A 72,089-nucleotide genomic window follows, 5' to 3' on the forward strand; every position below is an offset into this window, starting at 1 on the left:
GAAAGAACTGGCACACTAAGGATCGTTGTTGGGAATTATATCTACATCTTAAGAAGGAAAAGGAACTGTCCAAGAAAGAGCATGTTGCTGTTGTCGTGACATCAATGTCCAACTCAGATATTAGTCATCAGTTGAGTTAAATTCTCCAACAACTCACTAAGTCCATGTCTTCTAGCAAAGGTCAGTTTGCCTCAACTCATGTATCAGGTAATTTACATGCCTATTTTACCATGCCAAAAAACAGTAACTCATGGATAATTGATTCAGGGGCTACTGATCATATGGCTAATTGCCCTGCCTCTGTCCATAATTTTGTGTCCAAAACTGAAAATCCACTACAAGAAAATAGGTTTTACGCCACGGTCCAAAACCGTATGAAAAGGGCTTTTCCCACGGTTTTGGACCGTGGGCTTTTTGTGCGTCGGAAATGGTCTGGTGACAGTCATGACCGTCGGTAAAGACCACCAATAGCGATGGTCTTTGCGACGGTAATTGCCATCGGTATTGCCACGGCATAAAACCGTAGGGAAGGCCGTTGGAAAAGGTCAATATTTCCCACGGTGTTAGTCTGTGGGGAAAAATTAGTTTTCCCGACGGTTATGGTCCGTGGGATAAGATATTTCCTACGGTCTTGGTTCGTGGGATTTGCTGTTTGCGTAGTGAATTTTGGTTTTGGCTGATGTTATTTGACCGTGGGTAAAGTGAATGTCGTGGGAAGAAGTGCTTTTGCGACGGCTATGGACCGTGGCAGAGTTATTTAATTTTTTTTAAAAAAATATTTATATTTTAATTCCTGGGTCATTTCACCTACAATCAACAAAGACCTACCAAAACTCCCCTAACCATCCTACACCTCAAAATCAATCAATTAACGTAACTTTTCCACATACATTTTTAGAAGATACCCGACTTCGATTATCGACATAAATCAACAGTGCAATCCATAAATCAACAGTGCAAAACAAGATAGACTAATTTAGCAGGCCATAAATCCATCAATTAATGTAACTTTTCCACAGACGCACACAAGCTATCGAACGATACTAGAACATCCGATAATAAAATAAGATGGAAGCAAAGCATGCTTCATCACCATGATTCAACAGAAACCAAGAGTCTGATGGAAAAATTAAAAAAATAACACAACTCCAAAACCTAATCTTCATGGGAGAAATAAAAAATTGACCATTTGGTTTAGCAGTTCGTGTGGCAAGGCGAGCCACGAGCATATTAGCAACAACCCCTGCACTAGGAGTGCCTCCTGTAGCTTCAAATATCTCCTGTCTGATTACAGAAGCTGTATGTTTAGCATCTTCATCCACTCGGTCCGTTACAATTATATTATTAATAAATTTATAAAAACAGTGTCAAGGGCTCAAGGCACCAGATAAAACATGAAAGATTGAATTATAAGCAGAAAACTCTACAAAAAAGCAATCGTAGTCTCGAGCAGGGTAATTTGTAGACGAAATTTCATCTGTTCATCTTGGGTTGTTTGAATGGCACACGACTCTGAGGCTTGCCTCCATAATTGGACGATTTAAGAAATTACTGACACAAAAAAGCAGTCCTGGAAAAGCACATGGTTATCACCCCTAAAAGATGTATTTACAAATTTTATAAATAACATGTGACAGAGAATTTCTCCTCGAGTGTCCCCTTCCACGTTTTTTCTTTAATTTGTATAGGGAATAACTATATATCGATAAGCGAACACCACCCCACACACACACACACACACACACACATAATTTGTATAGGGAATAACCGTATATCGGATAAAGCGTAACCCCCACCCCCACACACACACAAAAACCCTAAATACATAGACAACAATACCACAACAATACCAATTGTAATGCATCAGATCAAGTGAAGAGGTAGAAACTCAAGACTCTAATGGGTCATTCAGTATATTGCATGTAACATTGACACTCCATATTTTCAAATAAAATATGTGTCGGATACACCGGTATGTATCCATGTGTGTTACGAGAAACCGACATAATGAAGGACATATTGGGTTACAATATGCATTACTCTATATTGTAAATTTGTAATGCATCAAATCAGTAATATGATACACAAAATTACCCTGTCAATATGGATAACAGAAGTTCCTTGGCCAACATTAGAAGCATCAACAGTGGGATTTTCATGTTTAAACCCACAAATTGGGAAAAACGCTTTTTACGATAACGATTCCTCCAAGTTCCAATGAAATGCAGCCTTGAGTTCTACAAAATTCAAAATTCTGGATGAATTGTAATGCAAAATTTTCTTCACCGGAAAATTTCATAAATAAAACACAAACAGTATTATGCCAAATAGAGAACCGTACTGCTTAAGATGTTTCTATTTTTTGTATCCTAGCTCACTAAAAAGCATTTTAACAATGCAACATTGTTAAAGAGTTCTAATGATTAAAGATTGCTAATAAGAAAACAATATAACAAGTCAACTAGCTCTTGTCATATATACGGTATACCCGTCAGATACGAATATACATACGATTATGCATTTCTACCCAAAGATGATCCAATGGTGATTAATTTTGAATTATAAAAATTTATACAAAGTGTCATTATGATGATAGTGCAAGCCGAAATGTCTTATGCCATCATCCAATAATCCTATATGAAAAGTTCGGCTACCTAAACCAATTGGTCATTTTTTAGTAGTATCCACTAACAATACATTAAGCAAAAATAGGGATACAAAATAATAATAATAAACATAAAACTAAGAGAGTGGTTCATAACAAACTTACAACAACTATAAGCTATTATGAATCTCTAGAGTGGTTCATAATTGATCATAGTTCTTTCTTTTGCTTGTATATTAGCATCCATATTGGCCATTCACTGCAGTGACTCAGGAACAAATTCCGCAATTTTCTCAAGAAGACTCTGGATTATATAGAAAAAGGAGGGGAGGGGAGGTTAACACACAATAATAATTTGCATAAAATAGTCCTAAAGAAAGTTCACCAGACAAAATCACATAAAATTGCATCAGCTGGAAATGCACATACCCTATCAAAATCGCTTGTGGTTCGCACATAACCATCTCCAGTAACCACCCCAGCACCTGACAAATTCCTGGGTTCCTTATAATATTTTCTCAATTCAGCCAAGGAAGAATCATCATCGCCAAGATACCATTTGGAAAAGGGACCATAGCCATAAAACGACCAGTCCAGCTCCCATTCTTCAGTAGCAAAATCATCACCAAACAAACCTTTTAGATACTTCGCTTCGCTCTTCCCGAACAAAGTAAGTCTACCATTTGGGTGAGTGAACATGACAAAGTCCTGCTCGCTGATACAAAAATAAAGAGGAGTACCTGAAACCCACTGTCCCCAACTTACCCAAATCTACAAATTTATACAGCAGCTTAAAACCCCAACAGTGACAAATCCAATTAGCTATTCAAACACCAAAATTCCAACCTTACTTCACCAATTATCTATTATACACATATGGAAACACAGTAATTAACACAATAAACCCCAAAAAAACTGGAAAGGCAAAGGTACAATCTTTAAATAGAAGAGTAAAATAAATGAATATGAAAACCCTTGAAGAAACTAAACTGACCTGGGTTTTGGTCAGCAACGATTCCAAGTTGAGACGTTGAAGGAAAAAAAACATGTCTTTGTGTAATGAAGAGAAACAAAGCTTGTAAACACTGAGAAAATTAAACTTGAAAAAATTTGTCAAATAAAACCCTAGAAAAAAAAATCGATGTTTGAAATAATTTTTTTGATTTCATTACCATTTTCAGATGTGAGAAGTAGAAAAAAGAAAAAAAAAATAGATAAAAAGGTAAGTGGTTAATTGTGCGGGGTGAAGCTAAGCGGTGGTGGGGATTGGGGAAGGAGAAAATAGCTTTAAATCCCTTTCCCATAGTAAATCCTAAGAAAATTAAAGTTGAAATACGATTTTTGCTTCAGTACCTTGTTGAGATGGAAAAAAAAATGGGGTTGAGTGGTGGTGGGGGACGAAGGCTATGTGGGTGGAGGAAGAAATACCCTGTCTTTTTTGTTTTTTTCTAAGTGTTTTTAGCCCTAACCCCACGGTCAAAACGCGAAGAACAACCGTCCTGGTTAAAAATATTGTACCCGACAGTTTCGACTGTCGCTCCACCCACGACCAATTAAACAGTTAAACCGTGGCTAAAGGTATTAAAGCTACGAAATGAGGAAAAACTTATTTGCTACGGTCAAAATTTGTAGGAAACTATGCAAGGGTTTATGACCCTGGCTAAAAATACCGGGAATCCGTGGGAAAAAGTCGATTTTCTTGTAGTGATCATAATATTTCCATAGCAAATGGTTCCACCGTTCCCATTCTAGGTAGTGGTCAAGTGAATTTTTTTGATCAAAAACTCAAGAGTGATGCACTAGTTGTTCCTTCATTCCCTGTTCAACTTCTATCTGTTGGAAAACTTACCAATTCTTTAAATTGTGATGTCATTTTTTCTCCTAACTCTGTCGTCTTTCAGGATCGAAAGTCAAAGAGGACGATTGGTGAAGGAATTTATTCCAATGGACTCTATTTGTTGAAGTCGCATAAGAAGGCGTGTCAAACTAGTGATTTACTTGAGAGTCGTATTTTGCATAAAAGACTTGGGCATCCATCTAGTCATGTCCTGTCAAATTTGTTTCCACATGTTTCTTTAAACTCTGATGATGTTTGTGATGTTTGTCAATTTTCTAAACAAACTCGTTTATCATTTCCAAACTCGAATTATGTGTCAAATAAGTTGTTTGAGTTAATTCATTCTAATTTATGGGGACCTGCTCCTATTAATTCTTATGATGGCTATAAGTATTTTGTGTTGTTCATTGATGATAAATCTCGTGCTACATGGTTATACTTATTGAAATTGAAAACTGAGGTTGTGACTGTATTCAAGGATTTTCATACTATGATTACTAACCAGTTTGGTGCTAATGTCAGGACATTTAGATCTACCAATGGCACTGAGTTTTGTAAAGGTATGTTACCTGAGTATCTTCGTAGCCAGGGGATAATTCATCAAACTAGCTGTGTTGGCACACCTCAGCAGAATGGCATGGCTGGAAGAAAGAACAAAAACCTTTTGGAGACCACTCGTGCTCTTATGTTGAGTATGAATGTTCCTAAGCACTACTGGTCTCATAGCGTCTTAACTGCTGCCTATTTGATTAATCGTCTTCCCAGTCGGGTTCTTGGTTTTAAATCCCCATTGGAAGTGCTCAAAGCTAGGCCGCTAGATCTCTCTCAAAGCTGGCTACTCGATGTGTGTTTGTTGGTTATTCTACCACACAGAAAGGCTACATATGTTACAATCCTACGACAAGGAAACTAGTTGTCTCTCGTGATGTCTGATTTGTGGAATCTAAAGTTTTCTTCCACGATTCAGCTGTGCCTGGGAATCGGTCCCAGGGGGAGTGTTTGGCAGATTTGGCACCTCTCCCAGCTGTTATTACTGCTGATTTGGCTCTTCTCCCAGCAGTTGGTGAAGGCATTATGCCTGTCCAAATGGTTGGTCAAGGTATAGTTCCTGCCACTAAAGAATTGGGCTCTACCGAAGCGAAGGCGCGGGCACGCTCATAAACTGAGTATATTGAGGGCAGGGCGCGCTCTGGTGATCCACGACATCTAGTAGATGGGGCGCGGGCACGCTCCCAAGATGAGCAAACTGAGGGCGGGGCGCGCTCTGGTGCTTCTAGCTCCTCCAGCTCCTCCAGTTTCTAGACAATCTGAACGAGAGAGACGACCTCCAGTAACTCTCAAGGATTACTACAAATCTGATAGCAAACGACATCCTCCAGTGACTCGCAGGAATTTTTATTCTTTGCATGATGTTACATATCCTCTACAGGAGTATATAACGTATGCAAATATCACTTCATCTCATCATGCTTTCTTAAGTACAGTCGATGACGTGCAAGAACCCAAGAACTTTAGAGAAGCTAACTCTCGTTCAGTTTAGAGAAAGGCGATGCAAGAAGAACTTCGTGCACTAGACAAAAATAACACTTGGGATATTGTTATGCTTCCGTATGGAAAGAAAACTATTGATTGTCAAGTTCAACAGTGATGGTTCCTTAGAAAGGTCTAAAGCTTGATTTGTTGTAAGGGGATTCACCCAAACTTATGGTCAGGACTACAAGGAGACTTTTGCACCAGTTGCAAAGATGAATATGTTTAGAATTCTTGTATCTCTAGCTGTGAATCAAGACTGGAAATTATTTCAGATGGATGTAAAAAATGCATTCTTACATGGAGATCTTAAAAAAGAAGTGTATATGAGCATCCCACCTAGACATCCGAAAGAGACTAAGGTCGGATTAGTATGCAAATTAAAAAAGCTTATCTATGGACTTAAACAATCTCCACGACCGTGGTATGCCAAGCTCAGTTCTGTTCTAGCTATGACCGGCCTTAAGCAAAGTGATGCTGATCCTTCCTTATTTGTTAAATATAGCAGGTCAGGCTTGGTTATTGTTCTTATTTATGTTGATGACATAGTTATCACAGGTGATGACCTTATCGAGATTTCTAAGCTCAAGGAGTTACTGCACAAGAAGTTTGTCATCAAGGATCTGGGTATTATGAAGTACTTTCTTGGGATCGAAATTGCTTATTCAAAAAAGGATATATTTCTAAATCAAAGAAAGTATGTGGTGGATATTTTGAGTGAAGCAGAAAAGTTGGGGGTAAAACCATCTGATTCTCCAACTGACAGTGGAGCCAAGTTGGACAACACTAGTGATCTTCTTACTGACATTGGTCAGTATCAGCGATTAGTTGGTAAACTAATATATTTAACTATTACCCAACCAAATATTTCTTATGCAGTGAACTTGGTTAGTCGTTTTATGCATGCTCCAAGGACTCCACATATGAATGCAATTCCTAGAATGCTGCAGTATCTGAAATAGTCACCAGGAAGAGGTATTTGGATGCGAAAAAATGGGCATACATCTATTATTGCTTACACAGATGCTGATTGGGTAGGATGTCCAGTTGATCGAAGGTCCACTTCCGGTTATTGTACCTTTGTGGGAGGTAATTTAGTCACTTGGAAGAGCAAGAAATAGAATGTAGTGGCTCGTTCTAGTGCAGAAGCTGAGTACAGGGCTATGGCTTCCACCACTAGTAAAATCATATGGCTTCGCGCTCTTATGAAGGATTTGTGTTTTGGGTTGCATCTGCCAACTACACTTTACTGTGATAATCAAGCTGCTATGCACATTGTTGCAAATCCGGTGTTTCATGAGAGAACTAAGCATATCGAAATTGACTGTCACTTTGTGCGTGAAAAAGTACAGTCTAACATTGTCACTACCTTCTTTATTCGAAGTGACCAACAACTTGCAGACATTTTTACCAAGGGACTTCCAGCTTCCAAGTTCCATGATATTCTTTCCAAGTTGGGTTCGCTGGATATCTTCGCACCAACTTGAGGGGGAGTGTGGGAGAAGAAAGAGAAGGCGTGGGTCGCGCTGAAGGTACTGGAGGTCGACCAAGGCAAGAGCGCGGGTCGCTCCTTCCGCAAGATTAATTGGAGCGTGGGGCGCGTCCTAGTCGGTTTTGACAGAGATTTGTCAGCTTCGTATGTTTTCTATAAAGGAAAGTCTCCAATCCTTTTGGAAACTATAGGCACCAATATGCACTCATGTTGTGGTATATAAACACCTCTGTAACACAAAAACCATATCAATCAAGCAATATAAAACATTTTTTCTCCCGTGGACATAGGTCGCCGCATTGACACTGAACCACTATAAATTATTGTGTTTTGTCTCTTTAATTAGATGTTTAATTCTACCGGATGCTTGACCAGGATGTGTTGTTTTCTGAAATAGTTACTTTTAGTCTTCCGAAAGATCAGATTTGTACTCTTCTGAAAGAATACTCTGTCCAACAGAACAACTTTTTGGATGATTACGATCGAGAAGTTGTTGCTCAATTTTATAGAAGAATGAAGACGTATTTAGCCCTCAAATCTCTGCATTACACTGTCGATACTGAATCCAGTTATTGCACAGTGACAAAACTAGCTAGGTCAGCAAGGCAGAAAGGGCAAGGTCTATTTAAAATAATGAATTTGCTTATAAACATATTTAAACCGATAACAGTCAGGTCACATGGGTGCCGATCAGACTAATTTATAGAATCTAACTTTGTGAAAAAGTGAGCTAAAAAAGAACAAGCATGGTAAACATTACCATTCTTTGGTATAGATGCTATTTTGATTTATTCTGCATACGAGAGACATAAGTTCATTTGACCTCAAACTAGGTCCGAATGACCATTTTAGAGGTTCGGGTAACCATATTACGGTTTGGAGTACCTTTGTACAAAAATGAATCCGAAGGACTAAAGTGCATATCATATGTTTAATATGTTGTCAAGCTCATAACATACATGCTTGATGGTCTGTACCCTTTCATGAGTTGTGCATGCATGAACAAAGTTGAGGTATTAGTTTTCCATGCATGATCACTAAAAAATCCTCTTAGTTGAGATGCGAGGATGTTAAGAAGTTACCTCCCCAAGTCGTTTTCAAGTACTTGGCGAAACAGGAATAAAATACTAGGGTGAAACTTCACTTGTTAAAGTTTTTGAGTTAAGATCAAGGCGTATATAGAGAATTGTACAGTGATCAGTATCATATCAAGTATGAACTATAAGCCAAAGTCAATATAATGATAATTTTTTTTTTTTGGTAAAACCAATATATATATATATATATGCACTAAAGTGCGGTATCTAAATATTACATGTCATATGATTCTCCTGCAAATGTCCTAGTAACCAAGTGGGTGCTTCCATCTCCCAAAAACAGTCTATGAGATGATGAGTACTGGTCGCTAGCAGATGTACAACCTTATTGCACCGATACAATGATAAATGGACAGTCAAATTGCTTTCTAACACTGTGCTAATGGTGGCATATTAATATGCCACAACAACATACTCTGCCAATATCTTACAGTAATATCTCCGCAAAGAAATTTAAGGTCCACCTTTTAGATTATGAATGTGATATATTAGCATGGTGCATATTAAAAGGCCCAACTAAAAATCCCTAGTGTCATAGAGTAAATAGCCAAATCACACAAGTCCGGATAAGTGTATTATATCTAGTGTCAGGACGACATAATCCATATATCCAGAGTACGGATAACTGTATTGGAACTATAGGTATAAACATTTGAGTTCGGGCAAAACAAAAGTATTTGTGAGTCTAGACTCTGGAATTTAAGGTTCCTACTAATAACCTTAATGTATTAAAGTAAAAAGCATTGTATATAAATACTTAGCTCTCATATGTTGATGAGATAATAATAACACTGAGTAGCTCTGGAATTTGTAGAAGATGGGCAAATGTTTGGGCCAGAGGAGTTGTTTGCAGTAACAGTAATTTGTAGCCTTCTGAACAATTTTTTGATGATTGCGATCAAGAATTTGTGATTCTGGTCATGAACAGTATTTGAGTCCTGAAGTTCGGAATTCATATAAGATGCGTACTAATGACCGAATTGTAGGATTCAAATTTCAGGCTGATGTGACGCTAGACTGATCTCGTTTCTTCTTCGCTTTCTTCACGGGAGATTTGGATATGATGTGGCTTCTAAATAGGATGTGGTATATTCAAAAAAAAATCCATACACGATGCCAAATGTTTGGACAAAAAATTCTCAAATACAAGTTAGGTTGTGAAGAATGGTTGGATTGGTTGAGAAGATGAGACTGAACGCTTAAGGGATGCCTACTTACCCAAGTCCGGAATTGGATCAAGTCTCAGCCTTGTTCTTGGCGTAGTTTTGAAAGTGAGAGCAGACTCTCTTATGGGAAAGATCCGGACCACTGAGTTCTTGAAGATTTGGTTCATGTATATCTCCTCATTGAGATATCCTTTCCTACTCATATTATATTCCTATTGACCAGAGCTGTATTCCCTTTTATTAAAGGACTAGCATTTCGCCCGGCCCATGGCCGGGATTGTTTCATTGTTATGTTTAAAACGTTTGGGCTTTACAAAATTCTTAGAGTCAACTACTAAACTGGCGTGGTCCATTTTAAAGTGGGCTGTTTTTAGTTTGATACGTGTCCTTCATTTTGTAACGTGTTCTCACGTATCAACATGTTGAGGGATCGGGTAAGTCGTCATTCAAAAAACAAAAAACATGTTGAGTAGGTGTGATCAGGTAAATGTTCGAATAGTTTATCAGTTTATCCGAAGTCATTTGTTCTTCATCCCCAAACCAAACGGCTCCATATGAGCTTACATACCATAGTCAATGACATCAATCTAGACATATTCCATCCCACTCAATAGATTTCAATATAACAACACTCAATTTTTTTCTTTAGTTTTGTTCAGTTGTTAAATTCTTTTTTCTAGATTCAATTTAATGTGGAAAACACTACTTTTGGGTGCAACAGCATTAGTGTAATATATAGGGTACCTTATAAAATAAGTCGTTTCATTAAGATTTATACAATATAATCATGTGATTTATTTGGTAAGAGGAGATGGAGTCTCCAGAATTTGATAAAAGTAACCGTCATAGCACAAACCACCTTTTGGGTATCCCGACTATTTGTTCACAGGCTTGTTATATCCGTCAAATGTTTCTGGCCGAAATTCTTTAAGAGAATAAGAGGTGAGGTTATGTCTTCAGATGAAAGAAAGAACCGAAGTACACGTTTAATTTAGTACTTTGGGCCATTCCTATCAATCGAAAGAAACCCAAATAGACATAATTTAGTACTTTCCTATGGCTTATAGAACCTATCTGATACATTGAAATGAAAAGAAATACAACTGATGTATACACCTGCTTCAAAACATATATGAGACGTAGAAATTACATAAAAGAACTATAAAGTCTAAAGTGGTGGTTATGCCATCATTCTTGATCCTAAAGTTTCCTAGAAAATCTTGAAATGCCAAAGCCACCAATTCATCGCTGGGTAACCACACAAATTGAGTCGTATATTTCTTCAAAATAGTCTGAGAAACTATCAAATAGAGGAAGAGACGTTGCATATATAGAAATGCAGATCTGCAAGAATGAGTGAGTTTGAGAATTCTCAGATACTTGATATGCGTAGAACTGTAGAGAGATGTTGCGAGATCACAAAGCCTTTCAACAACATGCACTCGCAGATGAGAATAGAAACACGTGTATTCACATGCGAAAATGGAAGCGACCCCTTCAAACGATTTAAGGATGGAATTTGCCGCTAGTTGTGTGGCATACTGTGGTGCAGATTTAAAAGCCCTATGCATTGAAGCTCATTCAAAATCAAGGCAATAAGTAGTCATATAGTTACTAATCGAAGTTTCTAAAACCTCTAAACAAATTAAAATGCATGAACATTCCTAATAAAACTTAGCATAATGATAACTCTTTAAATAACTAATAATTCCATGTAACACTATTCTATTCATCATCTCTAATGTTGATTATGTCAAAATCTTCACCAGTTGTCACGTGTTTCGACCAAATATGATCAAAACACCAAGTGTTGATGAAAAAAGATGAATAACGTAGAAAAGTAATTAGAAAAATGATGGTGATCGGGGGAATGATGAGACTGTACCTTGCGGTTGCCTACGTACCCAAATTATCAGTTGGATCAAGTCTCAAGAACGTAGTTCTCAATGAAAAATAGTTTGGCATTTATATAGGTAGAGTAGAGAATCCTTGTAGCTCAAGTATTCTTGTAGCTTGAGTCATTGTGATAGAATATAACTCTCAACTGATAATTATCTCTTTGATAAGAAATGAATCTGGACATAAATCAATGTACATTAGTGGCAAGCCATGTGGCTAAGGTTCACCCTTAGACGCGTAAGTTAATAGGCACTGTACATTGATCCATGGTACTTACAAATTGGGCTTTAGCCCCGTCAATTAAAACAAATAAAGTGGAGATTCCTACCAATGGGCGTTAAGCCCGTAGGTGGGGGTCGAAACACCGCCCTCTTTGGCATGCGAACAAAGTTCATATGGCAAAGAAGAAAGAAAAATGAGCGGAATGTAGAACGAAGTGTCGTGCGAAAAGAAATAATTGGAAAATTGACTGTCGAAAAAAATTCGTGAATTATCGGGAACGAAATAATGTCAAACTAACGTATACGGGACGCAATTTAGTTAAATAAAAGATGGCCGAAAATGCACAGAAAAAAATAAAATATGCACAGAAATAAAATTGCAAAAAAAAAAATTGATTGGCGAAATGTAGACCAACGTCACGTAATAATACGAAATTTGAATTCGACGATGCGTGCCAACGGAATAGCGATACTTGGATTATACCGTTGAAAATTAAACATAGGGGCAGTTTAGTAATAATAGTAATAAAAGGAAGTTAAATACGAATTGGATTCGAAGGTGAAGATTTTAGCGACTAAAACTGGATGCCAACTTCGGATTAGATAAGAATTCGGATTAGATAAGAGTTATAAGAGTTAGAGTTCGGATTAGATAAGAGTTCAACCAGCAATGGAAAACTAGATCGAAGAAATATTATATAAACAGTGGCTAAGCTCTATAAACTGCGAAGACGTTTATGCATAGACAACGAAATGGTTAGTACAAGTGGTGAAGCCGATGCATGTAGGGTAATCTCTTTTCTCTTGTTCGTATTTGCCTCTTCTCCCAGTAGCTTGGCAAGATACAAATGAACCAAGAATTAATGCCTGTCATCTATTCAGAATATCACAAGATCACTATTTTAGGCGTTAAAAATACTCAAAGGTTTAACATAATTCATACGGTCATACCATATTTGTTTTCGGCTAAAGAACTCATACTATACTAAATATATACAACAAATCTGAATAAGCATGGTGCACATGACTATGACTTCATTGGTCGGCATGAACATGGGGGTTACTTGGGTTTCATACCTCATCGATTAATTATCACATCAGAGATAGAGAAAAAATAGGGCTAATTTTGGCTATCTTTTTTCTCGCTGCACCTGTTCTCTTCAATAACTTCCAGTATTCAAGCTTTATCTTTCAAGAACGAATCTAAAGCAAGAAAGAGATTAGATCTTTAGAAGATGAATTGTATCCATCTAGTGGAGCTGTTTTATCTATTTTATATGTATTTTTCCTTATATGGTGCATATATTGTTTACTCTTAGCTAATGTCTATGTGTTGCGTGACTTTCCAATTCTTTCTATTAGAGATTGACACTTAATACGATGTAAAGTTCATCTAGCTCTTTAGGATATTTAGATTAGCACTCTTAGCTAATGTCACTTGTTCAAGTTTGGTTTTTCAGTTTGTTACTTCGCATGATCATCGCTTTCAGATAACTATAGTCATGTTCAAGGAAGCACTAGAATAACAACAGTCACTCACTTGCTCTGTCTTTGCACTGAACAGGAAGATGGTGGGCACTAGATAACTGATGAAAAGTTTTTTTTTTTTTTTTTCGCAGGTAGAAACGACTGTATTACACGGGCGAAAGATAATCAAGAATAGTAAGAATCGATGACGATTGTAGACTTGGTGAGGTGGAAAAAAAAAGTGACAGATATAGTGAATATACGAGGCCGCGGCGATGGTCACTTAAAGAACTACGGAAAATACTAGTACTCGAGGGATTTGAGATGGACGAAGTGTATGCATTTGAAACGATAGTCGAAGAAGATGAAGTAGTAACGGCTTACTCACAATTAAGTTGCGGGAGTGCAATTCCGTTAAACAAAGAAATTGCGCAATTATTGAGTTATTTTGGCCTGCCGAAGAAGACGGAGAAAAGTTCGGAGAATATGACAAAGCGGTGGCAAAAAAATTCGACAACATGAAACAGGTATGTCAATATTTTTTTCCATTTAGCTACAAATTTTGGTTAAGTCTGAAAGACTAACAAAAAGATTTGTATTTTCTTCGCAGGTTGAAACGGCGGAATTACGAGCAAAAGATATTGACGAAAAATTTCGAACGGAATGATCACAATGTCGTAGAGAAATAAATAAATAAGCTGAATAAAGTTTTCGCTTACAAAGTTAACGTAAAACGAATTTTTGCCGCACAGAGAAACGACGGTTGTACGAGCCTCGGAAAGTTTCGCTCAGAAAGTTCGGCTTAATGCCTTAGAAAAAATAATGAAGCTGTCAAAAATTTTCACTTGGTAAATTTGTCGTAGAAAGATCGGCAGAATGCCTTAGAAAAAATAATGACGCTGACAAAAATTTTCGCTCGGAAAATTTTTCGTAGAAAGATTGGCATAATTCCTTAGAAAAAAGAATGACTGCGGAAAATAGTTAACCGAAAGCGTTAAGCGAAGCGAATGCAGATTTCGAAGAAGAAAATGAAGATTTAATCGAACAACCGTAAGACAATTGACAGAGACAATTGATTAGGTAATTGTGTGAATGTAATACCATAGAGCTAAAACTTCTTTTGATGAAAAATAAAAATAAAGTATGTTTTGGCAATTGAATATAGTTGCGATGTCTGATAACATACCTGTAAAACTGACAATGTTGTTGATTTATATAGATGACACGAAATAGAATGAAACGCCCCCAATACTAACTTTAAGCTTGCAAAATTAGATTGAGCGAAAAACGCCCGATGCGTAACCCATTTAAATGAAACGGGTAATCTTCATCGATGTTGACATAAGCGCCAAACCGACCGACTAAGCGAGCGTAACATCATTCAACTTAGACTGCCGAAATTAAACGTGGTAATTTGGTCAGATTTTGTCGGAGCGATAGTAACGATTAAGCGAGCGTAAAAGCTTTCAAACTTAGACTAACGAAGCTAAACGCGGTAACTTCGTCAGATTTTGTCGTAGTGATAGTAACGACTAAGCGAGCGTAAAAGCGTTCAACTTAGACTTACGAAATTAAACGTGGTAATTTCGTCAGATTTTATCGTAGCGATAATAACGAACTAAGCAAGCGTAACAGCGTTCAACTTAGACTGACGAAGTTAAACGCGGTAACTTCATCAGATTATGTCGTAGCGATAGTAACGAACTAAGCGAGCGTAAAAGCGTTCAAACTTAGACTGACGAAGCTAAACGCGATAACTTCGTCAGATTTTGTCGTAGCGATAACAACTAAGCGAGCGTAAAAGCGTTCAAACTTAGACTGACGAAGCTAAATGCGGTAACTTCGTCGGATTATGTCGTAGCGATAGTAACGACTAAGCGGCGTTAAAACGTTCAGCTTAGACTGACGAAATTAAACGTGGTAATTTCGTCAGATTTTGTCGTAGCGATAATAACGAACTAAGCGAGCGTAACAACGTTCAATTTAGACTGACGAAGCTAAACGCGGTAACTTCGTCAGATTTTGTCGTAGCGATAATAACGACTAAGCGAGCATAAAAGCGTTCAACTTAGACTGATGAAATTAAACGTGGTAATTTCGCCAGATTTTGTTGTAGCGATAGTAACGACTAAGCGAGCGAAAAAGCGTTCAACTTAGACTGACGAAATTAAACGTAGTAATTTCGTCAGATTTTGTCGGAGCGATAGTAACGACTAAGCGAGCGAAAAAGCGTTCAACTTAGACTGACGAAATTAAACGTGGTAATTTCGTCAGATTTTGTCGGAGCGATACTAACGACTAAGCGAGCATAAAAGCGTTCAACTTAGACTGACGAAATTAAACGTGGTAATTTTGCCAGATTTTGTTGTAGTGATAGTAACGACTAAGCGAGCGTAAAAACGTTCAACTTAGACTGACAAAATTAAACGTGGTAATTTCGCCAGATTTTGTTGTAGTGATAGTAACGACTAAGGGCGTAAAAGCGTTCAACTTAGGCCCGAGAAAAATTAAACGTGGTAATTTAAGCCATATTTTGTTGTAGTGATAGTAACGCGACTAAGCGGCGTAAAAGCGTTCAACTTAGACCTAACGAAAATTAAACGTGGTAATTTCGTCGATTTTTGTCGAACAATTATAAGGTTCGCTAAAACCAAAATCATATCATTGGAACTGAAGTGAAAGAATTGCTTTTTTATTGATTACCGAGTCTTGAAAAATGCAAAGATAATAACGGAAAAGAAACTATTGAACTAGAAACAGACTAACAAATTTTTGTCCGGTTTTTCGTTCAACTTGTCTATTTTGTCCGCTCACTTAGTAAAATAATTTGTTGCGACGAGCAAGAAACAAACACTGCCAGGGGCTGGCGAAAATAAACCAACAATGTCAAGGCCCCATTTCGTAAATGACCAAGGTTTATGGATTGGATGACGCTTTATCGCGGAAAGTTTGACCCATATCATATATCATGTTTTTGACAAGGCACACACTTCTCGGACAAACACGTACATCCTTTGGCGTGTATGGCCACCAATATCATTGAGTCATTGCTATGTGAGCGAGACTTCGCCCCCGGAAATTCCTGAGCATCGTCAGCTGCATGATCGTCGTCGGTGAGATCTGAGACATTATCGATTGCCAAGCTCGTTGGAATCATCTGACAGCATAAGTGGTTAATCCAGTGTTGTCGTTACAGTGACGACTTGATTTTTCACGGATAAGTATGCGATAGAATCAGGATGCCTTACATCATAACGCGGATACTGTACAATACTGATAGATATAAAATTTCATGCAATTCGTTGAACGAAGTCCAAATAAACGCTCATTCTATCATTGGGAGCCGCATATTATCATTCAAAGTGGCTAACGACTAATTTAGAATAATTAATCGTAACTTAGTCGCCCCCAGCTGAAGAGTTGTGCGTATACCGCAAATGACAGTTTCGTACTCGGCCATATAATGTGAAGCGTTAAAAACTCAAACATAGAGACCTCGCAATTATATCTTCATTCACCTTCAAGATGACAAAAACAAGACCGGAGGAAGACTTATTATGCGAACTATCGGTGTAAATCTAGCAAGTAGCTGATATATCCGATAAATATGTCAAGTCATCGCCCCCGGGAGGTAATGACAATTAGAGATTGATGTTTTCCTCATCGAGTAATGCTTTTGACATAGGAATATCATAAATAAGAAAATCAGTCATTAGCAACACCAAAGTTTGTCTCTGTTTAATTGTATGAGTGTCAGAGACAATGTTGTAAACGCTAAGGTAACTTTTCCATTCTGCGACTCGATCCGTAGACGTTGCGAAAAAACTTACGCAGTGGATATTCGACAAGTATAAACTTTGACTATTCCTTCTTTGAAATAAGCTTAAGACGTCTGACAGCATGAAACAAGGCCAATGTAATATTTTTAATACAAGAATGCCTCGAGACATATGACGGACATTATCCACAACAGATGACGAAGAATCGTCAGAGGCAATAACTTCGTGCTGAATAATTTGGCGTATTGGTGGAACGGTAGCCGGGTCGTATGCAATCGGATGTTGAAAAGGAATAGGAGGGAGTAGTTCGATACCGCCAGGTTGACCTGGAACCGCACATTTGCGATGATCGTCAGTAAGTGCATCGAGAACTTAGGCTTGTTGAGTATTCGTCATAACTTTTGTAGAACGTGATCGTCGGTTTTGCATAAGAACCGCAGACGGCGCCAATTATGTTTCGACCAAATATGATCAAAACACCAAGTGTTGATGAAAAAAGATGAATAACGTAGAAAAGTAATTAGAAAAATGATGGTGATCGGGGGAATGATGAGACTGTACCTTGCGGTTGCCTACGTACCCAAATTATCAGTTGGATCAAGTCTCAAGAACGTAGTTCTCAATGAAAAATAGTTTGGTATTTATATAGGTAGAGTAGAGAATCCTTGTAGCTCAAGTATTCTTGTAGCTTGAGTCATTGTGATAGAATATAACTCTCAACTGATAATTATCTCTTTGATAAGAAATGAATCTGGACATAAATCAATGTACATTAGTGGCAAGCCATGTGGCTAAGGTTCAGCCTTAGACGCATAAGTTAATAGGCCTGTACATTGATCCATGGTACTGCAAATTGGGCTTTAGCCCTGTCAATTAAACAAATAAAGTGGAGATTCCTACCAATGGACGTTCGCCACGTAGGTGGGGGTCGAAACATCGCGTCTATTTGTTTGTCTTCATCATCACTTATGTTGATTGTTTCAACATTAGTAATTGATGTTCGCAATTCTCTGTTTTCTGTTTCAACATTAGTAAGTGTTGTTCGCAATTCTCTATTTTCTTGTCCAATGTGCATGATATCAACATGTAGGCCTCAATTTATTTCATGAAATTGTTCATTGGCTTGTTGAAGATGTTTGATTTCCTTTGTAGCTTCTTCATGAATCTGACGTAGATGATTGATTTCGCTCCTTGCTTCTTTAAGTTCTGTGAAGTTGAAATCTTTGATTTGGAATTTGTACCATTGACATAGTGATGTGAGAGCGGCTTGTGCAGCTTCATTCTCGGCTTTATTCTGTGTTTCTTCAAGAGTTCCATAGGATGTTTGCAGGGTTGAATCTTCCTCTTCATCATATTAGTCCACGTCTTCTTTAAATATTCCTTTCAGAATAGGAACATCTATTGTTACGGTTGATCCAAATTTGTCACCCTTCACTTTTGTTGTGTAAACCGGTGGTTTATAAATATTGATTTCCATCAGGATTTGAATCAATATTGCTTTCCTTGAAATAGAAAAGATTGTATTATGATCCATATTGCTGCATATAAATTTAAAAAAAATTAGTATGTTATCTTATGAATAAGTTACAAATTTGAATGTAGCTAATGTGTTAAGATGATAAATCATGCTCACATATGATGATTGATACCAATCTATGTGATAGTGGTGTAGTTCAATTCAGTTAAGTGATATATGTACTAAATATTACAATAAATTTATAACAGAACAATAATCAAGAATTCATAAAACAATAAATTTATATGTAACTTTGAAAGTTTAGTAGTTTACCTAGGTGTTGAAGATGGGAGATGAAAGTCTACAGGTTGTTTGAATGTGTTATTGATTGATTCTCTAGTATTTATAAGTTAAATTGTTTTGTTTATTTAGAATACTACTACTTTGAGTGTTTTATACGGTGTAAAGTTATTGTTTTAGTGTGCTTCTTTATTGGTTATGGTTTATCCAAATAATAAATTTAGGTGGCTTGAACTTTTGGGCGTGGGTTATTGATGGTGATTTTTTTTTTTTTGGTTTATCCATGTGGAGTCGCAATAGTCTCGGAGTAGAGCGCTTTCCTTGTCTGTGAACCTAGCATTTGTGCTCAATGACCAGAATGGCTTGACAACAACTTGGTCCTAAGTATGTTTCACCATTCAGAAAGAACATAACTACCTCACCAGTGCATGCTCGAAGCTCCATTAAAGATTTCCAACATTGGTTTTGTTCCTCGAGTTCTAGTCGAGCAGTTAGAGTTGAACCGGAGGCCAATGGTCGTGCTTGCACAGTCATGGACACTACAATAGTCCATGTTAGTAACACTGCTGCAAAGAAGAAATTCACTTGCTTGGAACAAAATATTCACTTCCTAAATCTTAGTTTCACTGTCAAAATATTCATGAACCCTCTATTGTAACATCACTATCATACATCCGCGAACCGCTTTTACAGGTAATTGGAGTGTGCTTGATAGTAGTATCACCTGTTACATGTAGTCTGATGAAGTTTTATAATTTCATTTTTCAAAATTTCAATTCTACATTACCTTCGAAGGAGTATTAAAGATGCAAAGGACCTTTGGAATGGTGTACATCATGTGTTGTGACATGTATGGACAATTTTCTGCATCTCTCAGTGTCAAGTATGTGTTAAAAAAAGAGGAAAGAGAAAAACATTGTTGTTCTTTGAAATTTGTTTTCAGTAGAGAAAATGGTCATGGAAGTTTGTGAAATTTGGTATGCCTATGGTTTCTATATTTAAGCTCATTCAGTACTTTATAGGTGGATCCAAAATGTTCCCCGATCCGGGTCGAAAAATTGGATCAGGAAATCACTTACCGATTGCATGCTTTGATTAATTACTTGAGCTATGTGGTAGAATTTTGTCAATATGACTGTTTAGGGAAGGTTTTTTTTGGCATTTTTAGGGAGTTTTTGTATGATTCACAGATGCTAAACTATCCCACACAATTTGGGAATTTTTATTTGTGCATTTTCCAGCGCTATCAAACAGAGCCTATAGTTAATTACATTATGGGTTTACTTGTCTTAAATCTACTTTTTTTTTTTGGTAAAAGTCTTAAATCTACTTGTTCAGAGAAAATTATATGCTCAGTAGTCAGTACATTAGGATTTCACACCCAAAGAATAAGTTAGAGTGGTGATACTTCACATTACGTGGGCTGACTGCAGCCTTCAATTCATTGTATGTTTACAACACTGCGAATCATTTGGAATGTCATAATTGAAAGATCCTTTATTTTTTCAATTGCAGCAATAACGTTATAAGAATGTCCACATAATCTTTTCAATAACATGTAAATCATCCATTTTCTCAGTGCTATCCTCTAATCCATTCATAGAGATATTCAAATTCACCTTGTAAATTCTGCAACCTTACACTGCTCAAGAAAGTGTTGGATATGCTATGCTCTCTGCTAAATTATATATTTATATTATATAAAATCATCATCATTCTAAAAGTCACGGGCTAAATTCTCTTTGAGCATTTATATCAAAGTATATTCAAAGGGAAATGCAGATGCTCCTCTCTCACCCAAAGAGGGTTTATAAAGTACCACACTTTAGTGTGGTGTTCTCACACATCACCATGTATATAAAGACGCCCGATTCACGGTTGAAAGCTGCCTCGATATCAATAAACCCAAAGATCAATCCTCCTCCTCAATGCTCTTGCTTTCGAAGTCTTCCCTTAGAGAAAATAGGAAAGTTATATTTTGCTTGTGAGGAAACCTATGAAAAGCTCTTGAGTATACTATTGAAGAATGTAAAGCATATGCAGGCCACATATCCAACTATAAAGCAAACAGAACATAGATCCATGAAAATACATCTTCAGCATATTAGAAAGATCGGACTCACAGAGGAGTTATGCTCAATGCAAACAGACCTGCTTGGTTCATTGAATGGTGATCGTAATTCGGGTGCAGGTATAATGCCAGCAAGCATCGCAGATTCTCCTAAAGTAAGAACTGTGGGGTGCTTCCCAAAGTAAAAATTGGATGCTGACTCAATCCCATAAACACCATGTCCCCAGTAAATTTGTATCATGGCTATCATCACATTTCCCGTTAAACATTCCAATGAAAGATTCATAATAGAGATGTGAAAAAAAAAATACATCGCTTGCCTTGCTCAAATAGGAAGTGTTTCTTGAGATATGGTATTAGTGTATTACTCATTCAGTAACTGCAACTGGTAATGAGTAAAACTCAATTTGTGAGACTTCAGAATGTAGTCATACCCAGACACTAAGCAGATCACAATAAACGCATGACTGGATGAAGAAATGTGGGTAGCACATTGTAGATTGTTTCAAAGCAACATAATGAACAACCTAGTTAGAGATTGTGACGGCCTACTTGGGTGATCAATTTCTTATTCTTCACTGCGACAGGATTCTAGTCCAAGTCACAAACACAGTGTATTGTGAGTAATACAGTATGTGCACCAATATTGAAAAATATTAGTTTCATAATGAAAAGTATTAGTTTCATAGGAAATAAAGTCAAAACAAACACCTGATTCCCTCAAATGAGGTGGCCTAATTATTACTTGGAAGTGAATATATATATTAGAAGAAAGAGTACTGTTCGATAAAGATGAAATAGTATTAGTTCACCAACAGAGTTGTAAAAGTACGTTAAAGAAATGGTCATCCACCATAGAGGCCTTTGCCTAGGCGCGCTTACACTTTCCTCTGCTTCAAGCAAAGTCCGCTTCTTTCAGTTTTGGTAAAGGCGATCTAATGCTTTATTGTCATCCCGCAGGTTTTTGCAATCTGTATGACATAGTAATTAATGACGAAGCTTTTTTATTAGTCAGTATCACAAGAGACATTTTTGTTGGATTACGGTATTAATCAGAAGACATGAGAGGCATACCTCCTGCCTAGCAAGCTTGAGCTTTGCCTCCAGTGGTGCAAGAATGGCTTCAATTGGTGGCATTTCATCATCCTTTTGAGCAGCATTCAAAGAGTGGCTTCTGCTGCAAATTGAGCAGCCATGGACGCTTTCTTCTCATCATTAATTTTCTTGATTTCAAGGTTCAGATTCATTGTTCTCTTGATGAAAAAACCTGCACTCACTGCCTCGCCTGCATCTCCCCACTGCAAAATCATTGCACAGGGGAGCTGAAATCCCTGATCCACCTCTGATTCTATTATCCCATTCCCTTCGCAGTTATATCGGTAACTCGGCTAGCTGGACATAATCAAACATATTCGAGTCGCAATCATAGGGTGTAGACTATCTTAAGTATCTGTGTTTTCTTCTACCTTCAATCTATGCAGTGGCACGAAGATCTGGTTCAAGATTTCTGCAACATCTGGAGCATTTATCTACAGCATAAAGGCAATTCATTATACTTTTCCTTACATTTGTCTTTTGGTAACATTGTTGTTCCCACTTCTGAGGTGAATATACATGTGTTTTGCAGAGCGAAGCGAACTGCTACTACTGCAAATGGTTCAAACAATACCGCCAACAAAAAAGGTCGAGCTGAGGGTGGTGGACAGAACCAGCTCGTAAATAGGGCATTTCAAGGTTTGTCTTGAGGTGGAAGAAGCACAGCAGGAGGCAGGGCATGGGGTGGACGGGGAAGAGGAAGGGGCTTTCATTAGTTCCACGTAACTTTTGAACCTCATGGACGGTACAAAAACCTTTTATGTACTGAAGCCCCCTCATCCAGATTTGGATTTCTGTAACCCTCTTGTATCGAATCATTTATTCACTTCGGAATGTAGTATTGTTTGGTTGAAAATTTGCCTATTTAGTTAGCATGTTGAATGTCTTTAAAGTGTGTTTTTCGCACTTCAGGTCTCCTGCAACCTCTTGGATCCGAGCGAAGATATTGTACGCCACATCCAAGGACAGGTTCAGGTCAGTACTTGACAAAAAATATTAGCAAGTCCAATGCACATCGACTAATAAATTGTAGCATAACTTATTATCCATTCAAAATGAATTCCTATTTTTGTTCATCATGCATGAACAACACAAGCACAATAATAAATTGTAGCTTATGATCCAATGATAACTAATTCATGATCCAATGATAACTAATTCTTAATGTCCACTAAACTATTGAATTATACTCCTTTGAGTAGAAACTATCTTCATTCCAAGTGATTGTCCTGTTGAAAAATAATACAGAAAAAGTAAGTAGATTTCCATTTGTTTTATTTTGAAAGATTAAATTTACTAAGACATTTAATATATATAAATGGTTACCTTGAGATCTAAAGTCTTGCAGACTTTTTTGGATAAGGGGGTTTCTTCTGGAGGTTCTGCCATAGATTTTTTCCGGTTTTCCATTGTTGGTTTTTCAATAGCAGCTATCTCTGAGTTTGTTTCCTGTATTAATAGAGAAATGTTCCAACTGTGTATATAGTTATATGTAATAATCATATGTATAAATTCTGAAACGACATTTAATGTATATACATACCTCTTCATCATTGCTCACAGGACATGCGTACAAAAGAACAAACGATTTCGTGTTATAATTGTTGCTGTTATTGGATTCTTTCATGCGAAAATCAAATTTTTTTTCCAACAATGCTTTTCAATATCTTCTCTACCATTTCTTTTCCATTTTTCTAAAATAATTCAAAAAAGAAATTATTAGTGGTTTGTTTAAAGAATTGCAATATATTGTTTTAATTAAAGATGTTTTTACCTGTTTTTCAATTTTGTAGAGTTCATCTTCCGAATGTTTGATCATGACTTTTCCTATATTTCCAAATGCAATTGTGGGTGTGTAACTTTCATCATCTGTGATCTCAAGTTTTAATTTGTACCTATTTTTCAAAAGTGAAAAATTAGAAAAAAATAATAAAAAAAAAAAATAGCAACTAATTGATTAGAATAGACATGTTTTATAGTTTTCGTACATAGTCATACCTTCTGGAATGTTTTGGATATTTTTCACATCTATTGCACCAAAGCCTGGAGTTGATTTCTTCAAGCTTACTGACGCAATTTTCGCAAGCTTTATAATACCATGGTAATATGTCGTCATTTAAAATCTTAGAAATCTTTGCTCTGCACAGGAACGACTTTTCCTGTTTATGAAAAATCAAAATAAATTGTATTAACAATATTATATGATATAAATTGTTTAGAGAAGGATGATAAGTAGTTGTTGTTACCTTTACAGGGTTATCTTGATTTATGACGTTAGTTAAGCTCTGTATCTCGTCCCCTGTTTTTATTTGTTCTAAATCGTTTTTTTCTTCTTCCTGTGCTCTGCATGTTTGGAAATTGTTATTACTTTTAGAAAAAGAAAATCAAATAAATTGAATACAATTAATATGAAATTTTGTTACCTTTCCATGATTGATTCAACTTCAGGTATTTGCAAGTTTGTATATATTTTTGTTCCAAATGTTGATTGGAGAAAATATCCTGTGATTTTGGTAAAGTTAACTATCATGAATGCAAAGAAATAGTATTTTGAAAACAACGAAGAAGATGATTACCTTTCCAGTTCTGTACTGAAGTTGATGTTACTATTAACACATAATTTTTGTCCGGTGAATGAATGAAGTCAGTTGGAATTTGATCCATTGCACTACCCCACAATGTGATTCTAAGTACAGTGTTTCTACATTGATAGTATGAAGAGTAAGAATTTGTGTAAATAAAAATAAAATTGAATATATATATATATATATATATATATATATATATATAATATTTGTTATACGTTGTGTCTGCTATGATTATATCTCGTCTTTTCCTTGTATTGCCTCCTCTTATGGTTGATGTTTCAACTGCCTTAACCTTCAGTAATAGTCCTACGACATCTGCATTGTATACAAAGTTATTGTCGTAGTTGTTTTGGTTAAAAAATCTATAGGATTAATGTAACGTGATTACTGTAAGGACTATGTTGTCCTTGTTTGAGTCAATATCATTTAAAGAAGTGAATGAAAATAGGTTTTGAGGAATCTGCACATCGTGATTGGTGACAACTTTGATTATAGTAGTGTCATTCAACTCGAGTTTGTAATCATGCGGTACAACACGGTATTTAGGTGAATTGTCACCAATGTCAAAATTTTCAATAAGTAATAGTGCATCCGGTTGCATATGCTTTTCAAACTTCTTTGTTAATTTCACCCCATATTTAGCTTGAATTTGGTTGCCCCAGTATAATACATAGAATATAAATTTTTTTATAAACAACAATTAAACAATAAATAGTAAATCTAGTACTAATTAAGCACATACATGTTCGTCAATAAGAAGGACTTCTCTGTGTTTGATAGCTAGGTTTTTAGAATAAAGATCATCCCACTTTCGCACGACCCTAACTTTTAATTTCCAAGCAGTTTTTGAACGGTTGATGGTGTTCAACATATGGTACTGAATTGTCATGTTTGTAACCTTGTCACAAATTGTATAGAAGATTAGAATATTGGAAACACGTCATCAGTTATAGTGAAGGTATAAATAAATTATTCTATACACATTTACATAACCATTGCATATGTAGTTGAATCAATAAATTTTTTTGTCTAAAAATTATATAATATAGATGAATTGAATATTACCTTGATGGAGGCCGAGATATTGTATTGAGTTGAGATTTTTGTTTTCTTTGCTTGATTATGAAGATTGATAGATATATTTATAACTACTACTTTGAGTGTTTTATACATTGTAAAGTTATTGTTTTAGTGTACTTCTTTATTGGTTATAGGATTGGATCTAATCATAAGTCTGTGTTTATTAATTTTTTGGCGTGGGTTATTGATGTTGATCCCTTTTTTAGTTTATCCAAATAATAAATGTAATCCAGCCTTAGTTTTGGGCGTGGGTTATTGATGGTGATTATTTTTTTTTGGTTTATCCAAATAATAAATTTAGGTGGCTGGGACTCTTTAGTGTTTTATATGGTGTATAGTCTTAGGTAAACTCTTTGTTTAGCCAGGCCCATAACATTGTTTGCTCAGCATTTATGAATTTGGGCTTTAGGCCTTCGTCCAAAGAAACCCATAGCATTGTTTGCATTGTTTGCTCAGCGGCTTGTCAAATTGACCAAGGAACAGAATCTCCTTTCCAAGACATAGTGCTTCCTCCAATCCCATCCTTCTCAGAGTTCATTAAGAAAGGAAGAGAGGGCGGATCAAACCCCTCGTCAACATCTTCCAAGCGTTTAACTACATTACAAAGGCATGCAGTGAAGAGAAAGAAGTTGTAATACAATTAAATGGATTCATTTGCTTTTTGAGTTCCAATTGGTAAGATATAGGATGAATTAAAACTTCATTTAGATGGTTGTAAGAAGAATTTGGATGTTGTTGTGGAATTCTTCAAACTGCTGATTGCTGACTGAAAATATAGAAAGAGCTAATCGAGTTTCTCTAGACTGTAGCTACCTTATTGAACTTACTTAGAGCTAAGTAAGCATCACTACTATGGTTCTAAGAAAATCAGCATGGGCATCGGAGGAGTTTCTTGATCAAGAGAATATACCTTGTGAATAGTGGGCACTACTTGTTGGTTGGGAATTGAGACAACTATGGTCACTTTGTGGAGCTTATATCATTTTCTCTATACTGAATATGATGCTTAGTTTTTGTTGGACATATTGGAGATTCAGAGTTTGCTGGTGCATCCATGACTATTCTTGAACTTCAAGGCCTTGCTTTCTTGATTATGGTAATTAAGCCTTGTAGCTAATGAATTTCATCATTGTATAGGTAACCTATCTCTCTGCTTGCTTATGTGCCTAAGAATATTAATTCTTGTGTACAGTCTGGTATGGCTGTTGCGGTTACAATTAGTTGTGAGCAAAGAAGTTTGCATCACTCATTGTCATTTGCTAACAGGGCATAATTTCGCACTTGGGAGCAGCAGGACTATTTTCTTTCCTATAGTAAATGTAAGTTTTATATACCTGTCAAATATACATTGCAAAAAGAATGAAAGAATATAGAAAAGAAAAATATAGGTGATATGCTTGTGTTTAATTTAAAAACAAATAAAATAAGAACTGTGCTTCATATATTCTTGACGACCGCATGCTATAGGTAACATCTTAGATCCGAAATCCATGAAGGCACCTGCATGTAGAAATTTTTGTCATTTATATCCATGTAATGAGTTGTAAATATACCGTAAAAAACTTTTATGTTTGTAATTGTTTACTGTTTCTCTTTGTTATGGGAGATTGTTGAATACTTCGGATAGACTATGTTTTTGTATGTTCGTACAAATCACCGTCTCTATTGTCCAATAATATCTTCAGTCCTTCACGTGAAGTTACACGCGAAACAGCCACATATAGTTGTCCGTGTGAGAATACCTGATTTCTTAGGTAAACTCCAATACTTGTCGGCGTCTGTCCCTAGCTTTTGTTAATTGTCATGTAATAACAAAGCTTTATTGGGTACTGTACACGTCGCAATACAAAAGGCCATTTTTTTTTATCAGACTTCATCACAATTCGAGGGATGGTGTGTCGATCTCCTATGTTAGTTCCAGTAATGATCATAGCTTCTAGCACAATATCTGACAATGTAGTGATAATAAGTCTTGTTCCGTTGCATAGTCCCTTGCTTTGGTGTATGTTTTTGAGAAGCATTATAGGAGCACCTTCTTTTAGTTGTAAAGAATGATTGGCCATACCGCCACCAAAAGTGTTTAGGAATTCAGTCGGATACAAAATGTGTTGATTTCCAATCCCAGCATTTGCTACACATAACGTGTCTGCACTTAAGAACTCATGTGTTTCGCCTGGAACAGAAGAGAGAACATATGAATTTATTTCGTTAGCTGATTCATTTGTAGGAGTTAGAATGCACCTATCTCTCAAGTACCAAGCTTCAGAATATTTTTTGGAAAAATCTGTGTAGATAGTTTCCACAATTTCATTTATACCGTCTCCTGTTGAATGAATTATAAGGTATTTTGGGATTTTCACCTAGCTAGGTTCTTCTCCTTCACACAATGATCGACTTGGAAGTTTCCTATCACCAATATCCAGTATCCATTTGTTGAATTCAGCATCTGATTTGCTAGAGTCTTTGTTACGCAAACGCATATTTATGGTAAGTCGAAAAATCCTAAAGTGGCGCCATAAATACGACCTGTTAATTGAAGTAGACACAATTGTTTCTCTTGATCCTTTCTCTACAATAGGCAATGTTTGTCTGAAGTCACCTCCAAAAACCATTGTTTTCCCCCCAAATGGTTTGTCCTTTAATCTTATATCAGTCTCTGACATTATGTCTCTGAAAGTGGCATCAACAGCTTCAAAGTCATTTTTTTTACTCATTGGTGCTTCATCCCATATGATTAGATAAGTTTTGTGAATCAAATATGCCAAGTGGGTGTTTCTACTAATATTGCAAGTGCTGAAGTGATCTTGTTCAATTGGAATTTTAAACCTTGAGTGAGCAGTCCGTCCACTTGGTAAAAGAAGTGCTGCTACACCTGATGAAGCCACAGCAAGTACTATCTTCCTTTGTGACCGCAGCCTTGCAATTAGTGTATTCCATAGATAAGTCTTTCCTGTACCACCACTTCCATATACAAAGTAAAGACCTCTAGTATTTTCCTGAACTGCATTCATGACAACATTAAAAACTTCTCTCTGTTCAACATTCAATCCAAGATGAAGCTGCTCAAATTGTGTGGAGAGAGTAGCACAATCATAATTTAACTCCTCTTGTATCAGTCTGTTATCAAGTGCATTTAGTTTTGGAATATCAAAACTAAATTCTTTTAGAGTTCGGCCGTTTTCATTCATTAGAATCTCAACTTCACGAAGTGTAAATTTTTTCAACTCTTCTTGAGATAAGGTTAGGTTATCATTACCTTGCTTTACTTGCTGTAATCCAAGTATATCGTCTGAAAGTAGCTCCCAATTTTTATTCCACAATTCAACCGAATTTGATACCTCACAGAATAATAGAAGCGTCACAAACAATTGTCGCAATGAGTTACTATTAGACCACTTTTCCGCATCTTGAATTGCTTTATGCCATTCACCGTCATCTTGTAGTAGGCCTAGTGCACTACATGCTGATTTGTAATCTGGATGAGTTATGCCATTCACTGTTCTAATGTCTTCAAAACTTTTGGCACCTTTGACTATATTTAGAAGCATACGCATGTAAAATCTTTCACCTTGTGTTGGATGTGCATAGTATATTCTACCAACTTTTAGTCCCTGTTCTCTTTCTGTCCAGACCTGTAGAAAGTAACAGATTGTAATAAATCAGGCTTAAAATATAGTTCAAATATAAAAAAACTATTTTAGAAGCTAAAAAATAGTTGTGTACAAACCTTATCATCTTTGTGCCACACAAATAATAATGTAAAGTCAACATACGTCAAATGTCTTCCTTTCTCATTAACTTGATTAGTGCGCATCCACTCTGTGAACATAGTCCTCTTTGATTTGTCTTTTTCAACAATTTCAAAGGTATCTTCATTATCATGAAATATAATATTTTGATCATTCTCAAGATGGAAACTCATCCTTTCAACATATGGATATCGGAATTGAATGTCAAATTCGAAGATTCTCCAGCTTCTTTCTGAACCAGACACATAACGACAGTCTAGATAGTGCTTGATTTCATCAACTTCATGAATAGTTTTTCTTTTATCCTCATCATATTTCAAATTTTCTTCAATGATGCCTGTAGCCCTATCTTGTCCTTTTGCTATATACTTAAACAGATATTTAACCATTCGTGTGCGGTTGCAATATTCAACGTTGATGTGGCACTGAAATTCTTTGCTAAGCGCTGGGTTGTATGGAACAACCCATCCATTGTCGATTTCAACAGGGTTTTTATCACCTACCATGGCAGTTCGCTTGTTGTTTCTCCTTTGATACACAGCAAAACCTTTTTCATCAAATGTTGTTTCACTGCAAAACCCCTTTGGATAATGTCTTGAACATTTTTTCTTATCATTCATGCACGAAGAACCCCTTTTCTTGTTTCCACACGGTCCATGAATCATTGTACGGACTATAGTTTCATACAGCAAGGGGTCTGCTTCTTTGTCTGGCAATTCTACTGATATTAGTTTGTCTATATCCATTCCGTTTTTTGGCTTGTCATCCGAATGTAGAAAAACCAAAATGTGGGCATGTGGCAATCCTCTCTTTTGAAATTCTATGACATACAATACTAACAAAAGAATAAAACATAGAATTTGTTAGTAAACAATGGTTATGTAGCAAAAACAAAAACATGGAATTTGTTATGCAATATTTATAAGTTCTATAGTAATAAACATAGATTTTTTTTTATAAACATATCATTCATGATTACTTTTTTGTTCAGGACTACGCCAACTTTCAAAATAAGTTATACAAAATCTATTTAAATAATATGAGCTGATCTAAATAGGCACACTTTCTTAGACATTACTATGGTTACATTGTTTGATTACATACCTGCAATTACTCTGCCAAAATGTTCTCCTTTGCGCAATTTTTTCATTATACACTCCAATTTTAACTTGAATGCTCTACAACCAACGTCTGGAACGTCATGCAGATTTAGGCTAGGGTTTAGTTCTAGAAAGCTTTTAATTTCATCCCAATTTGGATTGCAAGTGACTGTTATAAAAAGATTAGGTGGCCCAGCCCATCTACAAATGGCAATGGCATCCTGATATGTATGCACCATGTATCTGGGACCTACTGTAAACGATGATGGAAGGATCAAACGCTTCCCAATTGATGCTGCCGACGTATCACCTGCAATTCGAAGTGAAGTTAGGTAAAATTTTATAATGTTTTAAATTAAGGTAAATGCTATTTATTTGTTCTTACTATAATACCTGCATTCTTCTTGATCCATCAAATTATCTTGTACAATTCAGATCGATTGTTGCTTGGTTCATACAAGCACCCAATGTAGACGCCGATCTTCCATACTTGTATAACCGTCTACGATGAAGGAGAGACGAAGACGCCCACCAATCCACAATGTAGGACCTTCTTTAATTCTTTTTTGCAGTCTGAATGCATAATATTCCCTCATGGTAACCATATTCCTTGTTTTCGTATCCGTATTCCTTGTATTCCTTTCAGTTTCACTTTGACTTTTACTCCTATATAGGATCCCAAGTCTATAACCATCTTCACCACGTGGGAATAATATAGGATACTGCAAGGCCATAAATTTGGGATGTAACTCATTTATTCTTTCAAGTCCACCACCTTGTGTTTCAACAATTATATCTCTATAATCAGTAACATCAAATCCATCTCCCATAATCAAAGTCGCTACTTCAGTTGAAGTAGGCAAATTATATTGCCTGCCATCACTTTGTCGATTATTAATAAGTCTTAGACTTAACCGGTACCATATCATCCTCTTTAAATCATCTCTTGCCATTCTAAATGATCAGACAACTTTATTGTATTTATCAAACATTTGTATCAACCCGTCAACAATTGTTAGATCTGCACTTTCTTCGTCTGGAGGTATAGCTTTCATTCTATTGCATCTTTCATTCTCAATGTCATAGATATATAATTGAGCAAACTTAGGTGGGTGGTTTTCAATTGGTAGAAGTGAACCAATTTTATGATGATTCTGGCCGCTAATTCTGAAGGCATAAGGCCCCCCACCATTGTTTAATGTTTTGTCTATTTCTCCACCTGCAGAAGTAAATTGGAACATGCATTTGTATGTTCGTATACACCTTCAAAAATGTGAAGATCTTCTTCCTCCTTGTAAGTCCATAAGCTGTCTTAAAAATGTAGGCATCGTCTCCAAAAGTGGTAGCTGAACTTTTCCATTCTGACAACAAATGGAAAATGTTGGAAAAGCTGATTTTCCCTTATTGTTTCTTTCACCCTCCCACACAATTGCTCCACAGTAAGAACACTCTCTAGTAGGTGGTCCAAAGTTATGCACACCTAAAAACAAATAGCAAACTTTAAAATATTTAATATTAAAAGTTTAACAGATATATACCAATATAGAAAAGGTTTCACAATTAGCTTATAATATTGTTACCTCTACTATCGATATGTGCATTTAGCTCTTTATCAATGTTTCTATGCTTTCGCATATTTTCTTGTCTACGCGTAGCAGTTCTACTTTTAGATGTAGAGATCCTTTTATGACGCATTAAATCAACTAATAGAAAATGATTTAGATTAGTTTTTATTGGAAACACATAATAATTTAACAATAATGGTTGCGTAAAAAAAATCTACCGTTATTTCTTTTTCGTGCCAAAATTCTCCATTTGTTATAGCGAGCAATCCTAGCATTTTCTATCTTATTATTCTCTCCGGGGTGTATAGAAAAAATAAAATCGATATGTGAAAAAAATAAATTGTCGTCGATATGTGGAACAAAAATGTTGAAAGAAAAAACCATAGAAAGTTAAAATTTGATCTTACCTCCACAATAAATATTTTTTATTAGCTTTTGTAGAATGTCATCGCTATGTCTGTCGGTTGTATCAGTCCCTTGCTGACCATACATTGTGCTACCATCACAAAAAATAGTATATGTTGGTGAGAAATAGGTTTCAAGATAATAAAAAAGTATTTACATTGTTTGCATTTTATGGTAATAAGCAAAAGAAGCATGATTAGGAAGAGTGTCATGCTCATAGAAAGGACGCCCCTCTTGGATGGCATCACAATTAGCTTTCCCAGGCCTCTTCTTTCGCAGTGCAGAACACACCCTTTGATGAGTTCCCAGAAATTATATCTGAATAATTCAAATGAAAAGGGTACACTGCAGTTCCATTCGTATACAACATGTCCCAGTTCTTCTTAGATACGGGGCCTGGCCGACTGTCATCATTGAACAGCTCATAAATGTAAGTGCTGACAGGTACTGATGGCTGGCTAGGGGGCCTGAATTATTGAGCAGCCCTTTCTTACTCTGTATTGAGCAGCTCAATATTTCTCTCTCTTTCTCTCTTTATTATTATTATTATTGTCACTTGAAAAAACCCGGTTTGTCGTTATCTGCTGCATCGAGTAAGGTATGATTTTGTTATTGAATAATGAGTGAATGAATGATGGTAATTGGTTTCTTTCATATTACATGCGTGCATTATCTAGTTACCAGCGTCAATGTAAGATCTTTTGCATTATAGATTTTGGCTTTCGTTTCCATGTGAGTTCCTAAAATGAGTGCTTTTATTCAGGAACTGCTTGCATTAATGGATGTCCGAATTCCTATTTCCTTTGATACCCCTTATGACCTGAAGCATTCTTGTGAAAGTCGGAAGCTAGGCTGTAATTGATTGGATGCTAATGCTACCGTTGATGACAGTGTGATGTTCAAACTTGGTAATGCGCTTAGTGGAATCCTACATGTTCAAGATGTCCACTTACTGGCTACATCATCTGAAGGTTTCAATATACAACATTCTAAACGTTTGTAAAATCCAACTCAGGAAAAATCCAACTATTATGGGCCATCATCCTGCTCTGAGGAGAAGGCCTCTAATCTTGTCTCTTTGGATGAAAAAGATGAGGTTCCTGACATTTCATTGCACATGAAAAGCCATACGGAATCTGAAAACCTAAGTGCGGAATGTCCAATATCTCTTCCTGTAAGTTATCTGTTCTTTAGTATTTCCCATAACGCTCTAGTATATACTATTTAAGTGTGCATGAGTTATCATAACAATTTGTACCTGCTTCTACAGTTATTCCCTTCTTTTTACACATGACACCCTCCCTGTCAACATCTCTTATGTTTATTCCGGATATACGTTTAAGTGAAACAAACAACATAAAGATGTTTTTTTTGGTTTTTTTTTTGTTATAATAATGTCTGACGTTTGATGGATTCTTATTGACGATACCATTGAAGTTTTAGCAATAATCAGCATGTCACATGACTTCTTTTGGGGCACTTCTTTGAAACTCCTATATTCGTGTTGGAACAACTCATGTCTTCAAGTTTCATGTAATCATGTTATGCAAAAGACTGGTGGAAAAAGTAATATCAAACATTGTTATAGAGTTTTCTTTAAATGGAAGAGTGGACTGATGGGCTCACTTATATTTAAGTAAATAAATGGACTTTTGTTTTGATGAGTCTTGGAGATGTCAGGCTGTTTCCTAGAAAATCTTTCCATCAGTTTTTACTTCTTACCAAAGACATTGTTGTATATATGAGTGTATTTGTGTTGTCTCATGAATTTTTTTGAAACTTATGTTTTGTTGGTTGTTGAGTTGTTGGGTAGCTGGATTCTTAGAGGCTTAGAGCTAATGAGATGTGGTCTATCGAGGGGCCCTAGATAGAACAGAAGAGTGTTCTGGTGCTCTTCACTTGTCCCAAACTTAGATTCCTTCAATTGGATGTTTTAAGGCTGTTTTTGAAAGTTAATATGGCCAAACGCATAATTAACTACATATGATGCTCAACCTTGCACTGATAAATTATCTTTTTCCTTGTTTTGCCATGTCATCTGTCAGACTTTCACAAAACCTGTATCCGCCATGAAAGGAAGCCGTGAGAAGGTGGGGATACCTCTAAAGAAGTTAAGTGTGACCTGGGCGCCAGATGTGTATGATCCACCTTGTAACTCTATCTCCCACATGGTGAAGAGCCACAGCTCACAACGCTCCAGAAACAAAAAAGATAGCAAACACAGACACAAAGGGAAATCTTCACAAGGGAGCAACAGCAGCAAGCGGTATAAAAAACATGCTGGAAAAACTGATTATCGCCTCAAGTCATCTCCAACCTCTGTGAGATTGTCGTATCCATGCTCCGCAAGATTGCTTTATGGTGATTATAATCAGACCAAGTTTGGTAGTAGCTTCCTCAGGACATCGTTAGCTGAGGTGCATGTAACAGTTGCTGAAGCTACATAAATAATGCCGTCTCTTCGTTGGTCTTACTACTGTTGAATTTGTTATCTAAATGAAGTTGAATCATATATATGGTTAACGGGCATTTCTTCTTTTTCATATAGTACCGTACGTAATAGATCTTCTTTAGTAGCATGTAGAGTTTAATGACACTTTTATGGAGGTATTGTTTTTCACTGGAGTTTGGAGGATTTGATTCAGTTGATCTCAAGTAGTTACAAAATTAAGTAGTTTAGAGTACTTTATTTTATCAGTAGGACTTCCCAAAACTCCAAGTTTTCAGGTTCAATATATGGATTTTTTCCAACTAAGGATATCACGGAATGAATGTAATTCTTACAATAGTAGCAAAAACTACTCTAAGAACATAAAAGTTAAAAAAAATATACTCACCTTTAGGAGCGTTTTGGGTCAGCCAGTGCAATCTCAACTCTCAAGTAGCTTATCATTTGCCATAATCTTCTTCAAGTCTGCTCCATTAAATCCACCGTTCCAAATCTAAGCTGACAAATAGAAAAAAAAAACAATTTAATTATAGACAAACCTAAATAGATTCATCAAAAAAATTGGTCATGACATATTGCTTTTTTCATATCTTCATAAATGTATGATATAGTCACTACTGTCGAGTAGTTCCAAGATATTGAGACATATACCTACTATCTCCTCCTATGTGAACAATGGTCACCATCAATCAAGATGGTTCATCCTTAAAGTTTGTACCTTATACCTATTAGCAAAAACACCATCTTTCTAATCAAATTAATATGAAAGATGCAGCAACTTTTCTGTAATAGTTGATATCAGTAATTTTTCCTCCCCTCTTGTATCGAATCATTTATTCAAAACTTTTTTATGAGTTATTATTAGCTACTTACTCTAATTCTCTGCGTTATTCTTTCATAGCTAATATGAGCATGGTATTATTTTGCGGCAGGAAAACGTTTGCAATAGAATCTATGTTGTAAATATTAGTTCTTTTTATCCCTCCTCTACTATGCAGCCCTCCTGGGTAGTACATCGCCATTTCAGGTCCATGGCTGAAATTTTTGTCTTGTTTTAAGATAGTAATTGAAAATTTTGCGTAATTGGTACATTTATCTCGAGATCAAATGGTTAACTACTTGAGCTACTCTTGGCGTGTCGACTAATTTCTTGTTTGTGATACGTGCCTTTCGTCTTATGTGTGTGGATAAATTCCTTGTGCATGTAATTTATGTGTGTGCCTATGTGCTCTAGATAACTCTCCAAACTCACCTGTTATAATCTCTTTTAAATTTTGTATATTGAGGATGCTAATGTGTTAAGATGATAAATCATGCTCACATATGATGATTGATGCAAATCTATGTGATAGTGGTGTAGTTCAATTTTGATAAGTAATATATGTACTAAATATAACAATAAATTTATAACAGAGCAATAATCAAGAATTCATAGAACAATAAATTTTTATGTAATTTTGAAAGTGTAGTAGTTTACCTAGGTGTTGAAGATGGGAGATGGAAGTCTCTGCAGGTTGTTTGAACGTGTTATTGATTGATTGTCTAGTATTTATAAGTTAAACTCTTTTGTTTATTTAGAATCCTACTACTTTGAGTGTTTTATACGGTGTAAAGTTTTTGTTTTAGTGTGCTTCTTTATTGATAATGATTCCAATATGATTAATATGGCGTGTGTTATTGATAGTGATTTTTGAGTGATGGATAATGTATCCATGAGTGATGGATAATGATTCCAATCTGATTAATATGAATTTGATTCCAACGAAAATTGATGCTTTGGTCAAGTTGACTTCAAAGTTTGGGACCTAAAATAACAACACTTCAACACTTTAACTGACAATGCCAAACATAAAATGGGACCTAAAAATATTAATGATATTATACTATGGATTCAAAATGATAGTATACAGTTGAGTCCTTGAGTGTACACATACATAGAATCAACCATCGCTATCCGAAAACCCGTAGAAACAAAGTGACACCCTTCTTCATTACCGATATCTTGTCATTCACCTCGCTTCCTCTAAGCATCAAGACTTCGGGATGTAGATTCAAGAAAGAGTCTTTACTACTGTGATATTGTTTAACATTGTGCAAACCACCGGCCACACATCTAAACTGTCCACTGTGACGAAAAACTCCATTCCTCTCATCAAACATTTTCACTGAACTAACACCACCAATACGATTATCCATTGAAACTCCCCTCCAAGAACAGTTAACACCCCCACCGAACTGTGCGGTGTAGTAGCCATCACAACAAAATGGGGAAACTCAAAAACACAAGTCCAATAATAAGTCGAAAACACAATAAAGAAACTCAGAAATCACTGTTTGTTGCGATGCTATATTCAAAGGGAAATGCAAATGCTCCTCTCTCAGCTCCAGCAGGGTTTATGCTTATACCGATCATCCGGTCCGCTATCTCGAATGCGTGTAGACCACTCATTCAGTGGTCTTCCTCCTACAGTATGATGAGCTGAATCACCTACTTCATCACTCCCTTTCGGACTTCGTCCGGACTTATTCTCATAACCGAAACTATTCTGCCTCTTTAGGTATATCTCATGTTCTCCATCTCAATCACCCAGCCTGCAGACCCCTGTGACAATTGAGTTTCCTGCAAACAATTGTTGAAGCCAATTCAAATATGGGTATCTTAAAACTCAAAACAATGAAGTAGTATCATCAAATTAAAGAGAAATCGCCACCAAACTTACACCAATATAGAAAAACCTACGCAAAAACTCTATTGTTGCCATCAGACCACAAAAACTCATACCTGTGGTTTCTTCTTAGTGTTCTCTGGGACGGGTTTGCGGTTGATAATTCCTATAGAGCAGCCATTAATGACACCTCGTTCTTAAACTCGCTGACACCTTGTATAGAATTCCTTGAGAGCCTCTTTACAACTATCTCTCGTTCTCCATCCAACTTGCCCTTGCAACACATATAAGGGTTGATTTAAAACAACAACACAATCAAACAACACAACTAACAGCCTTAATAAAGATTACCTTAGCTCCAAGTGCAGTAGAAGTTCTAGAAGCACGAACACCACCACTACCAGCACCAATAACAAACAAATCATAATCATATAATCTTTCGCATCAAGAGCCACCGAGTTATCTTTCTCGACATGATGATTACTCCTCAAATCTGCAACCCAACAAACAAACAAAATTAATCAAACCAATCAAATGATTATAAGAAAATCACAAAAGAAAGTTAGAAAGAAAGAAAAAAAGGAGTACATGGAAATAAATGACTTCTAGCAATCAATGTAACGGTAATTTACAAAGGTAACTATTGGAGATTTCAAGTTCTCCATCCAACTTGCCCTTGCAACACATATAAGGGTTGATTTAAAACAACAACACAATCAAACAACACAACTAACAGCCTTAATAAAGATTACCTTAGCTCCAAGTGCAGTAGAAGTTCTAGAAGCACGAACACCACCACTACTAGCACCAATAACAAACAAATCATAATCATATACGTTCTTCTGCATCAGCAGCCACCGAGTTATCTTTCTCGACATGATGATTACTCCTCAAATCTGCAACCCAACAAACAAAAAAAAATTAATCAAACCAATCAAATGATTATAAGAAAATCACGAAAGAAAGTTAGAAAGAAAGAAAAATAGGAGTACATGGAAATAAATGACTTCTAGCAATCAATGTAACGGTAATTTACAAAGGTAACTATTGGAGATTTCAGGCTAATACCAATGTGTCTTGTGGATTTGGAGTTTGCTTTGAAGTTCAACAAATAATTACCACTATAACCAGCAAAAATGGATTATCAAGTTGAGAAACAAATAAGCTTTGTAAGAAGTGAGACCTCATCCATCCGCCATATAAGGCGAATATTTACCTTTCCAAATTCAAGTACACATACAACTAAAGAATACCAAAGTTTCAAAGTCTCAACCATTTTGATGCGATTGGGAACAAAACTTAAGAATTATAAGAAAAAGTTTTGGGGTTTCGACGAACGGTTTTCTATCAGCAGTCTCACATAATAACCCGGGAAGCCAAAACAAAGATTGGTATGAGTTACTATTCTTTAAATTTTTTATATCTACTACTAAAGTAGCTAAAAGCGAAGTAAAACTTAAGTGGAATATTACTTCTGCCATGGCTTTAATCTTCATGGCAATATCATTACTGAGAAGAACAAACTATCCATCGTCTTTCTTTTTTCTCTTCAAGAGGAGAGCATAGTCCAGGATATGGTCTTCAGCTGTTGGAGAAAAAATCTGATCTAAACTTCCCCAAGGGGAAAATGGGACTGATTTACCACAAAGGTTGTTGCCAACTTCACTTAACCATGATGACGACCGTGGAGAAGCAGGAGGTGTTGGGGCTATTGGCGTACTCCCTTCCATTGAGTTCTGAACATGAATCCACCACTTGTCTTCCACCATGCACTTCTCTATCCAAATTAACACCAAAGAAACCTCATGTCGTCCTTCTAAATAAGCTATCATGCCTTTTGAGACAATCCAACTCCCTTATTACTGCCAACAATATTATAGAGCGACAACACGTGTTACAGAGCTACTCAATAGGCCAATGCATTAAATGCATCATATAACAGATAATAAATAACTCATTCACGTACCCATCCTAGGAACAATAAGCTGGGTGCCCTTTAGGCCTTGTAGTAGCCGCAGAGACCTTCTGGACTCTTTGTTCAAAAGACAATTTGTCATCCTATTTCTCTCTCTAAATGACTGGTTCTGCATAACGTAAGCAAACAATTCAAGTTTTATATAGCATAATAAACATAAAGACATACCAACTCATGTATGGAATTGACTTACAGATATATGGAGCGATGATCTCAACCGTTTGGTCATTCTTGACCGAGATGTTGCTTCTAGTAGCTTTAAGACCGAAGCTTCGATATGCTACTGCTCATGGTGTTGACAAACAGAGGTTGAAATGGTACCCTTCCTGCTCTTCTTTTGCTCAAAATTACATCCGCTTCCTGTCGTGTCGACTTCCGATAGAGGTTTCTTCAATCTAGAATCACTTTCAGGGACTATCGGTGTCAGATTCTCCTTTGTCGAAAATGCCGACATGCCGTTCTCTTCTTGATTTCCATTTGAAGATAATGATCCACATGATTTCTGAAGCTCAATGCCTACTCTCCTCCCCTTCTTCACTAATTTCGATCCAAGTCCTGATTTAGGTGTGAAATTCTCCTTATATGGGGTGAAATCTCCATTAGAAGATAATGATTAATAAGACTTCTGAAGCTCAGTATCTTCTCTCTTCTCCCTCTTCATTGAAGTGAAATTCTCTTTGTGTTTTATGAGGATTCGTAGTTTGAGGCTTATGAGAATTTTTCCAAAATTGAAGGTTTTTCGTTTTTTGAGGATTCGTAGTTTGAGGCGAGGGGGTTTTTTTTTTTTGAATCATTTTTTGTGTTTTAATGTTCCGTAGATATATCACGAATCATAATTTTGATTGGCGTGTAATTGTTTTCTTATTATTTTATGGATCTCGAAAACATATAACCAATCTCGAGCAAATCTAACGTCTGGTGTACTTTTTAGTAAGGACTAACTCACAAAAAATTAAAATAATGTCCTGAATTTTAATTAATTTTGGGTACCTACTTAAAAATTGTGCTGACGTGGCCTCCTGAAATCGCAGATGAGCATTTTCGCCCACTGTACAATAATGGTTTTAGATTAGCCATGTAGCCCGACCTGTGGTCGGGCCTGCTATTTTTAAACCCATCAGAAGGGGCTATTAATTTTTCAAAAAAAATTTATTGGGCTTTTGTTCACCTATAAATTTAAGGCCAGTAAATTTGGGTCTTTTTAATTTTTAAAAACTTTTGTTGGGCTTTTTTAATGAATTTAGATTACGTAAAACTGTAAGTGCACGTACCACTTAAGAGTTCACCACTTTTTTATGAGAAGAAAGCTTCAAACATTATCGACGGATAAGTTTCTAAAAAAAGCATATCATGGATGCATTGTTGTTGTACAATGACCTTTCGTATTGAGCCTTTATATACACATGCCTATCAAATAAAACTAAGTAAACACCCTAATAAAACCAAACACGTCAATAAATGAACATATTTAATCACAAAATTCCGACAATGTGAAAACAAAATTAAAGTAGAGAAAGTTAATTGAACCTTGTTTGTATTTGACCCTGATGCTTCGCCACCACCCATTTTTCTCATCTTATGTATAAACCCTAAATTTCTCACTTGATTTGGAATTTGGAGTTAGAGAATTTAGGGTAGAATTTATAGAGGAGAGAGATACACTTTGTAAAGAACCCCCCATGATTTGAAAACTCACACTTAACCTCCCACTCCATCCCAGTTCCTTTTGTATTGAGCCTTCATATACACATGCCTATCAAATGAAACTAAGTAAACGCTCTAATAAAACCAAACATGTTAATAAATGAACAGATTTAATCACAAAATCCCGACAATGTGAAAACAAAATTAAAGTAGGGAAGGTGAACTGAACCTTGTTTGTATTTGACCCTGATGCTTCGCCACCACCTATTTTGCTCATCTTATGCGTAAGCCCTAAATTTCTCATTTGATTTGGAATTTGGAGTTAGGGAATTTAGGGTGGAATTTATAGAGGAGAGAGATACATTTTTTAAAGAACCCCCCCATGATTTGAAAACTCACACTTAACCACCCACTCCATCTCGGTTTTGTTTCTCTCACATCCATATTTTCGTTGTTGACAACTCTACCCTTTGGGGGGTTTTATCTAAAAAACCATATTGTTATATGCAATCTCATGCATTCACAGTAATATAGATTGTTTCCTTATGTACTGTGCATACAAATCTCAAAACTAAACATTTATGTAAAATCTTGTGTGCATGTTAAACAATTTTGAATATGTACATTACGCATGTTAGAACTACACGCAATAGTCAAACAATTTGACCATTATATATTATGAACAACACAATTAATGACTCACAAATCTTAATATGATTAAAACCTTGTAAATAAACCACTCCAAATCAAACCCCTTTGTAAGACACTTCTTAGAAGCTCAAAAAATTTTCCAATTATAGAGGGCCTCTAAAATTGCAATAAATACCATTCCTCTAGTCATACATGTGTCTCGCTAATAAGAATTTTCAATATACGAATCATCAAGCCTCCCCAACATGAAATTCAGCGTAACAACATCTACTTTTGCACGGAGCACATTAGTACCCAGTCCCTAACTCTTAAATACCTTCTGAGACAGTTGATTCTGCTCCAAAGTTTTCTCGTACTCTACCAATCATGTATATACAACTTTAAGAACACTACACCATAACAGGCTATTTGCAATGGCAAAATACCGTTGCTAATAATTTTCGAAATGCTTTTTAAGTGTTGCAAATATGGCGGGGGTAAAGTGCTGGAAATTTTTGCAACAGTTAATAAGCGTTGCAAACAGAAATTTCCAATGGTCATTAACCGTTGCAATAATGATTTGTAACGCTTTTTATAACCATTGCGTACACAAATTTAGAACCTTTGCAATGGTTTTTAAGTGTTGCAAAGTTGTTAGTTAATTTAAAAAAAATTAATTTAAAAGTCATTAGTAACAGTTAATAAACCGTTGCTGATGGGTTGCTGCTGATAAAAAAAAATTAATTTCTCATATTTAGTTTTTCCTCTACTGACAACCATTGCCTACAGAACTATCAGAGACCACACAGCAACAGTAACAATGTTTCAATTTTTTAACACAAGTGATAACAAATAACATATGTTTCAGGAACTCCGAATGATAAAGAAAACAAATAAACAAACAAAAGTCTCAACTTAAGAATTCAACAAGTTTTCCTTTTTTCCTTGCCGCACAAGGATTCACTAAGCGGACATTGCACACTTTTTCTTCTTGTCCTAAACCAAGAGATTTCTGAGCATTTGCAATGCCTTTCTCATCTGCAAAACAACTCACTTCCGTTATACAAAATAGAAATGGAAGAGCCTAAAGTAATCTTGGCTTTCATGCATGCATCATGCGCATCATCGCCCGAAAAATGCGACCAAATAATCTGGCCGGTACATTACAATCTGTGGAAAACATGCATAGAATGCCATAAACATGCAAACAACAATGACAGATTTGATCATACATTAAGTTACTAGCTTCTACTCCATTACTGCTCAGGGTATTGAGGTAGGACGTTTCTTAGCACTAGGTAAAATGGTTTTTTATGATGAATCAGCATAGTATTAAGTCGCTAGTTTCTAATAGAATTATAGGTGAATAGAATTTGGGTCAACATATAGTGGGTGGACTATGGAAGTACGGTGGACTATTAGCTTCCTAACTCAAGTAATTAGCTTCATTCTTGAAAGCTCGGGCTTTAGAGGAGCTATCATTTGCTACTTCTTAATAGAAGCAACCACTTTGTCTCTTAGCTACCATATTTATTTTAACATTACCATCCATGTAAGCACAAAGCTACATCCACTATGATTGTGAAGTTTGTCTCCGACTACCATGGAACATCATATTTGTTGCCATATACTGTAGTTCACCTAAAGAACACAAGTGTAAACTTAAACTAAACTTACCAAAGAATTGGGTGAAAATGGAAGTGAAGAAGCTCAAATTATGTGAAACATTGTATGTCATAACGGGCGGAAGAGGTTTCACAAGGGTGGCAATGGTAAACACACGTAGAAACTGCAGAAAATAGAATGAGCATATAAGAAATCACTCAGGAATAATTCAATTCTGAAATATTATATGTAATAGAAGGGGGGAGATCGACCTGGTAGTTTCTTTGGAAGCTGTATTTGAGTTCAGGGTCAATTTGAGAGAGAGATTGAACGTCTTTGCCAGATTTATTAGAAGAGAGAGATTTCTCCCCACACACAGGTTGGTTTCATCTTGATATGCTTCGCCAATGAATGGGACATTGAATCCTACCTCAAAAAAGATCACATCTATGATCCCCAACAGAATATTGTTTTATACCCTACCATGCAATCTCAGCACACCTATTTTTCAGCTAAAGTTTTGGTTTTTGGTCCAAAACATACCTACTTAATATATTGCATACAATGGTACGTTTGTGTTTTCTATTTACCTTTTCAAACAGGTGGCGCATACAGTTAATATTTGGGGATAGAGTTCAGGTTAGATTTTTATTTCTTGGTTGCGATCAACCTAATTAACTACTGTTTGGTTTCGGATGTGTGGTGAATAGACTAAACCGAACCCTGATCAAATTGTAATTTTCACTCTTAAATCACCCCTACAACTTTCTAAAGAGAAAAAGAATTTTGAATAGTAGTGCCCTTCACTCTAGAGTGATAGGCCTTTCACACTGTTAGGTAACAATGGACTAACTTTGATGGTGAGAGGCGTATTCACAATGATGGGTCTCATTTCTCTTTTAAAGATCACAAAGCTATTTTATAAAATAAATAAAAATAGACAACAAAAGTTAATGCTTCATGTACATATTTTTCCTTCTAAAACAAATCATGTTATATAGAAAACAATTCAATGTTTTACGTCAAACTGCAAAGCACTTGAGCAGTTCTAGTTGTTTCTAATTTCTCAAATGAAAGATGTCTGAGTCAAAGCAATGTGATCAAAAGAATTGAGAGGAACTATGAAACAAGCCAAAACAAACATGCACCTGGACTGACCCAACCCTCCCCCTTCAATCAAAACTTTGCTGACACTTGCTAAACGGCTTACATATAGTTGTTTACAAGTAACAACCACATGCATTGCCAGCCGGAAAAGTACGTCAATCTACCAATATATTAACTCTTAACCTCTTAAGTTATCCAATGAAAGTACTAGACAACAGGCTAATATATGTTTCATACACATCAAAACCAGTTATATATTGGGGGAAAATACATCACAATCTTCACATAAATTAGGAATGAAAGAATAAACGCATAATACTGAAGTACTCACATAGAAAACAGAACAATTAATTCTTCCTCACACCGATATTAAATAAAGCAAACTCCCATATACATCCTGCATTCAATCCAATACAACAACAAAAAAACACGTTAGGCACTTTCTTTCTATTTTTTTAAAGGGAAAAAAGAAATAGAAACAACATTGTTTTTCATTCGACAAACACATATTTTCTACAGAGAAAAAATCGGTAGACAATCCGATTTGCACTCTTAGTTCTAGATAAGGAAACTTACAATACGGAGCAATCTTCCAATGCTGGTTATCACCTTTCTTCCACTCCCAGAGTACAACAACAGTGCCATCACGGACTCCTCCATGGTTTTTATCTCCATTGAAAGCATCCATGTTCAAGCGAATATTGTTTACCATTCTTATGCATCTGAAGGTATCACCAAGGTCCTTACTTTCTGTCCACAGGATAAACTTATCGAAAGCATTTGAATTGTAAGGAATTAGTTGTACCTGTTCAGCAACATTAATAACGCATTAGCTCTGGCATGAAATTCCACACATACACATAAATAGAATTAAAATAACAGACATCCAGCATTCATTTCTTCTAAATTCTTTATGAAGTTGTAACCTAAGAGTAAATTTTGTTGTAAACATATTGGACTCTGGCTACTCATGTCAAAACACTCTCAAGTAACGAGATCTGAAAGAACCTTTGATAGGTATGAAGGAATGGCCTCCGAACATGGTAGAAACTGATTGGAAAAAGTGAGATACACTGTTTGTCATGTATCTTGCAAAAAGTCAAGGAGGAATTTTCAGAAATAATTAAAGTTTATAGTTAAAAAACAAACAAAACAATGACCATCTTATTAGTAAATCAGTAACTGTTCACATGGAGTTGTTTAAGAAATCTTTGCAAAGGAACAAGTATTTTCAACAGAGCCAAATAAGGCTATGATGATGATATGGCTTGGTAAGATTGGTGTAGTATCACTACGCCAGTGGTAGTAAAGGTTAAAAATTCAACATTTCAGAGCTTGCTTAACTAGACATCAAAGCTAAGCGTGTAATATTATCTTGTAAGGGAAGAAGCCTTTGGGAACTTGTCTACAATTGAAGATAGATGCAGAAAGGAAAAGGCTTTAATATGCAATTCATCAAAAGATAAAACATTACAGGAAAGTGGCTCCAAAGGAATGCTTGATGGCCCGACCCGGTAGCTTTGTTGACAAGAGCAAAAGAAGGGAAACCCTCAGGCGTCCTTGACCCTTATGCGTGCCCTCTCGCCTTTGATCCAGTCTGCATTCAGAGTAGAAAGGAACTATTGGCTACTTCATTAATGTTCGTCACTGATATCTTTGAGAATTCTTTGGGCTGCAGGAAAAATAACCATCATTAAGAAAGCAATTTGAAGCTTTAGATATAGCATAATGATGAAGCAAGGACTTATACAGATAAAGAAGGATCCAACTGAAATATCTATGAGTAGTCAGGACCCAAATAACTTGTGCTTACTGCCTCGACAATCTAAACAAGATAAAATAACTATCAAACAGTAACTATACATGGAAAATTCAAGATAAGTTACAACTTTAGTTAATTTGAATTTAAATTTTAATACTCACAGGAGTCAACCGATCCTTTTCTTGCTCTCTAATGGTGGATGTCCATTTTCTGCGACCAAAAAAATTATAGTTTCTAGTATTTAAAAAGCTTATTATACTTTAGAGTGTTCACTGACCTATTCGATCTATTCACTAAAAACAAGTCAAAGCTAACAGATGAACTAGTTTTCCCACATGAAACAAAACCATTTAATGAACACATAAACCGACAAAATGATATTAACTAATTAGAAGTCCTTGGGACATATTTTCATATACAGAAGAGCTAAAAATCGCTTTACAAAAGAAAGAATTACACAAGCACCCAGGCAACAGCAGAAAGTCATTTTCAGTGTTGTATTTTATAGAGCAAGGTATGCGCAACAACCCCATGACACTACTCATGTGTATGTCAAAGCCAATCCACGCTAAATTATTGTCAACATAAGTTCAACAAAGAGTCTCAATGTAAACAAGTTGACGTAAGCTCTATCACAAAGACAACTACTAAAACATCATATGCAAGACAAATACAACTCTCACCCTCACTACAACATCACAAGCAAAGCACATAGCACATGAACTATAAACTACACATCATTTGCATTACTCATAAACAACATCGAACCTTTTTCGAAAAGCATAATATATTGTTTTTCGAAATTACCACGATGATATTTGCACCAACACTATATATCCGGTGATATAAACCTACGCCGACAAACACATCTAACTCTCAATAATCAATCACCATCATCATTCCCAAACCCACAAAAAAAAAAAATAAAAAATAAAAATCAGATCTACTCTAACAAATCCATATTCACACCAGAAATGAAATAAAACCGAGCAGATAAGTTTAAAAAATGGTAAAAATGAAAGATTATACCTAGGCATGATACCATCGGGTTGGATTCCATGTTCGAGACAATAGAGTTCCCAACATGAGTTACCAACTTGGATCCCTGCGTACTAATTATTTCTCTCATTTTCTGCTTTTCAGATCTACGTTCTTTTTTGCAAAGAAAGAAACTAGATCTGGAAAAATAAGTAGAAAATAAAACCCTAAAAAATCAATTTTCTAGTTATAAACAAATTTGAAGGCAAAGGATAAAAAATGACTTGGTTACTTTGTTCCTTCGGTTTCCAGCAAGATCCACCGAAAATTAGTTTTGTACGGATTCAAGGATTTGAAGAGAGTGAGGTAAAAATTTGAGAGATCTTGAAATGCGGCGGTGAGAGAGAGAGTGGAGAGAAAAAAAGTTATGTTTTATACTTAGACCGAAATAATAGAGCGCAATTTTTTTTGTTTCTTACTTTGGCGAAATTTTAATTTGTAACCCTTATTGAACGATTTTTAAGCGTTAGCAATTAATTTATGAAATTCACCCAAATAAACTAACGCTTTACAACATTGCCAACGCTTATTTAACGTTGGCAATTTGCTAACGGTAAATAACCGTTGCAAAGCAAAAAAAGTGTGTGTTGCAAATATCCTATTATGGTGTAGTGGAAAACGACTAATATGAGCAAACTCAACTGAATCAACATCTCCTAATTGAGCTTTATGTATTTCTAATCCTTCAAACAATGTGGCAAAGCCTCTTTATGATTCAACACTACAACATGTTAATTGCCACACTAAGCTCGCTACTTGCAAGAATTGAAGCCGTGGTATTCGTGTAAGTTGAACGTAAGTTGGCATTGATAATTACCTATGATGATTGCATCTTGCATTATGTAGTTTAATTGGTTGGCTTCAAATTCAAGTTTATTATTTTGTTGAAGTGGCTTTCAAAAAAATTAGCGCCATAATGGTTTTACTCGTTAAGTGAATCTCTTTAAAAAAGCTATCTCATGACTTCTCTTTGATACCATATATGTGTAACTTAACATCAAGTAACATTCTAGTTGAGGATATTCTACTATTACATGTGTAATCAAGTTAAAAATAAACAACATAAAAGGTGTGTGTGTTTTTTTTTTTAAAATAACCAATTAATGAAACTTGAAATAATTTGATTCACATGGTTCTCGTATAAGTTCCAGTATACTATTTCATAATCATACAGTATTAATGTTGTCCTTAAACCAAAGAACTTTGTATGGCTTTAAGAAACATATTCATGTGTTCTTCCTTTGAAGTAACTCATGCTCAGCAATTGGCGTCATTGCAATCATTAGCCCATTATCTTGATTAGTAGTTTCTCAACCAATAACTAACTTCTACTATATAAATATTTGAATGAGACAAAAAGAGAGCAAAATAGAGGGGTCTAATCAATGATGCAAATAGTAATCCGACCACTACACAATTCATATGGCCTTGTGACAAAGTATACAACCACCACCAGCAAGAAATCATATGTAGCTTTTTTATTAGCAGAAATTGTAGTCTCTCCAAATCCTCTCTTTGGGTTTCTAAAATTCACAAAGCTAATGCAGTAATTGCTTTCTAAACTTTTCAAATCAAGTCAAAACAGATTCAACAAAAATACTATAGTTGATCTCATATATTTTCTTCGATTGATTATTTACACTATTGCAAGCAGGTAGAGTGAGAAGGTTAAGAAAGAATAGAATTGAAAACTTATTGATTACCACATCTATCTAGTCTCTTTCTTGATTTATCAACTGTTTAGATTTTGATTGCCAACTCCAATTGATCTATAGTTCGTTTGAGTTGAGATTTGAGATTTTGAGGTTGGTAGACCCTGTTCTTGGTCGAAAGATTTGGTAGACTCTTTGGATTAATAAGCAATGTTTATCTATCACCTACGTCTGTTGGACGCATCCACATCATTTTCTTGATATTTTGTCCTCCATTGAAACATTGGCGTCAAAATGTCTAAAGTTGCCCATCAGAATTCGGATTCCCAAGTATTTGAGACGCATATCCAAAAGAAAATTAATTTATCGCGGTGACTTGTAAGAATTTTGATGATTTCGAAATTGATGATTGTGCTTTTAACTTGATGGAAAATGAGTTGAGCAGTTGAGCTGCTTAAGCTTTTTTGGATAAGTCTTTGATGGTTTATAGCTCGCTTGAGCCATCTGTATAAGCTACAAATCTGAATACCTGTGTTCATGAGGCAACAGCCCGAATAGATTGGAGTGATGAGATTGGAGAGATAAGAAAGAGAGAGAATGAAAGAGGCAGAGATTTTCTACCGCCATAGTTTATTTTTTTGTGAGAGAGTTTGGGGCATTTAACAAATGGGTTGGGTTTTGTTTTGTTTTTTTGTTGTTAATTACTAAATTACCCACTAGCGAACAATTCAAATTAGTCGTGTATTTGTTTTTTTTAGTCCCTAGCATGTGAAAAGACCAAAACATTTTTTTATAAATTGCTAAACATAACAATAATAAGGTTAAGTAAGTAATCAACCAATTAATTATTTTTTAAATAGGGACTATTTTATAAAATCTGCTGATGTGGCTCCTTATGAGCATCCTGGGAGAATGGATATTAATGTAGGTAGGATTTGATTTGTCAAAGTATGAACCCATGGATCTGGGCCAAGTCCGGAAACATGTTGGGCCAGATCCGGAAAGGTATTTGGAAGGATCCTGACAAATGTAAGACCAAATCCGGAAAGGTGTGGGGCCAGAGTCGAAGCCTGGGAACACACCCAAGGTAGGGCCCAAACATCACTGTTTTGTGCTATAACACAATCTTCTAATTTTGTCGCTCCAAGGTTAGGGTCGCTCGGCGTGCTAGGACACAACCATCCTCATCATATTCTCATTTGTGACTATCTAAGAGAGCTGAGGTTGATTATCAAGTCTATAACTTACTATAACACCACATTTCTATCCTAGTCAAGCCAGAGGTCTTCATTGGGTGTAACTAGGCTTAGGTGGTGTGTACAAGAAAATATATATGGAATGCTAAAAATAGTTGTTAGGAGAAGAAGGTTCTTTAGCGCGATCACTTAAAACCTTTTTTTTTTTTTTTTTTGTTCCTAAGGTTTGTTCAAACTTTTCAACCCTTTTGATGTTGGCCTATTTGAACTTTATTTCTTTTGTATATTATCTTTTGATTTTTCAAGTTCACCATTTTCATTAAAACTTTGAATTTTCTTCATTCTTCGGAACATATAACTGATTTTGTTGAAAAGGTCTCGTTGATTTTGATTTTGAATTTCCTCCTTCTCCAAAACTCTTTCTTGGGCAGGCTTATTTATTTTGGCTAGATGTTTTTTTTGGCAAAAGGTAAGAAAAAGTGTATTGATATGTGTAAAATTTACAAGTGAGTACAGTTTCATAAAATATCAAAGAAGGTGAGGGATGCATCATCCCTACTAAGTAGACATTGTATATTACTACCAATTCCAATCACCTGCACATCTCTCCTCTAGTTAACAAATATGTAACTAGGCACTGAAGGGGCTTTCAAATTGGAAAATCCAATTTGGTCTACCCTCAAACAAGAAAACTCTGTTACAATTCATTTGATAGGCATAGTTTGCGGCCTTGTCTACTAATGTGTGACATTTCTAGAATGTGGGTATTGGAGTTTTGAAGTTGTTCATCTTAGATTTAATGTGAGTTGAATAGTGATGGAGAAAATCCCAGCTTTTCTTTGATTTCTCTATTGTTTTTGGTATGGGTTTTGATTTATGATGATGTTGAGAACTAGTTATTACTGTTTTGATGATGAAAACATGAAAATTAGATATGAAAAAGGTAGCTTTGTTAGCAAGTTATACTAATTTGATTGATTCAAATGAGTATAACCAACTTTGGTTTGGTGAATCAGTGATTGAGAAGATGTTTTGAAGAACTATTATTATGAAAAGAAATATTAAACATTTTGAATGGAAGAAAACCAACTATATTCAACAAAGATTCCAGCTTTAAAGTAATGAAAATGGAAAACAATGAATTAAAAGTAAATAAAAAACAATTAACTAATTCTTATCTCCTACTCCAACTATAGTCTAGCTATTAGTTAACTAGCTCACTTATTTTGGGGGTATCTCTACACTTATATATGTGTAGAGATGTACATAATTGCCCATCTCATATCTTATCCAACAAGCAACCTAATCTAGAATCTTCTTGTGCCTTCTTTGAGTGGATAAGGTCAAGCCTTTTGGGCCCAAGCCCATGTCTTTAGGAATTTGATCCTTTGGTCTTTTGAGACTTTTGAAACTTTTGTGCTTAGTTCTTGTCTTGCAACGGGTTGAATCCTTGGTCCTTGAAACTTTCGAGAGTTTCCTGAGCTTTTGAGTTTTTGGACCTTTGAGTTGACTTTGACTTTAACCGTTGACTTTTTGGCACTTTTTCTCATTCGTCCCATAAGGTCCCTTTTAGGCTCTAGATCATGTCTTTTGAGATATTTGGTCTAGAATAAGGTTGTATCCTGAAAAAGTGATAAGAACATGAGTTTTCTACATTATTGATCATATAATTTGACTAAATTGAAGCATTATAAGAGGATAAAAATGCATATTTGGGGACTGATCAACTACCCCCAAACATTATTTTTCTTGTCCTCAAGCAAAGATGAGAAATAAAACAGAAGAAGTCAAATATGTGTTTATTATACTAATCTTGTTTCGTAGATTGCGACTGCATTGACCGTATATAACAAGGCCTTAAACCATTAGGAATTCCCTAGTGGATGAACTTTAAGCCTCATGAGAGTTTTCCAGATAAGGCACTCAGAAACTTCCTCTATCTAGCAAAAAGAGCCTTGTCTCATTATTTATTCTCAAAAGTCCATACATCCCATTGGCAGGGATTAAGGATAAGCTCCTTTGAACTTTTTTTTTTGAAATAACTAGGGTTTATGGTTCCCCAACCTTTATTTATTGCAAAATCTCAAGTACATCCTTCCTTCTTTATCCCCTTTGATCAATTCTTACAGTTTGTGATCTATGGGGAGGGGGGGGGGGATAAAATACATAGTTTTGCTGCTACAATCATCACTAAGACTACAACTAGTGGTGCTAACTTCGGACAAATAGTCTGCCACCTGGCTTCCTTCCCTGAACACATGTCCAACATTGAACTATGCAAACTTGAGCCTCTCTAAGTTTATATGTGCTACCAAGTTCCTGCAGTACCATGGTGGATCCTCTTGCTTGTTCAAAATCTATGCTACTCTGAGTGAGTCTACTTGGACTTCCACTTCCACTATATTCATCTCAGCTACACCTTGGATGCCTTTCAAAACTCCTAGCAGTTCTTAGTGTATGACTGATAACGTTTTTGAGCTTCCACAAAAAGCCATTTGGACATCTCCATTTTGATATCTTAGTGCTCCTCAATACCCTACTCTCCCATGTTGGACCTAGCCATCTGTATTTAACGTCAACATGTCTAATTAAGTCTTCTCCCATTTTACCCATTTCTCCTCCTTCTGTTTAAATTTTAACCTTATACCCAACTTCATCAGCACAAATAGGATAACATATGTATAGTAATTTAATCATTTACATATAAATGTGCAAACATGAGCAATGAAATGCAAAAGCAGTCATTTCCGAATCTTTTGGAAAGCATCTTTAAGGTGGGTTCTCATAGGTGTAGGGGAGTTTTAGAGTATCCCCTGATCTTCCTCTGTGCCTTGTGATCTAGAAACTTTTACTGAGTAGATAAGAGATGAGATGAGTTCAGGGTTGAACCGCCTGGCGGCTGCCTGCATATCTCTTTGTTTATTTAGAAGAATCAAACCCTATTTTGCTTAGTTCCTAAGAGCAAATCCCTCTAGTTTATATAGGACGAGCTACGAGAGTCTTAGGGTTAGGCCTGTCCTCACCGTTTCTGAGTTCCCTTCCATCTTTGGACTCTGCCTTCCTATTAGGATTCCTCTCCTTATGGAAGTCTGAACCTAGACCTTATCTTATGAGAGGTAAGTCTCCGTGTTGATCATAATGTCCCATCGTGTATGGGAAGATTATATCTAAAAGGTAACTCCTAAGATATGTCACCACGATTCCTTCCTCATCATCAGAGATCACCATCTTTAGTTTCCTTCTATTAAGGAACTATCTATATCAATTCCTAACGACTTGGAGAGCTGTTATACTTAGAGGCGGTCAGCCACGTGCCTAGCACATGTCTACTAAACACTCGTGCTAAGCACGAAATCATTTATTCACAGAATTGATCCAATGGTCCTCGTCTCATTCTAGACATCTATAGTCTTAGGTTATTTCCTATACACGTGTCATCTGTTCAATGACGGGACATCCCCATTATAATTGGGATGGGTTAAAAAACAAACTGTCTGATAGATTCACTCAAGTTTCGTTCTCTCAAATGCAAAGGACACTTATATTCCTCACATACACGAATGACGTCCAAAGAAAACTGGGGTCAATTTATCACAGTTGCCACTTACTATCATACTATCCTATTCCTAGTTGAGCTAGAAGTTTTTTATTAGGAGTTATGGGGCTAAGATGATGGTTTAGAAATAAAAAGGAAGGAAAAACAAACTCTAATAAGTTGAGAAATCAGGTTTTCAGGATATTTGTAACTAGATAAGAACCTCGTTTTGTTCTTTGCTTTCGAATTTGTGATTCATTCTTTAGCCCTTCGATTTTGTGATTCCATATGATTTTGATTTTTGGGAGTTCTAACTTTGCTTCTCTTGAAATCAACTCTATTTGATTTTGAACTTTTGGGAGTTTCGATTTTTTATATGAATCTTTCTTTTCTTTTCTTTTCAAAGCAACTAACTGTTCTATTTTTGTACAAGGTTTTCTCTTCTCTTTTTACCGCTCATCCAATTTTCAACTCGTCAACTAGGTAAGCTTTTTATTGTGTGTAGCAACTGGTTAAGGATTTGATGGCGAAGAATAAAAATGCTTTTAGAAGTTTTTGAAGGCTCAAAAAGGGGTAACTAGAGGAAAAATATCTTTTTGAGTTTTTAACGTTTATTTGGCTATATCGATCCAAAAAGGGCCTAAATTATCTTCTAGGATATGGCGTGGTGATCAAGCAAGTAGACGTGTGGTCTTTCTCCGGACATCCTTTGTGTCATCACTTAATAAACATACATATGAGACTTTTGGCTGGATTCTTACAGGATATGGAACTTAACTGTTCTAACCTTGATCTCAGAAACTTACTGCTATATACAATCAAATGTTTATACATGCCATTCATGAAAAGATGTAGAAACTATTGTTCGTATATAAGTCTAAGTTCGAAGAACGAATCTTTACTCTATTACTATAATGAGACTTCTAGACCATGTATTCATCATAGAAAAAGAAAACAAGATTTTTAGTACTAAACAGAAAAACTATTTTTGGTCTTTTCGAAAATATTTTAAGAAAGAAAGAACTATACTAATATATCTAATATAAGAAATGCCTAGTTTTTGCAGAATGTTACTATACCACCCCCAAACAGAAATATGTTTTGTCCTCAAAGTATGAAGAGATAAGGAAAGAGATTACCATAGGAACATGAGCAAAAATGGCAGTACACCTGTATTCTATTCTTCGTGATGAAAATATACTACCCCCAAACAAGTTTGGAGCGTGGGTTGCTGGATGTAGAAAAAGAAATACATGGTTTATCTAAATAGGAAGTTACGCAATTATTCTACCATGAAATTTTTGGGTTTTTGTATTTATTTTTGAATAATATATATAATGTAGAAATTCAAAAATTTGGCATGATGTACTCATATACCAAATTCCGCATATGAAAATTCTAAACATGCATTCATACTACTAACATAATACTAATATAATACTAACAGTTATTACAAATAATAAGTGCAAACAATAAACTTAAAACTATCTATACAGACACTAGGGATGTGCCTAGTCAGAATCCGTGCGTGACTCGCCGTTATGCCGAGAAGATTCTCATCCTGGTTGACGACGGTTTCTGTGTTGCATATCTCTACCGGTGACAACATTTTGTATCCTACGCAATATCTTTGCGACATTATGTTGAAATAATCTCTGCTCGTGCTGGAAAGCTTGTTGATTAGCTAGAATGGCTTCTTGAGTTTGCCTGAGTTTAAGAACTTGCTCATAGAGGAGTTTCTGGACCTCATGGAGGAAATTAATTCCATCCATCGGTTGAGTGAACTGGCGAGTAACGCCTGGAGCAAAGTAGTCTTTAGGTTCTGGACTAACACGAACGTGCTCGGCTACTCTGGATGCAGGAGAATGCCAGTATTACTAGACACAGTGGGCATAGTTGGGACCTGCCGTAGTGTATTTGACTTCCACTGTGTTGTAAGGAAGCTCAAAATCCCATTGTTGCATGATGAGAGTTGCAATCACAGGGAGAGAAGCATATGTCCTACAGACTTTATGAAGCTGCTCCCAAATGAAGTGAATTAGGCAGAAACTATTTTTCTGCTCTTGCAGAATCCAAAGAATGTGCAGAATACTCTTACTGATATCAGAGGGTTTGGTTGAGCCTATAAGATTTTAGGCTATCCATTGTGAAACTACCAACTGATTCCTCCTCAGCGAGTTCTGAAAAGCACAGTGAGATGCGGTGTTCTTCCTACCCTCCAGAAGCGTCTCGGCGATCAGAACATCCACAGACTTGTTTTTTGGAGACTATTCTGTCTGAGTGTAAGCCTTCAATGGAATCCAGATGGCTTCACTCACAACCTCAGGTGTAAGCTGAAACATACCCTCAGCAAACGTACAAAAAATCTTACCATCCTCCGCTCAGTGTAGACTATTATAAAATGAAAGAGTGAGTGAAGGAGAGTAAGTTGTATGCACCAACTCAACCAAAGACTCTCAATGTCTTCTCACTATCTCTGCCTTCAAATGTGTGTCAAAAAGAAAGGAATTGAATAGGTGCTCAAAATTTTGTTCTTGAACGATTTTTTTGACCAGGTTCATTTCGGCTTTGAATTGGTGAAATAAGAGTGGAGATTTGTTGTTAGGGTCGAAAATGGAGTGAACTGTGAGATTTGCGGTGGGTGGTGTTTGATAAGGAGTTTTAATTGCTTGAAGGATAGTAGAATAATAATGTTTGAACTGTAGATAAAGATAGGAAAACAGTAAATTGAATACTCTCTAAATCATATGATAAAGAGGAGTAGTCGTGTTCGATCCATTCTTGCTTGTACGTACTTGAATTCTTATCTAGATTAAACTAACTAATTCATTATTGAGAGAGTAATTATGTCAAAACAATAGATTTAAGATTGCTAAACAGTGATTTGATGAATGATAAAGATGATAGAGAGGGGAAATTCCACCACGCGATTCGATTGCCTATTATTAGTTTATTCATCGAATCACTTTTCTTGATCCCTAGTAAACAACCTACATCTATATAGTCATTGTTTAACTAACATGAGAGACTAAGCTAGCAACCCCACAAATCTCTTTTATGGGGTTTGTCATATCTAGTTCTCCGTTATGAGTTCTATCCCTATAAACTAACAACTAAGAACTTGAAACTCTTATGCAAAACAATAATAAAACTAATTACTAATCATCCTCACGTGGCTTCATAAACCACCTCTAATGGAGGTTTAGCCTTGTGTCATCGGATTGAAATCAACTAAACAATAAATAGAAGACATAAAGTAAAGAAGAGAATTGAATTAAACTAAGCTTTATTGATAAGGTATTTAATGGAGGCTACACTACAACTAATTCTAAACTATAGAAAGAGAGAAAGAAAACCTAATTAAAACTAAACTACTAAGGGGTTAAGGAGATATGAATGTTTAGCCCTAATCCTCTTTATATAGGAGAGGGTTAGGGTTACATTTGCGTACATGGGCCGAAAAGGGGGACTTTGGGCCTCTAATGTGAGCCCAAAGTCCATTAGGTTAAGTCTAAAGAGGCCAAGCTACTGGAAATTAATTTAGTACTCTTTTCATCCACTTTTACAGCTTTGATTTGGCCAAGGCTAGGTCCATGGGAAATATGGTTCCGATCCAGTTGTTTTAACATAAAGTAGGCCCAATTCCGAGGCCCGAGTCCAAAGATACACCCTTCTGAAGTTTTGACGGCTTTTTGTCCTTTTTCTACCTGAATTGACTTTGACTTCCCAACTTTGACTGGGCTTGAAAAATGTTTTTCTTCATGATTCTTGGGCTTTAAACATAGAACTTCCTCAGCAATCATCTTGATTCATTTCCCCTACAAAAATGGTATCTTTAGTCACCTAATCAACTTCAAGTCCTAAAATACACAAAAACACATAAACAGTACTAACTCTCATTTATTATAAACATAATTGGCCTAAATAGAATACTATTAAGGGGTTTAAACTACACTTTTGGGTGCTTATCACACCACCCCCAACAACATTTTGCTTGTCCTCAAGCAAAGATGAGAAATAAAAACAAGATAAGTGGTCAAAAATATGGTCCTAACTAATCTCGTTTCGCAGAGTGCGATTGCATTGACCATATACAATAAGGTTTTAAACCACTAGGAATTCCCTAGTGGACGAGTTATAGCCTCGTGAGAGTTTTCCCGAGAAGGTGCTCACAAACTTCATTTATATTACAACGACTAATAGATAAAAGTAATATTTCCTAATTAATCTCAGATATCTATACATCTCTATAACAATATAATAAGAACAATTCTTTTGAAACCTAAGCTAATACATGGATAATAATCAAATCATCTAAGGATACATACATGCAATGAACTATGCTATGAAAATGCAATGGCATGTTTGTTTATGAAACTTTTGGAATAACGTCCTTAAGTAAGTCCTCACAATGTGTCCAGACAAAAATACTCTGATTTTTGCACTCAAGTTTCGCTCACTCCAGTGTCTAGTGGGCACATGTTTCCTCATAATCTGAATGACGTACAAAGGTGCCAAGGTCGATCAATCATATCTACCACTTACTATCACACCAAATTAATCATAATTGAGCTAAAGGTCTTTATTAGGTGATATGGGGCTTAGGTGATGTTTTTAAGAATGAAAGAAATGGACATGCAAATAAACAAGTCTGAGATAATTGGGTATTCAATTATATTTACTAGAGAAAACCTTGTTCCTACTTTGCTTCTATATTTAGTTTCCATCCTTAGCCCCTTTGTTTTGGCTTTTGACTCTTTCGATTATGTTTTTGGAGTTTTAACTTTTTATTTTATTTTTCTTTTCTTTTCTTTGGAGGGAAACTTCTTTCTATTTCTTTTCTAAAGCAACTAACTAATTTTGGTTTTCCACAAGTCTTTCTCTTTATTTTCCTAACTTCATCCTATTTCTCAGACTCATTCAAGATGGGTAGGCTTTTTTATTTTTATTTTTATTGGTTTTAAAGATAGGTAAAGGATTTGTGGTTGCGAAAAATCTAATGAAAAAAAGGCTCAGTGGGGCGACTAGTGGATAATTACATATAGGTATGAATATTAATTTTTAGTTATATCAATCCAAAGAGGGCCTAAATTCTCGCTTAGGATATGGTATGGTGATCGAGCAAGTGGATGTGTGATTTATCTACTCAGATTATACTTCTCCTTTGTGTCATCACTCAGATATTCACTCATATGAGGCTTTTTGGCTAGATTCTCACAGGATATGTAGAATTAAGTAGTCTAACCTAACTCTCAAAAAAATACTGGTAAGTACACTCATACATGCTCATGTAAGATGTTAATGAAAAGATGCAATGACTATTACATACATATTAACCTATGTTTTTAAGAACTACACTTAATTCTATTGCTACTTGAGATTTCTAGAATAATATCATCACAGAAAAGGAAATAATACTATTATCCTAAGTGCATAGTATAAACTATATTTATTTTTTTTTTAAACTTTTCTTCTTTTATACGACAAATAATACATAATATATAACCTAATATGTGCTTAAACATTTACAATGTGTTTCTATACCACCCCCAAACAGAATCATGTTTTGTCCCCAAAGTATTGAATGAAAAGGAAGAATAGAGAGTACCATAGAAATGCGCTTGTAAATGGGAACACCTGTAAAAGAAAGTTAAAGAATACAAATATAAAGAATTAAAATGCAGATGTAACTCCTATATAAGTTCCATCCATTATGGAGATAACATGAATTAAAAATCGCTTGGGACATAAGCGGACTCTAATAAGAAATTATAATTATTACCATATATAGTTGCACTAATCAAGCATTATCCTCCCTTTGTTCCTCACTTGTGAAATGAGGCTCCTTCAAGTCTTGACTATGTATGACTATCTTCCATGTCTTCCTTCTATTGCCATCTACCCTAGCTAACCTATTTAGTGCAATTTGGTCGAACGATGTATATGGGGCTACTAGGTGAGGCTGAATGCGTCAGGAAGGCCAAACCATAGCACATAGAGAATGGACTATAACATTGGTCATGCGCATAATGTCAACCTTAACCCAATCAGTGAAATGTGCACAGAATTCTGGAAAAAAGAAGGTCATAATACGAGTGACTGTGACTGGCATAAGAAGGAACATATGCCTTATAGTTTCTTCTCTGGAAAGACTAGTTACCATGGTTTTGGATATGTCGTAAAACCAACGTCCCTCAGCTAAAGTAAGGAAAGCGTTACATGCGGTCAGATCTGCAAAAGTGAAGTGCCAATCTCCTAGGACATTTAACTTAAGGAAAAGCATTGCAAAGCCCATATTAAGGGCCATGCTTCCTAGGGCTAGGATACGTTGGCCTTGTTCTTCAACTTGAAAAATACTCACACCATATGTCTCATGTAAGTGTACCCAGTCATAATGGTTTGCATTATCATCAATATAATTAGTATGCGTTTGTTGTGCAGGGATAGGAATTCCTAAAGAAAAAGAAATTAAGTACTCATTTGTACTCAATTCAAAGGGTTCGCCATCTAACATCACTCTTATTGCTTGTTACTCATACAAATATGTAGTAAGTGTAGGAAAATAAGTTTGATCAGGTCTTACCAGTAGGGTAAAGCATTCGTGCTCCATCATCATCTTGTTAAAGTGGAACCGATAGTTGTCATCAAGCAGAGATTGGCGAATTCTTGATCAAGCACTATTCGGAGAAATTCAAAAGAGTTGAGCATGACATCGACTGGGACCTTATTCACACTATGCCTCAAATTATCTCGGAAGCAGACAATGTAGCTCTGTCAGCACTACCAACAGCTCAAGAAATCAAAGCAACAGTTTTTCTCCTGAATGCTGATAGTTCTCTAGGGCCAGATGGCTTCACTGGGTTTTTCTTCCATCATTGTTGGGACATAGTGGAATATGATGTAGTAAAGGCGATAAGCTATTTTTTTAGGAGGTCTAGTTTTCCCTTTGGTTTTAATTCTAACTTCATAGTCTTAATTCCAAAGGAAAGAAATGCAAATCAGGTGAGCAAATACAGACCGATATGCCTCTCAAATTTTGTCTACAAGGTGATTACGAAGATTCTTGCTTCTAGATTAAGTCCACTAGCTGAACGGATTATCAGCAAGGAGCAGTATGGATTCATCCCGAATAGAAACTCACAACAAGCCATTGGTTTAGCCTCGGAATTAATCAATGAGCTACAAGCTCCCAGACATGGAGGAAGCATAGCCATAAAGATTGATATTTCTCAAGCTTTCGACACTATGGATTGGGAATTCTTATGGGCTATACTCTAGCAATTGGGATTCTGTGGGACATGGATACAGTGGATTAAAGGTGCATTCGCAACCAATTCTCTATCTATCATGCTCAATGGAGGCCCCTAAGGTCACTTTACAGCACAACGAGGTCTCAAGCAAGGTGACCCCCTCTCTCCCTTGTTATTTGCTTTGGCTGAGGACTACGTTTGAGCAGAAATATCAGCTATATGGTCAAGGAAAAGAAGATTCTTCCGATGGTGGTGAATACGAAATACTGTAGTCCTTCTCATCTTATGTTTGCGGATGATGTGTTCATTTTCAGTAATGCTCACTTAAGATGCATCAAGAATCTAGTTAAGATTTTGAATAGGTATCAGGATTCCTCTGGGCAGCTCGTAAACAAGGACAAATGCAAGGTCTTTATCAGTCTTATGAATAATAGAAGAAAGAACCTAATCAAGGGAAGTTTGAACATAAATGAGGGTACTCTTCCAGAAAAATATCTAGGGGTAAACTACTACAGAAAATGTCATATACCACTGTTTTTTAGAGTGGTAAAAGACCTTTTACCACTATTTCTAAACCGTGGTATCAACTGGGGTGGTAAATACTTCTTGTAAAACCGTGGTTTAAACTTGTATCTATTAACCACAGTTTATTCTAAAACCATAGTAATAAGTTTTCAAACCGTGGTATATGACCAATATAAAGTATTGATTTTTTTGAGAAATAGTGGTATAAAGTTAACATATTCGCCACGGTTCTTCTAGAACAGTGGTATATAATATTTTTTATTTTAAAAAAAATCCCTAATTATTTAAATATTCCACTCACCTAATATTCATAAAATCATGCATATAACATTCCACTCTACTCCAACACCACACGACTAATTCTAAACACCATCCGAAAACAATCCATTCCAAATCGAAAATAACCCAAATTCTAATCAATACAAATATATTATAAAGAACCTCCAAACCAAGTTATTCCATCTTGTTGTGTATTCCAAAATTGTATTGCAATGAAAGAATTACAAAACAAAAAAAAAAATATATATATATATATATATATATATATATATATATATATAACTCTCTATAACTTCACCAAGAACTTTCTCCTCTATGCTGACATTCTCGTCCCAAGAACATTCAACCAAGAATAAGTAAAATTTGACACCCTATGAAAGAAATAGTTGTGATTACAAAATAAAGAAAAAGTATGAGTATGACAATGTAGAAAATCTATAACCAAACACTTATGATACCTTGCTAAATAATTGGTTCCTTAAGATTCTTCAAGTATGGTTAGTTGGTTGTGACATATAATTTGCCGAGATCACCATTGTTGCATACTCATGAAGAAGCATCCTGTTAAATGAAAACTAAATGAATAAGAAATATAAAGAATCAAAATCAGAATTGCATCCAAACATAAGTTCTGTTCGTTGAAATGACCTGATTTCGTGAGTTCTCATTTTGAAGAAAATCAAAAAGCTTCTTTGGTTAAACTGGAAGGCAGACGAAGGTGGCTGCACTTAACACAAGACCGGTAGGCCTTCCTAGATTGTCTACACTCTTTCTCGTCATTACCCTTACATCATCATCTCCAGTTCCTAATAATGTGGTCCATGTATGAGTTGTGGTAGCACTAACACTAGAACAAAAACTTATTACCATCCTCTCAGCTAGCTTCAACATACTTCTGCCTTCTTGACTTGTTATCATTATTCAATAAAATATTAAACTGTAATTATCCGTACATATTGATCGATCAGGAGATGATGGAAAAATTAAGTTGATTACAAGAAGAAGCAAGAAACAAATTATGGTAGACATACCACCAATATCTCCACAAGGAATGCTAGTTGGATAGCCATTAAACTTGCAAGGCGTTCACACGGCTGATCTAAGGTTGCAAATGCTTAGCACCAAATGTGAGTCCGGACTCAACCAGGGGTTTATACATATTATGAACATATTTATCATCTAGCTTAATGTGCTCCACCCATGTTACCTAAGAAAATTTGTAAGCATCACAGGGTTAAGAAAGTGGCTCTTAAGGTGTATAGTCATCATGCATTTAAAAAATGATCATTTACCTTAGCTATTTGGCATTTCTTGTATCAAGGTTGCAATTGATCTTATGAAACATCCACAAGAGCCCACGTTCCTTCCAAATGTAGTTTATATTACCTTAAGAAGAAAACCTCTTGATAAGAGGTGAAAGGGCATGTAACTCGGCCGTCATCTAAAAAGTATAAAGGATTTTAGCTTTCTAAAATTAACTAACCTATGTACTATTGCAGGTAATTAAGGTTAGATATAGGTTTATATCTGACCAAGATATACAATTAGATTCTAGTTCTTTGATTGTGTGAGAGTAGAGTAATTAAGTTGGATTAATTACCACTTGCAAGGCACCGTTATAATTTCCTGCTACTCCTGTTGAGAAGACTTCAAGAGTGATGGCTCTTGAGACAACACCAGAGAACATATTCAACCACTGATTCTGGTTATCACAAGAACTAGAGAAGTTGATTATACTAGCTTGATTAATGTGTGATTAATTATGATTCAGTGAAATTCATTGCAAAGTTACATACCGCATCCATCAGAATCTCAACAAGGGTAGTATGATTCATGATAACAAGACTCGTCAATAGGTTTTTCCCCAATTCCCCTTGGGAATGATTGGAAATATTCTTCAGTATTAACAGGCAAGCTAAAACCTAACTAAACCCTCTCTATAGGCCATCGCCAGGCCTCTACAGGCCACTAGCATGCAAGCTAAAACCTAACTAAACCCTTCAACAAATTCATAAAAAGAAAAATAACCTAAGTCCTAAAAAATGCAAGGATATTAAAAATACACCAATTGAAATTTCCTCACCTCATCAACAAGTGATCAGTATACTTTAGAGTAAAATCTTGAATATAATTTTCGGTTATAAGAAATCTTACCTTTTTTTCTTGACCATAGAGAAACAGATTACACCATATTTAGGATTGTCGAGATCATATTTAGGAATTTCCAATGATTGTAGCATGACCCAAGACTTGCTTACACCATATTCATGCATCACCCATAACCAGGCACTGCACATTTCCACTGAAGAAAATTAAACAAAGCTTCAATTTAAATGTTGTCAAGCTCATAAGGAAATCACAGTTGTTATATACTTCTATGCATGCAATGACAACCCATTTTTTGTCCAATAGCCCTAAGCAAGAATTAGTTTATTAGAAACATCAACTACATTACTCACTAACCAATGAAGAGCACCACTATGAAAGATACCCAGAGAACCACGGTCAAACCTTTAATAAGGAATATTTGGATACTTCTCCACACCTTAGCGTCAAAGGAGTACTCAATGACATTGGCAATGTCACCATCAGCAAACTCTAGTATTACTATGTTGTAATTTTGTGCATAGTCATCTTACCAAAAACCAAGTATATCATAGTGAATCTGCTAAAAATAGTTTATACCGTTGTCATAGATAGAAAAATAACCTAAGTTCTCAAAAATGCAAGATACTAAGAATAACTTACCTTATCAACAAGTCAACAACCATCTCAAAAGAAGGTTATCTATCCGTCCTCAAAGCTTAAATGGCCACTACCTCAAGAAAATCAGGTGGCATTTCACTTCCACAACAAGACCAAGGATCTTCATATAGAACTGAATCATGATTCAGAATACCAACTTCTCCTACCTATACCATATTTCTTCCGAAATTACCCAACACCAAATTTTAACCCCAGTGGTGTATGATGTCCTTCATCTTGTTGCAATAATAACAAAGTACATGGAGAGGCAGAAAATCGTAGCAACAAAGTCCATTTTTTAAACTAAAATACCCAAAATTTGAGTCCAAATTTTGCAAAGAAAAAGTTCTTCAATTTAATAAGAGCAACCTTGCAATTTATTCAGTAAAGTTTAAGAAATTAAATCAATAAAAAACAACAACTTACTTGCATAAAAAGAGCAACCTTGCAACTTTATCCACCGAAGAGAGATAGAGCAACCTTGCTCAAAATAATGAATGGGACTCGGAGAAATCGGGGAGAGATCGAGCAGTAATTTGGGGAGAGATCGAGTAGAAATTGGGGAGAGATCGAATAGAAATTGGGGAGCACAATCCCTAGTGACGATTTTTAGGAAGTTGAAAGAGGGAGATATAGCAAGAGACAGTTTCTGACTCTTTTTTCCGATTTTTATTTTCTAATTTTTTTGAGCTAGTGGTTTGGCTAGACCACTATTATCCACGGTAGGTGTAAATTTTTGAAAAATAGACACCACCTTTTTGAGAAACAGTGGGTTATGTGATTATCTAAAAACAAATTAGGCGATATTTGTTCATACCGTGGTATAAGGAATATGGAATATTATATACCACTGTGTCATGAAAACAGTGGTATTTGGATGTACCAAAACTATAAATGCAAATTGTACTGTGGTAAGTGACTATTAGCCACTCTTATTAACAACACAGTGGTATATATCATTTCACCCACCGTGGTTAATGTCTACTTTTGTAGTAGTGGTACCTCTCATCAGCAGGAAAGTAACCAAGGCGGCTCTAACTCCTTTGATCGATAAAATCAGAAAAAGAGCCTCAGGGTGGGCTGGGAAGATGCTATCATTCCAAGGAAGGGTGGTGCTAGCAAGACAAGTCCTCAACAGTATTCCTGTCCACAGCATGGCCATTTACAAATGGCCAAAAGCAGTGGTAAAGGAATGTGAAACAATTATCAGGAACTTTATCTGGAGTGCTAACCCAGCGGAGAGGAAGGCTATCACCGTATCTTGGGAGAAATCATACAAACTAACAGAGGAGGGGGGACTAGGAATAAGGAGGCTCAAAGATTTCAATCTATCCATGCTTATGAAACAAGCTTGGACTTTATTGACTGAGGAAGGAGATTGGCCAGAATTCATGAGAGGTAAATGCATTAACCGAGCTGGAGGTTGGTCCAACTACAAAACTTCAACAGTTTGAACTGGTATTAAATGGGCGCTCACTGAAATGGCACCTTTGCATGGCTGGAATGTTAGTAATGGAGAGGCTATAAATATCTGGAGGGAGAATTGGCTGCTGCAGAAATCCATATGCAAATTTTTTCAGGAGGAAAGAAAAGAGTACTAAAATATCAAGCTAGACTTAGTGAATGCATTCAGGGGGATAGATGGGATTTCTCCATTGAAATGATGCAAGTTCTTCATCACCTGGGAATTTATATTTCTAAGTTACCACAGTCGGATAGTTCAAAAGAGGACTCAAGAGTTTGGATGGCTTCTACAACTGGGAAGTTTACAGTGGTAGTGCCACATGAGGCTATCAGAATAAAGGCACAGAAGCCAGCATGAAGCAAATTCATTTGGAGTTCCAAAGTACTTCCGAAAACACAGGGTATTGTGTGGAAACTAGCACATGGGGCAACAAGAACTGATGATCAGCTACAGAAAAGGAAAATCCACCTTGCATCTCGATGCTGCCTATGCAGAAATCAGGAGAAAACTCTAGACCACATTCTCTTTCACTGCCCATTCGCCAAGAGGGTTTGGAAGTATGTAAAGCAGAGTTTCCACATTCAGCGAGAGATGGAGTCATTTTCAGATGTGCGACAGCAGAGCAAACATTACAACTTACTCATCTTGGACATGTGGAAAGCGTGTTCATTGACGATCATGGTAAGTTTGTGGAAAAATAGAAACAAAGTCATGTACGATAACAAAGTTTCAAGCTATCCACAAGTATGTTTCCTCATTAGGAGAGCGATCATAAGAGCTCATAATAAGTCCTCGGGACATATGGAGAATTCGGTAAATGATCTCCAGATTCTCAGATACTTCAAGCTCCAGCACAAACTTCGAAGAACACCAAAAATCTTCAAATGTTTTTGGCTCTTACCCCCTCCGGGTATACTCAAGATAAACTGATGGGTGTTCGAAGGGAAACCCAGGACGGTCAGGATGGGGGTTTGTGTTCCAAAACTACAAAGGAGAATTTCTGGGAGCAGTTGCTGGAGGAATGGGTACGTCCACAAATTACATGGCAGAAACAATGGCAATTGTGCAGTCCATTAAGCAAGCACTCGATCTGGGATGGCGATATATTTAGGTGGAATGCGACTCCTCATTAGTTGTTCACGCTTTCCAGAACAACACAATACATTGGAGAGTGAAGGAATTATGGAAATCTTTGAAGGGACAAGTAGCATGGATAAATGTCACTCCATCATGGAGAGAGACTAATTTGGGAGCAGACAGCTGTGCTAAACAGGGGGCTGCTCTAACTCAGGGAGATAGTATATGGTGAGAATCTCGACCCTCTTTCATGAAAAATTTGGAGAACCACTATACTACTTATTTTCGTTTAGTTAACTAGATAACCATATTCTAGTAATGACCATGTAATCCTTTTTCTATTTCTGTTTTGTTACTTTGGATTCCTTGTAACTCTTATTCTTTTATTAATTAATTACCTTTAGCCAAAAAAAAATTAAGGAATAGATCCTTAAAAGACTGTTCCGGTATAATTTTTGGAGTATATATTAATAGCAACCAAGTAAAAAAAAGAACTGTTGGAAGTGAGAAGAAAAACCTGGTAGTCCGAGCCTGGAAGCTTGTAGTGAGGGATCGTGCGCGCTTTGAATATGCCTTTGGAGGGCCCGAGTCGTGCTTAAGAAAAGACTAATAAGATTTATATAAGGGTGGGTCGCACTCTATTTGTTCTTTGGGAGGGCACGGGCGTGCTCTGAGATGCAGCGAAGGGTTTAGAGTTTTGAGTAATGAAACTACATGCTTAGTGATAGGGTTATATACTAAAAGCATTACTTTTATATTAACTTTCATTCTTTATATTTTGAATGAGAATCATATCGGCAACTGTTATGCATATTATATATATTATTAGTTATATACATGTGTCTAATACTTTATGTTGTAGATGATATGGTGTGGACACATAGAAGATCATATCATCAGTACCTTATAAAGTATAAGTAATCGTTCACAACCTAGATAGATTTGGACAAACCATTGGTACGGTTATAGTATAATCTGGTATTAGTCTACCTTGACTATAGGATTAATCTAGTACACTTTGTGTGTATTGAACAGGACCAAGTGAGGTTGTTTCTCCTTATACTGACTATATAAGAGAACAAATGCTCTGTTATTATGGATGCTTGTCTTCTTAATCCGGATATAATAACGGGCACTTACGTGCATTGTACATTACTTTAAATCATCAATGAGTGAGATTCATTAGTGAATCAACAAACTCGATGGATTGGGTAATGACATTGTCATGGGGTGTGTCTTTGTTGATTATAGAAGGAATCGTAATCCCGCAAGAAGTCGGGTTGATGATGTCCCCTTGAGGAGCTCAAAAAGATTGTCATGTAAACCCTGCAGGTGGATTTATTCTGACATGACAATGAGGTTGAGTGGTACTACTCAAGGACATAAGAAATTGATTAATGTAGTTGTCAGTAACTTGACTTAATCAACGAACATTCGATATCTTAAACATGGGGAGATCAACGAGCATATAATATGGAGCCTATAAATGCTGACACATAATTTGGGATTAGGGCGGTAGTGCAACAATGGCCTTTAGTGGAATAAGCCATTTGTTGGCGGACTTGGGCCGTGTGTTCGGGGCGAACATGGGAAGCCCAAGCTCGTCAGAAGGCCCAACCCTAATTTCTCCTCATGGTCCCTGTTGTAGCCTATAAATAGAATACTCTTTCTCTCTGGTAGAAATTCACTATTCACTGGTTCTGAAAAAGAGGCAAGAAAAGTATATCTGAATTCGTTTATGATCTTGAGAGAAAGAAGGGGATTGGTAGATCGTTGTCCACACAATGTCCAATCTATTCTAAATGAATACAACAGAAGATCAAGAGGTTGATTGTTGATTTCGGATTTGATAAAGCTTGGATTCTCAGAGTTATCTAAATCGGATTCAAAGGTATGTTTTCCAATCATAAATCGTGAGAACCCATTGATTCCGCTGCGCGTGGTTCTCGCGGTTTGTAGAAATATTTGCATTCTGAATAACGGTTCCTACACTTAGGTCTTGTATTTATAGTGTTTGGTTGCTAAGTCTAAGGCCGGATGATTGCTAAATAAAAAGATGTGCAAAAACATATTTTTAGGAATAGTTTCCTACACATGAATTCTATTTTAGTTTTTGGAATTTCTATATATGTTTAGCTTCCGAAATTCTGTGAAATATTAATATTCCACGAAATATAAGGTTCTTAATTAAATTATGGATCCCAATTTAAACAAACAAGGCCAATGGGTGATATATTGTGGAATTTCTATATAAGATTACCTTATGAAATTCTGTGAAATTTTCAAATTCCTCGAAATATCAGGTACTTAATTACATTATGGATCCCATGTGAATAAATCAAGTCCTAAGGAGTCTTATATTTTGGCCCAATGACTTCTAAAAATGTGATTAAAACATGCAATTTTATACGTGGACATACATTGTGATAAATTTGAATCTACCACCCCCAAACAATTTGAGAGGGGGTTCATGCAATAGTTCAGTAAAATACCTAAACATGCTGATACACAAAAGAAACTATATGGTAAATAATATGTTATTAATCCTGCATTAAATTTAACAGTACATGCATGAAAAACGTGCACAATTTGAAGAAGCACGATCCATAACATTCTCATAAAAACAAGCACGATATTCATCTTCTTCATCCTAATCTACACCATCAGCCCTCTCTTCAGGCATTGTCCAATGCCTTTGGACATACTCACTATACGCCTTGGTATTCGAATGAAGCTTAATATGAATCCTAGGTGGCTCAAGCATGCAACCCTGAAGCTGATGTAGAGTGATAAGTCTTCAAAAGTTTGTAAGAAGTGAGGCTCATCCTAGATTGTTTGGGCTTGAATGATGGGAGTTTGAAGAAAGGAAAGTAGAGTTCTTATCTTAGGACTTGTGTTTTTATCTAAGTTATGAAGAACATTGAAAGCAAAATTTATGTTGTTGAATGATTGAAAGAAACATAACTTGGAAACAAGGAAAGGAGATTGATTGCTTGAACGATAACAACAATAAAAGAAGATTGATTGATTTAAATAAATAAAAATAACAAGATTGAAATGAAAGAAATAAAGAACAATAAAGTAAATGACTTGAATTGAAAAACAAGAAATATAATTCCTAATGACACTAGATTAAGTCTAGGTGCATTCTCTCTCCCTAATTTTTAGATTATACACCCCTACTTTTGCCTTTCACTAATTTGCCCTTCTCCATTATAATTGAGACACCTCACACTTCACTTTTTGCTTTCGATTTTCCTTTTGCTTTTTGGTTTCTTCTTAACCAAGGTAGGTTTTGGAGAATGCCATATTTTGAGATAAGGGCATCCATCTCTGGTCTTCTGAGTTGAGAGCTTTGACCTTTGACCTTGATATTTGACTTTCACCTTTGACTTTGATCATTGACGTTGACTTTCTCAACACTTTTTCATAGCAGCTTCTGGTCTTAATAATAAGCATGATTAAGGCTCCTTTTGGTGCTAAGACGCATCTTTTATGATAAGTGGTCTGAAGTTCTCTGTAACTTGAAAAATGCAATAAAAGCTATGGAGTTGCCTTTTTATTAAGCGTAAGAAGGGATGTAATGCAGTAATATAAGGGTAATAAAATGCACATTTGGGAACTGATCCCCACCCCCAAATAGCATCTTGCTTGTCCTCAAGCAAGGATGAGAGAAAAAACTAAGATCACAAATGAGTGATTTATTATAAGTTATACTAACCTCGTTTCGCAGAGTGCGATTGCATTGACCATATGCAACAAGGCCTTAAACCACTAGGAATTCCCTAGTAGACTAGCTTTAAGCCTCATGAGAGTTTTCTAGTGAAGGTACTCACAAACTTCTTTTGTTTAGTACAACGAGTCTTGTTTCCTTATTTATTCTCAGAAATCCATACATCTCATTAGCGGGGAATAAGGACAAGCTCCTTTGAACTTAGAATAAAATATGTACAGTAATTTAATCATCTAAAAGTAAATGCGCAAAACATAAGCAATGAAATGTAAAAGTAGAGTTATTTTCGAGACTTTTAGTAAGCGTCCTTAAGGTGGGTTCTCACAGGGGTGTGTTGTGATCAGTCCGCAAATCTGTATTTTATTACCTTTATAATGCTTCAATTATGCCCTTCTTATGCTTAGTGAATAGACAATCTGCGTTGACTTGTACTGTTGTCCAAGCCATTTGGAATGAAAGGAACTGGAGACTCAAGAAACAGCGTTTCAAAACTGCCGATGTCGTAAGTATCCGAGTACTCAATAGTATGAAGATATACTTAGGGAAGATGCTGGAAACATTTAAAGAGGATGGATTACTGACAACTCTCTTGTTCAGACTAGGTGTTGGAGCTAGGTTCAAAAGTAATGAAGTCGGGCACATCCATTCCCACACTTAACTCTGACATATCTCTTCAAGGTGGGAGAGCGGGTTTGGAGGAGTTATAAGAGACTGCAATGGAGATGTGATTATCGCATACAGTGGAAGCTCCAATAGACTTTCAGTACTGCACCAGTAACTTCTTGGGGTACAAAAAGGGCTGGAAGGTGCGATAGATATGAACCTAAGTAAACTCCAAGTTCAATCCAACTCTATGAGAGTGATCTAAATACTGAAGAAGAAAGAGGCACCTCCATGGTATTGCCGAAATCTAGTAGCACAGATATGGACCGATACTTTGAAGTTTGAAGAAATCTCTTTTAAGCATGTCTTTAGAGAAGGAAATCAAGTAGCTGGCTATCTATCTAAATTGAGCAAGTCTTCACGTAATGATATTTTGTTTTATATCCCCCCAATAGACCAAAAAATGTTTGATTTGGTTAAGGGGGATAAAGAAGGAAAAATGTACTTGCGCTTTTGATTTGTATTAATAAAAGGTTGGGATATCCTTAACCCCTAGCCATTTCAAAAAGAAAAAAAAAAAAAAAAAAAAAACTTATAGCTTTTGCACCGTTTGCAGGATGCATGCCATTTATGATGTATATTCCTAATATG

At 36.0% G+C, this 72,089-nt stretch overlaps 3 protein-coding genes and 7 long non-coding RNA genes across 12 annotated transcripts in view; 3 read left to right on the forward strand and 7 right to left on the reverse strand.

Moving 5' to 3' along the window:
* Positions 1 to 140, forward strand: part of LOC147475149 (uncharacterized) — an 870-nt gene extending 730 nt beyond the window's left edge. The window contains exon 1 of the mRNA XM_086585292.1: positions 1 to 140. This exon is cut by the window's left edge and continues 730 nt beyond it. Coding sequence (XP_086441418.1) covers positions 1 to 140 — 140 coding nt within the window.
* Positions 141 to 2,189: 2,049 nt separating this feature from the next.
* LOC147475150 (uncharacterized) lies at positions 2,190 to 3,593 on the reverse strand. The gene is made up of 3 exons (XR_015208611.1): positions 3,035 to 3,593; positions 2,771 to 2,909; positions 2,190 to 2,237 (listed from the first exon to the last, which is right to left on the reverse strand). It is a non-coding gene; the product is annotated as an uncharacterized LOC147475150 (long non-coding RNA).
* Positions 3,594 to 23,136: 19,543 nt separating this feature from the next.
* LOC147475151 (uncharacterized) lies at positions 23,137 to 23,833 on the reverse strand. The gene is made up of 3 exons (XR_015207454.1): positions 23,559 to 23,833; positions 23,342 to 23,464; positions 23,137 to 23,244 (listed from the first exon to the last, which is right to left on the reverse strand). It is a non-coding gene; the product is annotated as an uncharacterized LOC147475151 (long non-coding RNA).
* Positions 23,834 to 24,438: 605 nt separating this feature from the next.
* LOC147475152 (uncharacterized) lies at positions 24,439 to 24,921 on the reverse strand. The gene is made up of 3 exons (XR_015207455.1): positions 24,819 to 24,921; positions 24,592 to 24,716; positions 24,439 to 24,517 (listed from the first exon to the last, which is right to left on the reverse strand). It is a non-coding gene; the product is annotated as an uncharacterized LOC147475152 (long non-coding RNA).
* Positions 24,922 to 26,150: 1,229 nt separating this feature from the next.
* On the forward strand, positions 26,151 to 34,539 carry LOC147475153 (uncharacterized). 2 transcript variants are annotated; one of them, XR_015208853.1, is made up of 4 exons: positions 26,151 to 26,779; positions 26,876 to 27,002; positions 30,720 to 30,864; positions 33,266 to 34,539. It is a non-coding gene; the product is annotated as an uncharacterized LOC147475153 (long non-coding RNA). The 2 variants fall into 2 exon arrangements; XR_015208854.1 differs by lacking the exon at positions 30,720 to 30,864.
* On the reverse strand, positions 27,934 to 30,724 carry LOC147475154 (uncharacterized). Its single transcript, XM_086584203.1, has 2 exons — positions 29,411 to 30,724; positions 27,934 to 29,315 (listed from the first exon to the last, which is right to left on the reverse strand). Exons 1-2 carry the CDS (start codon positions 30,176 to 30,178, stop codon positions 28,044 to 28,046), a joined length of 2,040 nt encoding a protein of 679 aa, XP_086440329.1. The 5' UTR covers positions 30,179 to 30,724; the 3' UTR covers positions 27,934 to 28,043.
* Positions 31,540 to 32,398, reverse strand: LOC147475155 (uncharacterized). The gene is made up of 3 exons (XR_015209126.1): positions 32,316 to 32,398; positions 32,113 to 32,235; positions 31,540 to 32,012 (listed from the first exon to the last, which is right to left on the reverse strand). It is a non-coding gene; the product is annotated as an uncharacterized LOC147475155 (long non-coding RNA).
* A 32-nt stretch (positions 34,540 to 34,571) lies between the features above and the next one.
* On the forward strand, positions 34,572 to 34,949 carry LOC147475156 (uncharacterized). The gene has a single exon (XM_086585293.1). It carries the CDS (start codon positions 34,572 to 34,574, stop codon positions 34,947 to 34,949), a length of 378 nt encoding a protein of 125 aa, XP_086441419.1.
* Positions 34,950 to 42,613: 7,664 nt separating this feature from the next.
* LOC147475157 (uncharacterized) lies at positions 42,614 to 46,007 on the reverse strand. Of its 2 annotated transcripts, none has more exons than XR_015207990.1 (6): positions 45,587 to 46,007; positions 45,155 to 45,383; positions 44,910 to 44,975; positions 43,744 to 43,897; positions 43,544 to 43,655; positions 42,614 to 42,904 (listed from the first exon to the last, which is right to left on the reverse strand). It is a non-coding gene; the product is annotated as an uncharacterized LOC147475157 (long non-coding RNA). The 2 variants fall into 2 exon arrangements; XR_015207991.1 differs by having other exon boundaries at positions 43,744 to 43,901.
* A 168-nt stretch (positions 46,008 to 46,175) lies between these two features.
* Positions 46,176 to 47,774, reverse strand: LOC147475158 (uncharacterized). Its single transcript, XR_015208877.1, has 3 exons — positions 47,370 to 47,774; positions 46,502 to 46,550; positions 46,176 to 46,250 (listed from the first exon to the last, which is right to left on the reverse strand). It is a non-coding gene; the product is annotated as an uncharacterized LOC147475158 (long non-coding RNA).
* Positions 47,775 to 72,089: the final 24,315 nt, after the last annotated feature.

The sequence above is a fragment of the Coptis chinensis genome, chromosome 9, assembly GCF_015680905.1.
Source record: "Coptis chinensis isolate HL-2020 chromosome 9, ASM1568090v1, whole genome shotgun sequence".
Lineage (NCBI taxonomy): Eukaryota > Viridiplantae > Streptophyta > Magnoliopsida > Ranunculales > Ranunculaceae > Coptis > Coptis chinensis.

What these genes read in the sequence shown, in the direction of transcription:
- LOC147475154 (XM_086584203.1), bottom strand. Translation starts at nt 30,178, where the DNA reads ATGGATATAGACAAACTAATATCAGTAGAATTGCCAGACAAAGAAGCA. An exon ending in TGTGGCACAAAGATGATAAG is followed by an intron (nt 29,316 to 29,410) that starts GTTTGTACACAA and finishes TACTTTCTACAG; the next exon opens with GTCTGGACAGAAAGAGAACA.
- LOC147475156 (XM_086585293.1), top strand. Translation starts at nt 34,572, where the DNA reads ATGAAAGGAAGCCGTGAGAAGGTGGGGATACCTCTAAAGAAGTTAAGT.